Source organism: Prunus dulcis, chromosome 1, assembly GCF_902201215.1.
Source record: "Prunus dulcis chromosome 1, ALMONDv2, whole genome shotgun sequence".
In the NCBI taxonomy this organism is placed as follows: Eukaryota; Viridiplantae; Streptophyta; class Magnoliopsida; order Rosales; family Rosaceae; genus Prunus; species Prunus dulcis.
The window spans coordinates 38,550,177-38,619,487 of NC_047650.1; the positions used below are offsets into that span (position 1 = coordinate 38,550,177).

At 38.2% G+C, this 69,311-nt stretch overlaps 9 protein-coding genes across 11 annotated transcripts; 5 read left to right on the plus strand and 4 right to left on the minus strand.

Annotated features, from left to right (window-relative positions):
• Positions 1-291: 291 nt before the first annotated feature.
• LOC117615219 (probable glucan 1,3-beta-glucosidase A) lies at positions 292-3,331 on the minus strand. The gene is made up of 8 exons (XM_034344260.1): positions 3,085-3,331; positions 2,860-2,979; positions 2,553-2,750; positions 2,313-2,474; positions 1,883-2,052; positions 1,378-1,533; positions 777-1,129; positions 292-612 (listed from the first exon to the last, which is right to left on the minus strand). The coding sequence occupies exons 1-8, from the start codon at positions 3,268-3,270 to the stop codon at positions 428-430; spliced, it is 1,530 nt and encodes a 509-aa protein (XP_034200151.1). The 5' UTR covers positions 3,271-3,331; the 3' UTR covers positions 292-427.
• Positions 3,332-7,655: 4,324 nt separating this feature from the next.
• Positions 7,656-9,211, plus strand: LOC117632897 (pollen-specific protein C13-like). Its single transcript, XM_034366516.1, has 2 exons — positions 7,656-7,956; positions 8,684-9,211. The coding sequence occupies exons 1-2, from the start codon at positions 7,803-7,805 to the stop codon at positions 9,007-9,009; spliced, it is 480 nt and encodes a 159-aa protein (XP_034222407.1). The 5' UTR covers positions 7,656-7,802; the 3' UTR covers positions 9,010-9,211.
• Positions 9,212-11,933: 2,722 nt separating this feature from the next.
• LOC117635688 (2,3-bisphosphoglycerate-dependent phosphoglycerate mutase-like) lies at positions 11,934-15,821 on the plus strand. 3 transcript variants are annotated; one of them, XM_034370035.1, is made up of 8 exons: positions 11,934-12,153; positions 12,971-13,242; positions 13,481-13,704; positions 14,072-14,190; positions 14,285-14,441; positions 14,588-14,689; positions 14,796-14,915; positions 15,395-15,821. In XM_034370035.1, exons 2-8 carry the CDS (start codon positions 12,972-12,974, stop codon positions 15,437-15,439), a joined length of 1,038 nt encoding a protein of 345 aa, XP_034225926.1. In that variant the 5' UTR covers positions 11,934-12,153; position 12,971; the 3' UTR covers positions 15,440-15,821. The 3 variants fall into 3 exon arrangements, with proteins under 3 accessions (XP_034225926.1, XP_034225935.1, XP_034225943.1); XM_034370044.1 differs by lacking the exon at positions 11,934-12,153 and adding an exon at positions 12,198-12,267; XM_034370052.1 differs by lacking the exon at positions 11,934-12,153 and adding an exon at positions 12,455-12,742.
• A 4,168-nt stretch (positions 15,822-19,989) lies between these two features.
• LOC117615932 lies at positions 19,990-24,597 on the plus strand. Its single transcript, XM_034345116.1, has 3 exons — positions 19,990-20,388; positions 20,799-20,958; positions 22,251-24,597. Exons 1-3 carry the CDS (start codon positions 20,205-20,207, stop codon positions 23,608-23,610), a joined length of 1,704 nt encoding a protein of 567 aa, XP_034201007.1. The 5' UTR covers positions 19,990-20,204; the 3' UTR covers positions 23,611-24,597.
• A 3,014-nt stretch (positions 24,598-27,611) lies between these two features.
• LOC117619614 lies at positions 27,612-28,067 on the plus strand. The gene has a single exon (XM_034349612.1). It carries the CDS (start codon positions 27,612-27,614, stop codon positions 28,065-28,067), a length of 456 nt encoding a protein of 151 aa, XP_034205503.1.
• An 8,764-nt stretch (positions 28,068-36,831) lies between these two features.
• On the minus strand, positions 36,832-41,449 carry LOC117613837 (phosphatidylinositol transfer protein 3-like). The gene is made up of 6 exons (XM_034342427.1): positions 41,328-41,449; positions 39,427-39,518; positions 39,138-39,314; positions 38,549-38,647; positions 37,929-38,171; positions 36,832-37,489 (listed from the first exon to the last, which is right to left on the minus strand). Exons 2-6 carry the CDS (start codon positions 39,499-39,501, stop codon positions 37,070-37,072), a joined length of 1,014 nt encoding a protein of 337 aa, XP_034198318.1. The 5' UTR covers positions 39,502-39,518; positions 41,328-41,449; the 3' UTR covers positions 36,832-37,069.
• A 2,209-nt stretch (positions 41,450-43,658) lies between these two features.
• LOC117624709 lies at positions 43,659-51,508 on the minus strand. Its single transcript, XM_034356120.1, has 9 exons — positions 51,351-51,508; positions 49,053-50,486; positions 47,826-48,014; positions 47,568-47,663; positions 47,313-47,472; positions 47,076-47,208; positions 45,233-46,993; positions 44,312-45,109; positions 43,659-44,155 (listed from the first exon to the last, which is right to left on the minus strand). The coding sequence occupies exons 2-8, from the start codon at positions 50,413-50,415 to the stop codon at positions 44,681-44,683; spliced, it is 4,131 nt and encodes a 1,376-aa protein (XP_034212011.1). The 5' UTR covers positions 50,416-50,486; positions 51,351-51,508; the 3' UTR covers positions 43,659-44,155; positions 44,312-44,680.
• Positions 51,509-56,092: 4,584 nt separating this feature from the next.
• Positions 56,093-59,008, plus strand: LOC117615521 (metallophosphoesterase 1-like). Its single transcript, XM_034344624.1, has 4 exons — positions 56,093-56,432; positions 56,518-57,077; positions 57,303-57,389; positions 58,574-59,008. The coding sequence occupies exons 1-4, from the start codon at positions 56,187-56,189 to the stop codon at positions 58,848-58,850; spliced, it is 1,170 nt and encodes a 389-aa protein (XP_034200515.1). The 5' UTR covers positions 56,093-56,186; the 3' UTR covers positions 58,851-59,008.
• A 934-nt stretch (positions 59,009-59,942) lies between these two features.
• LOC117615069 (probable beta-D-xylosidase 7) lies at positions 59,943-64,421 on the minus strand. Its single transcript, XM_034344063.1, has 6 exons — positions 63,914-64,421; positions 63,425-63,730; positions 62,865-63,034; positions 62,397-62,494; positions 60,893-61,657; positions 59,943-60,656 (listed from the first exon to the last, which is right to left on the minus strand). Exons 1-6 carry the CDS (start codon positions 64,325-64,327, stop codon positions 60,064-60,066), a joined length of 2,346 nt encoding a protein of 781 aa, XP_034199954.1. The 5' UTR covers positions 64,328-64,421; the 3' UTR covers positions 59,943-60,063.
• Between the last annotated feature and the right edge of the window lie 4,890 nt (positions 64,422-69,311).

Consider the following 69,311-nt stretch of genomic DNA (forward strand, 5'->3'; position numbering starts at 1 on the left):
CTTAGCCCAATAGAGCTTCTATTTTGACTAATGCATTTGGTTTCCGAGTCATTATATAATGAGGGTCTTCATATAAGATCCTATTTTTTAACCGTTGAATTAAACTAATCAATTTGATTTAACGCACTATAAAATTCTACTTGTTTGCCCTTTATTGCTTGCTGGGTTTTTACACTTCACCTGTTTGCTTCAACCCTTCAATTCCATAAACATGAGTTTATGTTTTTTTAGTTTTGAGAAACTGTTATTGCTTATTGATACAGTCATAAAATACCTTTTATTGCTGTCATGTCACAGAATTAATAGATCCTAGCAGCACAACAATTCTTATTGATTTTGAATAATTTGGACGTCAGAGGGACCCAAATTGAATTAAGCTTAGCTTACAGTATAGAGGCGCCATGCATATATTGATGTTACAATCTAATTAAGTTAGCTTTATATAACCATTCTTTATCATCCACTCAAGACTCCAATGCTTATTGACGTTCTTAAGAGTCCAATAAGCCCACCCAAATGTTGCTCTCGCCCATACTTCCAATTGAGCATTTGCAAATCTTTGGTAATCTTCCTTTGTTGCCCCTGTAACTTTCCACTCAGCGACCCATTCACCTGCAAAACCATAATTTGGTCACAATCCACATTCTAAAATCCACAAGCAAACAAATATAGCATTAGGGTTATCACTAGCAATTTTCGCACTCCTTGTTTAATGCGATAAGCTAAACTAGAAGTGCCAAAATCGAAAATCACTACAGTTAGGTCATGTCACGTACCAACAAAAGTGAGAGGGCCATTTGATGTGGTAACATAATTCAATTCCTGGGACCGATTGGTGTGGATGAAGTCTATGTTCTGTTGGACAGTCAAGTTGTCAAAAGCGCTCACAAAGAGGCTATAGTAATGGACATCAATCACAGAACCCTTTAAGCCATTGGCAAGTGGGAACAGCTCCCTTGACTCCATTGGTCCTAGCCTGTTTGAAAACACCACATATGCTGTGGAGGAGTGCTTGCGAACGGCAGCATAACCAGCCTTGTAGAACTTGGTCACGTTCTGTAGAGATACTCCTGGGGAGAAAGGCTCGTTGATGAGCTCAACTGCATATAGGCTTGGGCTCCTAGCATACCTACAATTGTAACCATAGGATAAGATTAGACTGCTATTTGGAGTAACGCTCTCTTTTCAAATTTATGTTACTAGATAAATGTTTATATTGTCAGACTGTTAATCTGCATCACACATTGATCGTGCAAAATTTAACCTGAATCACTCATCTATATTTACAATTTGACAATATAAACAATACATAAAATTGTTAATAAATACGGTACCTATAATTTTATTCTAAAGTTAGTTGGGTTCTAGTGTATTTACCTGGCACTTAAGAAATCAATGACATCAACTGTCTGCTGTATGTTTTCATCTGTTTGGCCCCATTCCTGAGAGCCATCTCTAGAAGCACTGTGTTCAAAACCATTTTGAGATCCTGGTGCTGCATGGAGGTCAATTATGACCTTTAATCCATATCTCCTGCAAAGTGTGAACATTTTTGTGTTAAGCCAATTTGTGACTTTTCTCAACGCAGAAACAGGAAGTGGTTCTGCAAAGTGGGACTGGACCATCTCAACATTGTTTGGGTTGGATTTTGAGTTGGGTCTAAAAAACTCGACCACTACTTTTGTTTGTTTGTTTTTGTTTTTCTTAATATTCGTCCTGGACCTATGCAGCTAAAAAGGTCTTGGACACGATGATTCCAACCATCTTCTAAAAGTAAGAATATTTGGGCAAATGTGTAAAGATGCAGAATATATATATATATATATATATGTACATATTATTAAAAATTAATAAGTAAATAAAGAAGAAGAGTAAAACATACTGTGCCCACAAGAAGGCTTTGTCTAACGCTAGCAAGGAACCACCAACATAAGGGTCAGGGGGCGTTGGATCACTTGCAATCCACCAACCAACTGGTATTCTCACAGCATTTAATCCATTTGTTTTTATGAAGTGGAAGTCATCTTCAACTATGAATGTGTTCCAATGCTCCTGAATACACATTTCAGGCAATGAATCTTGTCACATATATATAAATCCCTAAAAACATGTTGTAATTACTACTACTAATTAGACCGTCCATCATGTTGATTCTTGCTCGAATATGTGGTTGAGATTTACAGTTCAACTATATTAGCATATGTACGACAATATAAATCTGACAAGAAAACATTACTCTACTTATGTCCTAATAAGTTTGTTTTGACATAACGAAACAGAATATGAAGTTTTGTGTTGTCAATATCTCTTACCCGCATAACTTGTGGAGCCTTCTTTGGACCATAACCATTTGTTACTTGAAACTCTCCCTCCAATTTTCCAGAAAAGCTAATCACAAAAACAGATGGATCATTGTTTCCCCATCCACTGCCACTCCCTGCATAATCAGCTGTCACCAAATCCTCTGTCTTGGCCTGCATCCCCCAATCACACCATCACATTCTGTCTCAACAATCAAAACAAGAAAGATGAAACCAAACCAAATCAATCACCTGCAAGAAGAATCCATTGGGTGCTTTGATTCGAACCCGGCTCGAATCATTAGGCTTCCTTATGATCTCAAACGTCTCTGAGCTACCCGGTGTTTTCGAAACAGCCACCACCTGAGCTCCATTGCCTTTGACATCAAGCCCCACAAAATCTTTGTTGAAGACCCTGAAGTTAAATGTGGTCTCATTGATCCTCCACAGCTGCAACAAAATAATAACCAGCACCATGTAGATTCCTGTGAGCACGAACTATATACTAGAATATATTGACAATGCAAATCAACCAAAAAAAAACATGTCAAAATTTTACCCTAAATCTTTCCCAGCCTGAAGCTGATGTTCTGTTTGCAACTATGATGCTTCCTCCTCCTAACTCAGCAGCAAGATATTTCCCGGTTGTCACAGATTTAAACTGAAGTTCAGTTCCATCCTAAAACAATTAAAACGAAAAGAAAAAAAAAAAAAAAAACTATAACCAAAGTTGAAGATTCTATACAAGATATGAAATGATTAGCAAGATAGATAAATTAATAACCAAGAAATCTTTGTTGGGAATGCCATCGAAAAGAGACGGTTTGATCCAGCCTTCTGTGACCAGCCAGCCTCCAAGGTTAACAGCTTTTACTGGACCTGAATTGGGAGGCACTCTCCCACGAGAAAGAGACATGATAGAAATAAGGACAGCTGAGCTTAGCAGCCATGTCCTTGAGCTGAAAGCCATTGGTTTGTTTATGTTTGTTTGTGTCGTATGCCAGGCATCTGTGGCTGGAAGACTTGTATAAGATAAGAGATTGAGGAGTGAGAAATGGAATGGATATATAGCAGGAGTCAAATATCAACCAAAAAATACAAATTTTGACCAATATTTAGGAGTTTTGAAAACTTCTTTTAGGATGCCATAGGTGCAGTTTAGAATCCTGGAAAGCTGCTATATTTTCTATATTTTAATGCCGCATTTTGAATTATTTTACAAGATTTGCAGAATACAATGATGGATACAGAGTACATATGCCTATCAGGTTAGACTTTGCCTTGCTGAATAGGAGGCATTTAGAACCAAAATTTTCAGCCAATATATTCGGTGCCTACACAAAGATTTCTAGAAAGTCAGCGCAGGGTTTTCCCTATAATCACAGAGAAATGCTCGAAAGCAGAGTTTGTGCAGAAGTTTGAAGGGCATTTCAGTGTGCTTCAGCAAAAATTAAATAAAGACATTGCCGGCTCATAAGCACATATGCTGAAACCACTTTTGTAAGTACTTAAAAAATACAAAGAGTTTATAGCTTAAGTAGTTAAGAACATTCGAGTCACCCAATATCGATTGTATCCAAAATAAAAAAATACACTTAAAATTTTTATTAAAAATTGAAGTGTTTCCTACAAACGGACTTTAAAGCCCTTTTCGATGAGCACCTATGATTTCCAAACAAAAATTAAAAAGGAATTATATAATCCATAAATACTTCTAAATTTTTTTACCACGTGTATGCAAACCTATTCTCTCTCTCTCTCTCTCTCTCTCTCTCTCTCTCTCTCTCTCTCGTAATGGTACTTCTTTTTTTAATATTGGAAGAAGTCTCATTCGAATATTTTCCCTCAATTGTTATAAATAAAAAAAACTATATAAATGAGAATTGTCTTGAGTCTCCCTCTCTCTTTTGACCTTGTAATCACTGGTTACAAAAAACTTCCTCTTTGTTTTTCCTATTAAAGCATTAGGAAACACAGAAACGTGCACTGGTTTATCACCCTAAGTTCGAACGTAAAGAGACCTCCATCCAAATCATACTTCATATAACAATGCATAGATTTGTAGGATTCATCTATGACGTCAATTTGTATGATCCGAATCCCTCTAATTTTTTTTTTTCCTTGTTATGTTTAAAGCGATTCCAATTGGATCAGAAGCTTCCAACCAAATCCATAAGATTCAACATCTTTTTTCAAGCAAAGCAGAGGTAGGAGAAGTTTGAAGTTTAGGATATTCAATATTCGAGGTGTTTTTCTTTAATGCGAAGCTTTTATTAGCTTTAATTGTAGAGAACTTATTTTTCATACTAACAAGAAAAGTCCAACTTTCAAATATTACCAAAATAATGTTCCAAGTTCGAAATACTAGCCAAGCCTAAATGCAAGGCTCTCTGCTGGCTTATGGATGCTTTAAGCTTTAGTTATAGAGTATTTATTTTCCACATACTCAACAACTTGTTATCCTTGGAAATTCTGTACAAAATAATTGACATGAAGACTTTAATTGGTCAACTAGAACAACTTGTTATATTTTCGGTGGAAATTTTGTATATGGGTTAACCATGTGTGGTTACTGTGCTTTCATATTTGTATTATCCTTTGAGGATATTCGTATTTGTCCTTGTGCTGATGGTATTTGTGCCTAATTTATGATTACAATTATTTTTTTCTTTCTAAATATAAAAAATCAAAAATAAAAATTTTAGTGGTGGTAACCTACCAATTTGAAGTGAGGAAAAAGGGCAAACGAATTAAGAATCATTTATATGGGGTTGAACCTGTCCGATTATCATTTACTTTATCCGATGTTCAAAATAATATTCAAATATTAATGATTAATGAAATGGAGCTACTAAAAGTTCATTTCTCGCTAGTTTATGTTTAGGAGCTTCTAATGATCTCCTTATTTTAACATTCTCTCTAAAGTTCAACGTAGAAGCGCACATTTAGCCCGTTAGAAATGCTGTAAACATATTCCAAGCTTTGCTCATTAGTTGACTACTTATGAAAAGGTTCCTTGGTTGACTTGTATTGTATTCTTCTAGACCACTATAAAGGTTTAGGGTTTAAACTCCATTTAAGATCACAAAAAGGCAGACAGTTGAGTGGAAAGGGAAATGGGGTTTGTTTACTGCTTAATTATGAAGAGGTTTGAAAATAAAAATGAAGCATCGATCATCTTTGATCGATACAAAGTCAAACTCACTTTTTGCAACTAGTAACTGATAACACAAAGTCACAAAACATTAATGTAAGATTGCCCTGTGGAGACTTCAAGCAAGCAAATCGTTGGTGTTGATCATTCAACCAAATTCTTATTTCACATACCACTAAAGCGACTTCTCGTAAATTAAATTTGACAAGTTCAAAATAGTGATATGAAGAGAAATATTTTCTTAAGAAATAAGTGGATATATTATGTCACATCCCGGAATCAACTCCGCCGTAGCACGATATTGTCCGCTTTGGGCCCCTCTCTCTGCCCTCACGATTTTGTTTCTGGGAACTCACGAGCAACTTCCCAGTGGGTCACCCATCCTGGGATTGCTCCAGCCCCCAACTCGCTTAACTTCGGAGTTCCTACGACTCCGAAGCCAGTGAGCTCCCAAAAGGCCTCGTGCTAGATGGATGCGGGTATGCACATATCAGGCACATCACCCCCTCTCCGTTGGTTGATGTGGGATCTTACATATTACCTATCATCGAATATTAATATAGTTTCGTATTACTACATAGATGAAGAGCATAGTCTAATAAAGGGTTCTTGATAACATAAGATGGTTAAGAAATGAATATTACCGTATAAGGTTCACATTTTTTATTTTTTATGACATATAAGGGTTCAAGTTGAAATGGCCAATCCTCTAAAGATGCAAAGAACAAGGTCATTGATCTTTTTTTTTTTTTTTTTTTGAAACATGATCATTAATCAATTCAATGACAAGAAGGAATCAAGGCCAAAGAAAATCTTTTAGTAAATAAACTTAGATTTGCTTTTATCTTCTTTTGTTTAACAGGAACATTCTGTCAGTATCAAAATATATAAAACTAAGTGGCTTCCCAAATTTCCATTAGATTGTCTCCACTTAAACACCACGATATAGGTTGCCGTCTAGAATATATCCATAAAAAAAACATAAGGCCTGCTCCAGTACAACGCATTCACAACTTCCAGAGATTTTCAAATCTTGTATGCTGTTTTTGTTTTTCGTTTTTTCCTCATTTGCTGCCAATGATCAATATGGCACGTGCTATTGTGGCCTGCACCCCTGCAGGACAGTTGGCAAGTAGAGATTTCCACCATTCAACTTCCCTCGGAAATTGAAATTTTAAGATCCTGGGTTGACTCGGTTTTTATTGGGCTAGTTTCATCATCACTATAATATGAAGGTTTTATAAATCGACTCAAAAAAGCATTCAATAAGGAGAGAAGCTTGAATGAGGGGTTATAACTTATAATAAGAGAATCTTTGATAGTCGTTCGATTTAGTGACGTTCGATCTACCAAACAAAATTTTAACTTTACATTGATTGTAGCGATATGTAAATTTAAAAATTTGTGATCGGAGTTGGTAGGTGAGTGATTTTTTATTCATAACAAAGTGATATTTTAAATCAATCTAATGTATTGAGAGGAAGATAGTGTAAAAAGAGCAACTATTCTAACCCACATATGCAAACAAACAGGTGGGATTTATTGATGAAATCGTTAATTCAAAAACTCGAATATATATTATCGCTAATTTTCAAACCAAAAAAAAAAAAACTTGAATATATTAATGTATTTGTGCTCAAAAAGTGATTATGTGGCCCATTATGTAGTGTAATGGACTTTTGTTTTGGGCCTAAAACACTGTGAAAGATGAGGGCTTGCTCCACACAGTAAGGGCTTTAGAGCCCACCAGACCCTTTTCTATTAATTTCCATTTGTTTTTTTGTCCGATTTATTTCCATTTTTTATTCGATTTATTTCCATTATTTAAAAAAACACGCTACATCCTATAGTCAATACGCGGTCGTTTCACAGCACATTACCAGTTCACCACTTTACTGCTTTCACAAGCTTCCAAAAGCATGAGCCCCCATGTGACCACCGACAGCGCCAGCTGCCCTTAATCACAAGCCCAGTTCTTTCCTCTGCGCCCGTTCGCCCCATGTCTCCTTGCAATCGCCAATACCCTTTCCCCACCCAACACTTTCAACACATTCAAATTACCACAAAACCGATGTTCACTACGTGGCACTATCCTATTCGTTTGAAAAGGCGGTGTAATAGTTTCGGCAAGTAGAGGAGAGCCCTCTTTACGCGGTTTAGGGCAATCAATTGTCCGCCTATTGCTGAACTTTTTCCCACTAATGCCACTACTCGTTGCGTTGCCTTTTATCATCAAATATCATCATCACGTTGCCTCTTGACTCTCCTCTCTTCATATATCACTCTTTATCTTCTCCCTCAAATCTCTGTAAAAACAAAAGAAAGACTCAAACTTCAAAAGGTTTTCAATGGCGAAGTTGATTGTGCTGTTTGCTCTGTGTGTGCTTCCGGCTCTGGCCGTCGCCACCCGTCCCATGAGGACCCCATTCACGGTGGAAGGAAGGGTCTTCTGTGACCCTTGCCGTGCTGGGTTTGAGACCTCAGCCACCACCTACATTCCCGGTAAGCATTTTTACTCTGGTTTTGTTTTTCCATTTTGGGTTTTGGTTATGTGGGTTTTTTGTTGATGGTTTAGAATTTCGATCTAACTCGCTAGATCTGGAAGGGTTCTTTGTTTGCTTTGTAATTTGAAGTGAAAGATGGGTTTTGTACTTTCAGATCTTACTGGGTTTGGACCTGGTGGACTGTAGATGGTCAAAATGTTGACGCTTTAGGATTCTTGTGTGCAGATAAATAAAGAACCCATCTCAGAAAAATTATTGAAAATTAAGACCCAAGAAATTGTTTTGAGAAAAAAGAATTCTTGTAAGTAAGCCCAAGCATTGTGGGAGTGTACATACTAGCATACAATTTGAGGATGCTAAGGGCATCAAAACAAATGGCTACAGTGTTTCATCATATCTAGGTTCAGTCTCAACTGCATTTATGTCTTAACACATTGTTATGACATCGATTCGTGACTAAAATTGGGGAAAGGTTTGGTGACTCGATGGTTATTGATACAATTTTATTCTCCTATTTGACATAGGTAGTGGCAAATTGACAACTAGTTTTGGATATCAATTTAGGGTGCATAGCTGCTTTAGTATTGTCTTGGGATTGGTTGTATTTATCCTCAGTGTTATTGATTATTTGAAGTGATATTTGATAAGGAATAGGAAGAAACTGCTATGAATCTATGATTTGTACATTTCCGTTGACAAGTTTTATTTGGTGATGTTCGTATCAGGTGCCACTGTTAGACTAGAGTGCAGAGACAGGAAGACCATGGATATCCGATACACCAAAGAAGGGAGAACTGACTCAACAGGAACCTACAAGATCCCCGTCACAGAGGACCATGAGGACCAGTTTTGTGATGCTGTCCTTGTTAGCAGCTCCCGGAAGGACTGTGCGGCAGCTGCCCCAGGGCGTGACCGTGCACGTGTCATCCTCACCGGCTACAATGGCATTGCATCATACAACCGTTTTGCCAATGCAATGGGGTTCATGAAGAATGAAGCCGTGTCTGGTTGTGCCCAGATTCTCAAGCAATTGCAGGAGTTCGACGAGTAGATGTGGTTTGAGTTCCTAGAATGTGTCTAGTTTTAAAGCTTTGCTCGGCTTGCCCTGCCAATGTTTGCTACCATTTGTTGGTTTGTTTATCTCAACATCGATTTTATTTGCTAATACTCTCTTAAACTATATTACAAGGTCTCTTCTGGCCTGGAAATTGTTAAATAATATTATTAATTATTGATTAAATTGATTTTCCCAATGGATTTGAATCGAATGTGATACTGATACATTGCATAGAAATTGTCAGCGAAGGATTAAAGCATGCAATCTGATTAGCACGCCAAGCCTAGTGATTAGCATCTTGAAGTTGAGCTTTCCAAATTGTGTTCTTAAGGCGCAAAGGAAAAGTCGTCCCAAGCAAATGTCTGTAAATATATTGTGTTTATATGGGCTCAACGGCTGGACTTTAGTCCTTCAAAATTTGGACTGGGCCTTGATAAATATGGGTCGGCCCAAGTCTCACATATGACACAAATAAATAATAGTTTTCCTGGTGGGTGGATAAGTGGGTTTTTAAAAAAAAAATAAAAAATAAAAAAATATAAACGATATTTTATTTTAATGAATTTAAACTATGGAAGGGGAATTCGAACTCGGATGCAAAGTATGGAGTACATTCGCTCTAGTCAACTTGACTAAAACCTGAGTGTGTTTTTTTAATTATAAAATATTTGAAAAGAGAGTTATATATCAAGCAATATCTTTAATTCATTCAAAAAATATTCATAATGTTCATGATTGTTCATAACCCTATTTCATGTTCTCTCCACAGAAGTCTTTAATGATGTCTCATTGCCATTGGGGTCTCGGTCAAAGATTCTAACACCCTCAAAATGAGGTTGGACTTTTTTCTCCAAGGATTAGGCCTAGACATTTATGAAAGGTCAAAATTATGAAAGCCCAAATTATGAACAAAAGGGCTTAATTTTTTCGAAGATGGTGCTCTATGTAGAATGGAAATGCTATAATGAAGAGGTTGTGTTGTGGGAGGGGTTCGATCCCACTATCTAATTCAAAAAATATATATATTGGACTTAAATTTTTTTAATGATTGAATTGTTAGATTGACATTCAACCCCCTTACCAAAATCTCCCTCATTGTAGCATCTCCCGAAGGCAGAGCCTTGGCCATTTTATAAACGGCTCAGCTCATGTTGTTTAAAATTGTCTATATCTATGGCATGTCTGAATGCAACTTCGGATGATTATATAGAGATTAATATTTTATCAGAGGTCGTAATGTCAGTTGAGTGACTAAATGGATTATAATCATCTAGTCGTAGGTACATTAATAAGCAGTAGGCATTAGAAGGTATGAAGATGGGCAACTTGGTTTTCATTGTAAGATTTATAATCATTTGAAGCTAACTCAATTAGGCAGGAAACAAGGTCACAAGGGGACGACTAATACACTTACATAAAAACGACCCTTTAGGAAAACTTACAAGTTTTGCTCTTTTGGTCATCTTTAAACCCTAATAATCTTGGTTTACTTCACCATTTCCACCCACCTTTCAATCATTTATGCCTAAGAATATGTTGATAAATACAAAAAATTCGAACTATATTAAGTGGTCAAAATAGGTTTTTCCACAACATCAATAGTTTTTTTTTTTTGGGGTTTAATTAATGTAGAATGAAGAATTCGAATCTAAAATCTCTTTTAATATTGAGAAAAAAGTGCCAATATATGAAGAGTTAGTCGGGAATACAATAGCCAGAGAATATGGTAAAATGGTTATGTAATTAAACCTAAAACACAACCCCTGAGGATGGCAAGCTTGAAGCTTTACTCTAAAGTCTAATAAAACCCACACGTTTCTCCAATTAGGGAAGAGAGGAACAATGCCAGAATATTCTTTGCACACCCAGCGCACTGATTTGAACCCCTCTCTTCCTTCCTTGTTGATTTGCCACGTGGTTAAATCTGGAACCGTTCAACATTGAACCAGTCCATTTCCAGATCTGATACAAATAATTGAATGCTGCTGATGGAGGAGGGGTTAGGTGTCACATGGTTGCATTGCATGTATTTGGTGTAACCATGCATAAGCTGTGTGAATAAGCAAAAGCAAGCACGTGTTATACATGCAAACACCAAATAAACCAGAGAGAAGATGTTCTTGACCGAGAGAGAGAGAGAGAGAGAGAGAGAGAGAGAGAGAGAGAGAGAGAGAGTTGTGTGTTGAGGTGGTGGAGGTAGGTGGTACTTTTAAATTGGTGACTTTGAAGGGTTGCTTTCTTTGTTATTTTTTTACCTTAAATCTGTGTTGCTAGCTGCACCTGCTGGTTATATGTATTTAAGAGGCCATGGCCCTTCCAACTACTCAAAAGCCAAAAATATTGTTGGCTTTATTTGAAAAATAAGACACCCATTTTGTCGCTCAAACTCTTAACTCATTTATAAATTACAAGGCTCATTTTCATGCACGGGCATAAAAGCTAAACCCTCTTGTGGTAGTGGTAGATGAGGCAACCTAATTTGGATCATGTAGTTTAAACACAAAATAATGGTAATAATAATTCTTTTTTATTATCAACATCAATTTTTTATTATTATTAGTTTCTATATACGCGCATCGCATATTCTAACGTGTTATTTATCCAAATTATGATATGAAATTTGTTATCCAAGTAATTAGCCGGTGTTTTATCTTCTCATCTCATATTAACCATGTAATTAAGTTCTATTATCTATGATAATAACAATTGAAATAAATAAAAAATTACTAATATTAGACAAAAGAAGAAAAAAATCAAAAGCAAAAGATTGAAGTCAAACAAGCCCAACTTAGTCAGAGGGATAAACGCCCACGAATCTGTTGCCAACTTCGGGCAATTGTCAATGTACTGTTTCCTTGAGAAGCCTTTTAATGACGACGACAAACTACAACGATTTATTCTATAAATAAAAATTTATATAAAACACAAAATACACATGTAACTCTCTCTGTCTTTCCCTCTCCTGTTTTGTTCGTTGAGAGACTTGGAGATCAATGAGAAGGACATGTAGCTATTAACTTTGCACAAACAACTCATCATCTTCTTCTCCGTCAACCTCTCTCGTAATAAACTCTGTACCCGTTTTCTCTTTTGCACTTTCTCTGCCTCGGTTGTGTCGCTTTTCATTTATATATCAAGGTAAATTCTAAGTACCCACTACCCTTCTCTAAACTGCTTTTTTATTTGTTCTGCATTTGCTTCTGGGCGTTTTGGCTTCTGGGTTTCTCTCTGATACCTTGATTCTCTGCAAAGGCCTCTTCTTTTTTTCTGTTTTCCTTTCCTTTTTGTTTTTTCATTTGTGATTTTGACTTGAATGTGTTTGAACATTTAGAAGAATTAAGGAAAAGCCATTCCTTTCTGGTGTTTTTGTTTCGTCTAATCTTCATTGGGAATAAGTTGATTGTTCGGGAGCATTAAATTTGCTTGCTTGACCCCTTCCATATTGATCTGAACATTCTCTCTCTCTCTCTCTCTCTCTCTCTCTGAACTTTTATTACATATTCAGTACTAGTTGTTTTCTAATAATTAACCTGCCAGGTGTCAGTCAAATTCATCTGATCATGATTTTATAAACATGTTTTTCAGAGCTGCATTTGTTGTTTCCTTCCTTACATGTATTTAAGTTTATGGATTTTTTTCTTCAAAGTTAATAGGAGCTGATTGATTATGATTCATCTTAATGTGGGATTTTGAATTTGGAACGCCAAAGAACTCTTAGAAGAAAAAGGTATTTGTCATTTGCTTGGAAGCATGACAATACTCTTAACTGCTTTTTTGTTTCAGTTAATCTTTTTCCTTTATTTTCATCCCTGCTTTTGACCATAGGAAGATGTAGAAGATGTTCTTTTTCTTTTGTCCCCAAAGCTATGATGATTTGGTTTTGAAGATAGTTTTGTCCTCCCGTATGTATAACTTTTGTACTTATGCCATTACTTGGGATATTTTGAATTTTCAGCATGGCTGCTGCTGTATTTAACCAAAGCATTGGGGCTTCTCAGTCCCTTGGGCATTTTAATACCTCCGGCCTGCATCAAGAGTTTGGGAAAGGTTCAGTGAGATTTATTTCAAAGGCTTTTGAGGTTGATGTTGGACTGTCAAAAAAAGGATGCTATAACTCCAGTCAGAGACACCTTAGTATAATTCGAGCCTCGACTTTCCAGACTTCATTGATCGATATAGTTTCATCCCCCTCACATAACAAATCCAATGATTCTCGGAAGAAATCTGGTAAGCAGCTTTACTCATTCTATTTTGATTCTTTGGGGAATAGTAAATATACGCATAGTAAATGTTTGTTGTTGATTCTACAATAACATTTTTGCATAAAATCATTTCCTATGAGGCTAGAGCTGAATGAATACCATATTGGTTAACTTTATACAATTGATATGGCATATGTGCATGAGTTTGAAATACATTTTCTCTTGGTGAAATTTTCCAACTGTTGTTTCCATATCCATTTCAGGTGAAGCAGCTCTGATTTTGATTAGGCATGGCGAGTCATTGTGGAACGAAAAGAACTTGTTCACAGGCTGTGTTGATGTCCCTCTGACCAAGAAGGGTGTGGAAGAGGCGATCGAAGCTGGCAAGAGAATCAGCAACATACCTATCGACATGATCTATACATCTGCACTGATTCGTGCTCAGATGACTGCCATGCTTGCCATGACACAGCACCGTCGTAAGAAGGTAATTTGGGATATAGGATTTTGTTGAATGTCAGTAGGAAGAACTTAAATGGCTATTTGGAAGCTTTATGATAGTAGAAACTGAAACTGATGTCCATACATAATTGAATTGGTTTTATACCGTTGGTTGTAATTGGCAGGGGTGAGCAGACAAAACATCTGTCTGTATCGTTTATAAAGAAGTAGGAAAAAAGAGAAAAAAAGTACACTAATAAGTTGAGCTGCATTTTCACAGTTGTTTTAATGCCTCAACTCCTTTAAGTCTCTATGTTTTCCTTTTTTTGGCCTAAATATGTTACAATGGATGAGGGATGATTTTTTTATTTTATGTTCTTTTTTCAGCCTGTTAACCATCAATTAGCCTGCAGGTGCCAGTTATAATGCATAATGAGAGTGAACAAGCTATGGCATGGAGTCAGATTTTTAGTGAAGACACAAAAAAGCAATCCATTCCTGTTGTAGCAGATTGGCGGTTGAATGAAAGAATGTAGTTATTCCATCTCTGCTTTTTGTCTAGTTATTCTTCTTCCCTGTATCCCCTTCCTCTACTTACTCCCGCATGGCATTCATGTTGTTTTTAGGTATGGGGAATTACAGGGTCTCAATAAACAGGAAACAGCAGATAGATATGGGAAGGAACAAGTTCATGAGTGGCGTCGGAGTTATGACGTACCCCCTCCTAATGGCGAGAGTTTGGAAATGTGTGCTCAAAGAGCTGTTGCTTATTTCAAAGATCAAGTAAGAATGACCATGATCATATGCTTACTTATATGATTGTCCTCCTGTTTTTATTACATTCAATATGTTATGTGTAGTTCTAAAAGACTCAGTGACATTATGCCATTCATTCTCTAATATCTGACTGCATAAATACTACGCTGCAGATTGAACCCCAACTTTTAGCTGGAAAGAATGTGATGATTGCTGCCCATGGGAATTCATTGAGATCCATAATAATGTATCTTGACAAACTAACTTCTCAAGAGGTATCAGTCCATTTTGATCATTGAGATTTGCATGACATATTTGGGACTAATCATTTTATAGAACAAAAGATAAGAATCATATGTATTTTTTGCTCTTTTTTGGCAGGTTATTAGTTTAGAACTATCAACTGGAATACCCATGCTTTACATTTCCAAAGAGGGGAAATTCATTAGGAGGGGAAGTCCTGCCGGACCTGCTGAGGCTGGGGTTTATGCCTACACCAAGGTATGCAACTTCCTGCACTTAGTTGGATCTTTTCCGCAGTTCAATGTTAGAGTCTCAATAGCTTGTCTCCTCATGCACACTCATGAGCATGATCAAAATGGTTGCAATTTGAAAAATACTTGAGTACTTGGGCTGGAAAAAAATATGTGGTGTAATTTTCTTTTCCATTTGTTGAGTAAAGAAAGGGAGCTCCCAAAACACAACTGGTTCTGTTTAGTGCATTCAATTTTTCGAGTTTTTCTTGATCTTAAAATACTGAACTTTATCTGTCAAGGAAAGCTGTGACTCATATATATGGCTTTAATCAGACCCTAATGTACATCTCAAAATGGCTTTCATTCATAGTTCCCAGTATATGTATGAGCAAATGGACAGAGTTTAATATAACTTTCAGCTATATTTCTCTTTATTTCTAGTTTCTAAAATTATTAATCCTAAAATAAGGTACTAATGCTTCTGCTATTTGGATTTTGTTGCAGAAATTGGCTCTTTACAGGCAGAAGTTAGATGAGATGGTTCATTAGTGCACATTCTCTCTGCTTCTGCTTTTTCAGGGAAACCTCATTTACTAGGTAGCCCACAATTTATTCTCAAGTAGGGAACCTCGTTTACAGGTTTTCTCTGCTTCTGCTTTTTCAGGGGGCTTATCTTTCAGTAGTGTACCGTTTGGTGTCAGCTTATTTCAAGGTTTACGTATATACGAAATATGTTGTTACAGCTCTCAATCAAGCTCACAGACCTGGCTACTTGTTTCTGTATGTATACTTTTTGTATGTGTGTAGCAAGCAAATTTAATCAAGCTCATGTGGTAGACGAGAATGAAATTGGTTCCTGTGTTATTATTCAATCTTCTCAGTTTGTAATCATGTAATGATAGATTGAAATAAGGGTACATCTTTTTGGCCATTTTATTTGTTGGTTGGTTTGTTTTTTTATTTTATTTTTCTTTGAAAAAGTAAAATTAAAGATCGAGGGGAAGCAGCAAACAAATAAAGGATGTTGAGTTACACTGTCAAGGAGAGTACTTACTCACGTACAGAACATGCAGTTCATCATCTTTTCATAGCAAATATATATATATATATATATATATATATATATATATTTTCACAGACAAATTACCCACTCTGAATCTAAATACTTTTAGTATTATTCATAGATATAATTAAACGCATCAAATCAATATCCTAATCAAAGCTTTGTTGCCTTTTAGGGTTGTGCAATATTCAATCCAAACCGATGGAACCAACCAACTTAATCTAATGCTAATTTCAAGACACCAAATTGGATTGGATGTTGGTTTTTAATTTTTGATCAGATTGGATGTTGGTTTTAGGTTGTTCGAAACCGATTAAAATCCAATACCACTAATCATGTTTCTATTGGTTTTTTATTTTTATTTTCTCACTTATCATGTTTCTATTGGTTCTTAAGTTAATAAATAGTACCTAATCATATCCATGCAACTCTGGTTTTCCCTCATTTCTTTTGTCAGCCTCCTCCTACTCTTCTGTTTTTTTTATGGGTGCTATACCCACACTCACGTACAGAACATGCAGGTTCTTGGGTGCAGAGAGTTTTGACAAGGAGCTCCTCCTGACTAATTTACACAAGGCAAATACATGATAGGCTTTTAGACAGAAATTGACGATAGTAACTACTTGTGAGCACCCATATTAATCTTAAGGACCATGAATGACTGAAAAAAAAAGGAAGCAACATGATAATTCAATTAATCTCAGATACATTTTGCACTAAAAAGTATATATAAAAAAACAATAACTAATAAATGTATAGTAATTAATGATTACAAATTTTATTGAGTTAAAAAGAAAAGTCCTTGTCAACGGGGTCTAGCTCAGTAGAAAATGGTCTTGACTTACAGACAAGAGGTCTCGTTCGAATCCACATGGCATCATAGTTGTTATGTGTGTGTGAAAAATCTCTTTGTCCTCTAGTTGAGATTATCACTTATACTTTTAAAAAAAAGTCCTTAACTCTCCGTTGGAAAAAGAAGATGTCTCATACGCACGGCGAAGAGGCAAGTATTTATTTAGGCTTAATTTTATAAATGGTCTTCCAAGTTTACGAAATTAGGTTGGTTCTTTATGTTTTTTTGTGTGTGTGATATAGTTGGTCTTTGACGTTACCCCCTATACATCAACTTGGTCTATGTTGTGAGGTTCCTTTATGTATTGAGTTAAAATGTTGACGTGGGACATATGTGGAGATATCCAATAATATAATGGCACATGAATTTTTTTTAAATATAGGTAAAAACTTAAATTCCATTAATATAAAAAAAAGATTATTTTATTTATTAAAAAAACTGCACCTCTCCTTGCCCCTTTCACCTCCCCTCTTTGCCTCCCAATCTGGTCTCCCTCTCGCTTTCTCCCCCATCCAAAGTAGAACCAACTCATACACAGCACCCTTGATCCACACCTCTAGACCTCTTATAAGGTTTTTTTGTGGAAAAACGCCCTGAACTATCACGTATGTCGAAGTGATCACCTTGAACTTTTTTTCCTACTAATTTAGCCCTCCTCAAATTTTTTTGATCGCCAAGTCAGTTTTTAGCAAATTCCATCCAAATCTTTGTTTTTAAAAAAAACCACATGAATGCCACGTGCCTCAACTTTTGAGGGTATTCTTGTCCAACCACCATCCCCACCACCTAGATCCACCTCCTCCTTGCACTCTTCCATAACCTAGTGCAACCCCACCACCACCGCTGTCATAGAGAAAAGGGTTGGCAATGGTATTTGACGTAATCATAGACAAGAAGATAGTGTTTTGACGCCATCTCAAGGCTGTATCGAAGAAGCATAAGTTGGAAGTCGTCGTCGCCTCCCTTAATTCGTTACTCAGCCCACTACGCCTTCGCTTCCTTTTGCCTACGGAAATTGCATTACTACGTCGTTTGTCTAGCTGCCACCATCTTGAAGACCTTATACACCTTGTCGGTATTGGTCATCTCCAATGAACCATCACCCCATAGCTCCTTTAAGTCCTCCTCTCTCAAATTCTCTGGGTCCTTTGGAAAATCAAAGAGGTCCTCGTAAAAAACGTAGCTTTTGTCCTCCTTGTTTATGCAAATTCCTCATCTGAGAATATTTGTAGATGATTCTTCTCTCTTGTTCGTCCCTTCTTCTAGATCCCTACAAGACAAAATAAATCAATCGAAACACCATCGGTGTGGTGGTGGCGAAGGGCCCTCCGATGCCTAAGTCAGTAATAACACGAAATAGTTCTGAAAGGTGCAGAGGCTTAAATCCAATTTGATCCAATCCGACCCAATTGATATTGGATTAGACTAAATTGGATGATCAGTTTTCATAATGAAACAAATATAATAATGAAATATGAAACATTTATCTTCAAATTGAATATAATCAAACATTTTAATATACGTCAATATAAAATATAAATGAAATGTTAGAAAAAATTATTTTGATTTTATAATATATTAAACATAACTCAATCAAATTACTTATAATGTTTATAACTTTCTTAATGAAAATTACCTAATGAGCAAAATAAGTATGAAACTAACTAGATTTGATTTGATTTGATTAAATCTTCACAAGCAAATCAACCATGTGATCCAATCATATAGTACATGAAGGGTCACATACATTATCAATTTACATTTATAATGTAACTCATAATGGGGAACATCATCGATCGATTTGGGCGGATTGGATTGGATCTTCCACACCCCTATTCTAATTACTGGAGAACTAGCCCATAAAGCATCCATTATTTTTACCCATTATATCCTTATACAAATTTTAAAATTCCAAATTTGCAATTCCCTTTAAACTCAATAATTTATTTAGAATAAGTGCATTTTAACAATCAAATTAGTTTCTGTTCATATTCATGACAATTTAGGAAACAACTTAAAAGAGCATCTCCAATAGCTAATTCAACATCGAGAGCCTTTTTGTCAACCACTTTAATCCAAGGTGCATGCTCATCACTCTTTTCAATATTTGACACGTGTTCATATGCATAACCATAATTTCATAATAAAAAATAAAAAATTAAACATAGTTGTCCAGACACATAGTATTAAGAATAGTAATGATGATACACCTTGAGTTAAAACATGCCTCCTCAATTTAATTGATATTGGCTTTTCAAAATTAATCATTTCTGCTCAATTCAGTTCCTCTAATCCGATTACGATTAGGGCTTATTATCACAAAACGTCCCTAAGGTTTACGAAACTATCAGATTGCATCCTTAATGTTTTTTTTTGTCATTCGTGGTCCTCAAAGTTAGCATGCATGATCACAAATGGTCCCTGCCGTTAGGTTCCGTCAAAAACTCCGTTAGTTTGCTGACGTGGCATATATGTATATCACAAAACATCCTTAAGGTTCACACACCTATCACAAATGGTCCTTACGAAATTTTTTTAATTTAAAATTCATAAAATTTTTGTTTTCTTTTTAAAATTTTATGAATTATAATTATTTTAAAAAATATATTAAATTTTAAATACATGTGACACTATATTATTGTAGATGTGGGCTCCATATATATGCCACATCAACAAACTAATGAAGTTTTTTAAAAATAATTTAAAATTCATAAAATTTAAAAATGAAATAAAAAAAACTAAAGGTTTAGGGTTCATAAATGGTCCTCAAGATTAAAATCCTTCTATAAATTGTTTTTGCATTTATAAATGATTTTAAAAAGAAAACCAAAATTTTATGAATTTTAAATTTTTTTTAAAAAAATTCGTAAGGACCATTTGTGATAAGTGTGTAAACCTCATGGATGTTTTGTGATATATATGTATGCCACGATAGCAAACTAACAGAGTTTTTGACAGACCCTAACGTCAGGGACCATTTGTGATTGCACATACTAACCTTGAGGACCATAAGTGACACAAAAAAACATTAATGATGCAATCTGATAGTTTCGTAAACCTCAGAGATGTTTTGTGATAATAAGCCTACGATTAGTAAACACGCCACAATATGATATTTTCGTGAACTGTGAAATTAAGCCATTTATTTATCTCACGTCTCTCTCTCTCTCTCTCTCTCTCCCTCCTCTCTTTCTCGAATCCCTTAACAATATCCTCTCTTTCTCGAATCCCTTAACAATAAGGAATTGAATTGCAGTATACCCAAAACTAAAAGGAAGCAGCACATCCACCATAAAAGCGTCCCAGCCGTGAGAATCACCATTCCATTGTTCCGATATCTAAGTTTATTTATTTGTTTTTTTTAAAACTGAATCTTATCTCTCGGTATTTCTTCTCTCATGGCTGAATCGGAAAACCCCCTCCTCAATGAATTCTGTGCTGCCGCCGCGCAGTCCCGCCGGCTCCTCATCCGCCTCAAGGGCCCCGGCCCCTGTCCTGTGCGGGACCCCAACGCCGGCCAATGCTTGAAACAGAGCGTCAATGTTTGTAAAAGCTTCAATAGGAACAGAATTGCCGACAATGGTAAGAAACTTCGTTTCTCCAAGCTGTGGAATTTAGTTGCCCTTTTTGAATCTGGTTTCATGACCATTACGCACTTTGTTATTGGTGACTAGAATTAACGGTTAAGGTAATAGGAATTTTCATATGTTAATGGGTCTTATTAAAAATTTGGTTGTCATGGTCAGGAAGAAACTGTCTATATGTTCTTTGCTGCTGTTGAAAGTCACTTGCGTTGTGTGCGATGCGTTTTATGAGTTTTGAACTCGTGGTAAACCGTTCAGCAGTTCGAGCTTTTCCATTAGATTGATGCTTTAATTGTTATTGCTTATGTGCTGGGTGGACTACTTGTAATTTTCGTTTCCCAATGTATGCAGAACTATTTTTATTTTGATGGCCAATGTAGTTAGACTCTTGTTTTATGAATCTTGCAGGAATTCAAGAATCTAGTGATGCTAAACATGTTGCTAGATCTGCAAAGATACCCGAGTTCAGCACCAATACTCTTATGAGCTCTAAGCATGACAATGGTTCCATGAAGCTTTTATCTGGATTTGTTGAGCAGAACCAATTCAAGGCCAATACTCTATGCAGGTTTCTTTCAAATTACACAATTTCTATTCCTAGAATTGAAAACAGATTAGAATTATCACTTCTCTATCCCTTCTAGGGATAAATAGTTTTAGGAACATTCATGTGATCTAGGCCTCATTTCTTTATAAATTTTCAGACCCAGGTTTCCAACATTTAGATTTAGGTTGTTGATTAGAAGCCGGTGTATTTGTTGAATACAATTGTTTGGTGAAGGTTTACTGTCATCCGTAGTTCCATACCTTGCATTCTCCAATATACCTTACATTTTGGTAAAACAACTAAAACTTTCCGAAAACTTTAGAGGATTGGAAAACAGTATTTTAGTGAACAAGGATGCATCAACTCGGAAAACCATGTTAATCAGTGTACATACCTTCCTATACACAGCTTTGAAACTGGGGTTCCCTGCCGAACCCTACAATCTTTGGGAGGCAGGAAACAATAGCGACTAGTTAGGTAGGTTTTGGGGTTTCAAACCTCAGCCCACATGAGTGCAAACATGCACCTGACCATTTGGACTAACCATCCGTTGGTATCATCAACATATCTAGAAACAAGGATAAACAAGTTTTATCTCTATTCTCTTTCTTAAGAAAACAATGCGGTGGAAAAGGACTTTCTTTCAGGTACATTATGTTCTTTAAGTCTTAGACCTGTAAAAATTACCCAAGCACGAGCCCGTACCTATTTTTTGGGCTATGGGCTAGCCCGACCTGGTATTATGGGCGGGCTTAGCCCAGCCTGTTGTCTAAAGTGTAGGGCTTGGGCCTTAACTTTTAAGTCCATAGGCAGCCGGACGTGGCCCGGCCTGATAATTAAGTTAATATATATTATAATATGTTAATAAAATAAGCGTACATTAATTACCTCTTCATTGAATTATAAAATTTAAAAGAAACTAATGACCTATTTAATAGTAATATTAATTATCATTCTATTTTATATTATTATAACAGTAAATTAGTTTTAATTATGATTGCATTTAATTTGTTATTAGTGGCCCATTTGATAGGGCCACATAGGCTCGGTCCATGAGCTCAATAATTCATGGCCCTTTTGTAGGGCTTGGACTTAGCCTATTTAAGATAGGGCGGGACGGCATTCAACTGTTAGGGCCGAAAAAGCTCATGACTGGTAGGGCATGGGATAAACCCTGTTTGCTTGGCCCGACCCATTTAACAGGCCTCATTCTGCCATACAAATTCGTTTTAGTTAATGAACCATTTGTTGATTCCACACAACATTTTTTTTATAGGGCATAAATTATGTGTATAATATATTGCATGGCGCAGGTCGACGAGAGGCGATACTGCTGCCAAAGCAAGGAAAAGAACCCGATTGCCTCTTGGATTGCCGACCTCGAGTAAGTTAAAAAGATCAAAGAGATCATTATCAGCAGAGAGAAGAACATCAATTGATGATCTACCCAGCGTTATATTGGCTGAAATCCTATGCCGACTTGCATGCAATAAATATGTTTTCCAGTGCAAAACTGTGTCCAAGCGTTGGTGCACCCTCATCGAAGATCCTTATTTTATTGGCTGCTTTGTAAGAATCCAAAGTTATAAGGGAATTCCAAAGATACGCACTTTGATAACCAAAAGAGCTGTGGAATTCCGTCCTATACAAACTCAGGCGCTCAATATGTTCATGCGTTTCCACCGTTTGATGGAAAAACCAGTTGTTGTAGCGACATATAATGACTTAGTTTTGTGCTGCATGACCAAGGATTGTCAACACATATACTACATCTGCAATGCATGCACCATGCAGTATGTTGTACTTCCACCCACCCCAAGTCGATGTCACAAGAGTGTGCGGGTAGGATTCATCTGCAATGTTCCTGACTATAAATGTGAGGAAGATGATTGGAAAGGAAACAACTTCCAGCATAATGTTGAGTGTAGGTACACGGTTGTGAGAATTCTTCCTCCTGTCGAATTTGAAAATGGTGAGAAGAAATGTGATACATTCAAATTAAACGTGGAGATCTTCTCTTCTGACACTGGGGAGTGGAGAGAATCAGTTGTCTCGTCCCCACAGCACTTCAATTTTGGCCGCCTCAAGGAGTTATCCTTTACATACAATGGAATGTTATATTGGTTAACAGAGCAGGACTTTATTGTTATTGGTTTGGGTCCATTCTACGACAATGATGGAACTAGCAGCAGCAACAATAATGGTGATGGTATTATTGATCATAAACTGGGTTTCACCATATTTGAGGAGACTCTAGACTTTGGTTTTATGCTTCAGTACTCAGGTGTGTGCAGAGGATATGTGCTATTGTGCAACATGAGCATGCTCTCCAGAAGTCTGTATGTATATGAGTTGAAACAATCACAAGATGATGGAGGAGCTGCTGCTGGCAAGAAGTTGTATTTGAGTAAACGCAGAGTTTATTCCTTTGATGCTGAAATGATTCCGTTCAAATCGAATATGTTACTGATTGCTTTTGACCCAAGTAATAAGGATATTTTTTATCTGCGTGTGGACGATGATATTATCAAGTGGAATGTTCACACAGGAAAGTGGTCAAAGATATCTAGACACTGGGTAAAACGTTGTGACTATTACACAGTTGTGCTCCCATGGTGGCCGACCTCAATTCCTAGACTACCCCAGCAGCAGCAGCGTGCCCATCTCTGCTAGCTCGTAGATTGCAAGAATTAAAGTAGTAAACTTTTGTTTGTTTGCGATTGGACTTTGTTTTTTAATTGGGAGTGGTTAATTTTCTGCAGTTTTCTCATGCAGGCGAATTCAGGAATTCTTGTATGTGTATATATGCTCGTTGCCATCTAGAGCGTATCTTAATTTCCCTTCCTGACTCTTTTTCATTCTATTAATTAAGAATAATGTAGCTCTCTAGGTACGATATGTATTTTCTTTTTCTATTCACCAAGGAAACTTGTTCGAATTTTAGCATGAGACTCAAGAGAAAAGAATGAGTCAGCAAATGTTGGATACAAAATTATGATTTTTTTTGTTAGAGAGGTAAATGGGTCCTTTCGATTCTGGCATTGGCTCGAGCTGTGAAGATGGCACTACATAGAGCTTCCGAAGATGGCACTACGTTTTCGTTTTCTAAGTCCCATCATCATCTTCTCCTCTTCTACACTCTCATCGGCGAACCAACCACCGGCAACAATGACTCTGATGACGAAGACCACCTCCTCTTTCATTCTACAATCCAATTGTAATGGCAGAATGGGTTCTTAATCTGGTCACCTACATTGTAGCAAGGGCTGGAGCTCACCTTCTCATCACCGCCAAGCTCATCTGGGATGCTCCCAAATTCGGAAAGGGCATTGAGCTGCCACTTGCATTGTTTGGGATGTTCGGAATGAACTTTCTGAATGCCTTTCTTGGCATCGATCTCTTCCATGCTTTCAAGAGAGAGAAGAATCCTCAGAATACTAATAGTCATCATGGGTGACAAAGTAAAGGCCAAAAAATAGTTACAGATCTTTTTCGTTTGTGTTGGTTTTTTTTCTTTTGGTCGAAATTTTGTTTGTGTTGTTTATTTCATTGATTTTGCACATGAATGGTTGTTGACGAAAAGAACGAGTTATTCATGTGAGAAATCAACAGTGTAAATTATGCGAGCGAGAGTATATGAAGGCATGGTTATTGAACTTATTCTTTATACAATTATATATATTTACTATCATTACTATGTATGATCATCTGATGTAATATGATGAAGTTTTTTAAATAGACCATATTATATATCTATATTAAATTCTGAGTGTGAGAGTTTCCTATGCTTCTTTTTCTTTTTTTCTCTTTTGTGCTGTAAGCTTTGCGGGTGGTATTTTAAGCTTTTGTGATAGTGTTCAAACCTAAAGCATATGTGATGCCATTCCCAGCAACTGCTTCTGTTCAGTACGTCCAACTTTATCTGTCAAGGAAAGCTTTAACTTATATATATATATATATATATATATATATATGTATATAATGGCTTTGATTCATAGTTCTCAGTACGACAGACACCTTTCTCCCTTCTACAATTGGATTTGTTTGGAACTGGTTTTAAATACTTAATTGGATTCATAATTGTAATTTAATTTAATTGAACTTTTTTTCTATGCGGAAAAAGATGCACATGCGTGGAGAAAATGTTTTAAGTGAAGAGTGAACAAGAAGGCACAAAGAACGGAGACAAACACTATATCTCTTATGTGAATTGTGGACTACATGAGTTCACAGAATCCCTCTAAATTTTTAGGACCTAACCAGACAGCCAAAAAAGGTCAGCAAGATACATCAGTTCAGTTAAGTCACCATATACCTTGAGCCATTATTTTACTCAATGTACATCTATGGTAGTGTTTCTGGTACCAGCAGCCACCAGTTTGTTGTGGTCTGAGACAACTTCTGGTTCTATCCAATGGGACGAGGAACTGTCTGTTTTTTCATTGTCAGATGCATCAGAATCTGGGAATAACTTGATATAATCCCACGTAAGAGCAGCACTTGGTAGGGGCAGGTTCTGAGGCTGCCAAAGCAGGATTTCCTCTTGTCCAAATTGCAGGCAGCATATTTATTTATATCAAAACCTGATGCTCCCTCCGTCTTTCTTTGAACCGACAAATTGCGCGTTTGATCCCATGGTTGTCCTTGAAACCATTAGGCCACAATCCTGCTAGCTGAATCATATGAGACTAATTAAGTCAGGAAAGCTTCATACATTTAGGTGATTACAAAAGCTTTTAAAAGAACACTTTCAGAGATGTACTATTACTGGTTGAAAGTTGCTATATTGAATGCAGCATCCATGCTAAGTTTTCTTTGAAAAAGTTCTTTTGCTCCAGAGGCAATTTCTTGAAAATCATCTGATGCTCGAGATTGTTGTTGCAATGCCTGAAAACATATTACGCACTTTCCATTAGAGCCACAGACAAAGGTTATTCGTATTACTCTTTCCATTATGACATGGTGCAAGCATCACGAGGGGAAATGGAAAAATAAAATAAATGGTTCGGAATCTTCTCACAACGGAACAAATATGAAATATCTTCCACAGAAGGCACTACCTAAAACACGAGTTACTGAAAAAACCACTATTCCATTTGTGGCAAAGATAGCAATTAAAACGCCACAGCTCAGTAAGGCCCTGCTACACATACCTTGGACTCCAAAGATGGGGCCTTTATCTTAATCAAATCTATAACTTCCCTCTTTATCTGTTGAAACCTGTCATCTTTCTCCTTTTTTGCTGAAGACCCATACTAATCATAACCTTGAAGTTTCTCTGCAGGAAAAACACATTGCATAACCATAAATAGCCTAGCAATTTTTTTCCTAACAGCCAAGAGAAATAACAACCCACCTGTTATATGTCACATCTTATACATGATAACAAGTGCATTTATTCATCCATAGATAACATAAAAACGGCATTTACATAAAAGGAATCATTCTACCACTGACCGGTTATTAAAAAATTATTCATGTCAAAATAAAGAGCCATTTAACTCTTAACCCAAGCAAAGTATACCAACGGGTAATACTGTAATACAATCCAAGTATTGTATAAAATGTAATTTATACAAACCACATAAATTATCCACAAGCTTTCCTCAACTGATACAAGAGCCAGTGCTCAGAGTCAGAGATAAAGTGATAGAAAAGGTATGAAACGGTTCATATATTTGTCAAATTGCAGCATTCTTTGTCACTAAGTTCCAGAACAATAAGCAAACATAATTTTGAGTTCGAGTCCTGCACCTTAAATGACATATAGCTCACAATTTGAAATTTAATGAGCTGGTATTGGAAGGCTAAAGCTTTTCTTCAAAATGAATTGTGATACCTTTAATGTTCTGAACTGTATTAAGTGACCAAGGATATTCATTTGAGTAACTCTTTCATTATTTTCCCAAGGCTAGCCTGCTGCAACAGAAAGAGCATTTATATTTAAACTTATTACAGGTTTCAACTTAAGAGGTGAATATGTATTCAAGTTCGTGAATACGACTATGCAAATAAACCACAACACCAAGAGTTAAACAGTTACAATCAAAATGGCTTTTCAGAATATCGCTAGTCTAGCAACTTCAGCAAGTTTCGCCTTTATTTCTCTTGGCAATCTCCTTGTAATTGCTTGGGATAAATTATCTGCCTCTTGATTATCTGCAGCAGGTGGCCTAGCTGTAATTGTACACAGAAGGAAAGATTGTTTGCAAAGGAGCTTCCTCAAATCATCATCTACAAAGCATAGAGAGGGTACTTGGACAAACCCAAAATATCATTTAAAACAAAAGAAGAAAACAAAAATTTGGGCTGGGCTCGCCCTGCCCGGCCCATTGACGAGCCAACGAAACAAAATATATTAATTTTTTCAGTAACTTATTATCGACCACAAATCTAATGCAAGTTATTTTGACCTTACTCTCATTGAAGGAACAAAAACAAGGTGACGCCCCTACTAAAGGCAATAATGTGGGAACATAATGTGTAATAGACTATAATGATCAATTCACAACTTATTCGGTAATTATTTTGAGATTTTCTTTGTCTGAAATCTTTTTTAGTATCATTAACGTAACATTAATGTTTCAAATTTTAATTTTAAATAACATGAGTTTTATGTGCAGATATTTAATGGTAGAGATGCATTACTTTGATGGGCTCATGCACAAGGAAAGATGAATAATATTATAATTGTAATTAGAAGATCTGATTATGGAGGTGAGGGCAAGAGGAGACCTCAAGTAATACTTGCTTGTGAGAGGATCGGTAACTACAAGTCTTGCAAGTCTAGTGAGACAACTGATGTAAGGTCGGATGCAAATGATGATACGAAAAAGTGTGCTAGGGACACTGGTACAAAGAAATGTGGATGCCAATTCTTGTTAAAAGGTGTTAATATTGGTGATGAGGATGATTGGAATTTGGAGGTGGTTTGCGGAGTACATAACCATCCTATTTCAAAGTACCTTCAAGGTCATTCATTTGTGAGGCGACTTTCTGAAGAGGAGAATGCCATGTTGATGGACATGTATAAGAGTTTGGTGAAACCCAAAGATATTTTGGTCACCTTGAAGGATAGAAATGCAATGAATGTTTCAACTATGAAGACAATATACAATGCTAGGATCTGAAATAAAATCAAAGAATTTGTTGGGAGAACACAAATGTAACAATTGCTTACTAAGTTATCCAAACACAATTATATTGAGTGGCATAGGACATCTGGTGATATTATAACTGACTTATTTTGGACACACCCCATTAATATTAATGAGGTGTAAAGAGAATATTGGGTGCAAATAGCAAATAATGGGGTTCATATAGAATTTCCCATACTCAAACTATTTTTAGAGGCGAGAACTAAATAAAATTAAAAAAGGAAATTAATGCAATTCATTGGTTTCCAAGTATCTATTTCAAAGAACTTTAATGTCGCAAATGGCTACATTGTTGAAACAGTCTCTGCTTTGAAAGCTATCAGATTCACAAATCAACCTTGCAAAAAGTTGCATTACAACAACATTACATCACTTCTTACAGGCCCTAATATCATTTACCAAGTCTTGACGCCCTTAAATGAACAAGTCATTCTTGTGTTTAAAGACTTTACCATCCTGGCTCACTCGAACAAATCCCTAATCAAAATAGAAGACACTCCAATAGTTATTAAATAAAAAATTTGGTACTTATATGCAAAATTTGATACTTCAAACAATTTATTAAAGTAATATTTACAAACACCTCCAACAGAAACATGAATACCGAGGTGTGTGATGTACGGCCCAAGAACCCTCACTCAATAAGTTGTGTCACAATGCTTTCGGGGTAATCCATTGCATGCAATTGATGAGGTTGTTGCTTACAAGCCAGTATAACATTCTTGGGAAACTCAGATTATGGGTGACAAAAACGTTACGGGCCAACTAACTCGGTGTAACAGGTCGACGATAGCAAGGTTTCTTACATAAATTGCGGCGACAGGGGCAGCAGGGCTTTCAATGAAAGCAACGGCATCACATGCCTCCTCCACCAATAACAACATTAATTCCACTGATTATTTTTTTTCCTGAAGGAATCATCAGATATTTGTAGTTGTACAAGTGATTTAAGGATTGCCGCTGCTACCACTTTATTATACATCTCCTTAAGCAGATTTACGGCGGACTCGACTTTTAGGTTGACATCGATTGGAAGCATTGGTTTTTTGAAGCATGGTTCGGGACTGCGGCGGTGGCGGCTGCCGCGGCCTCTGTAGCTTTTGCCATAGCCAGGGCAATATCTTTGTCATTCATCAGAATCTTCAGTTTTATGGGTGGGACTTTGAGGGTTTTTGGGGTTTTTGGGGTTTTTGGGGCTTTAGGGGCATTGGGGGTTAGGCGGTGTCTTTTGCAATGGCCGTGTTAAGGTTTTTACCGTTTATAAGTATTTTTAGGTTGATCGCAGCCCTGACTTTGGAGGTTGCAGCATCTACTTTAGGCGAATGCTCTGGCTCAGCTTCAAGTGGATGCTCTGGCTGAACAAATTTATATCCCTCGGCATTGAGTTCAGCATAAAAGGTGTCAATTGGGATCCGAGGATGTGACGCCCCCACGGCTGTTGGAGCTAACATAGGCTGAGGAGGGAGCGGAAGACCAGTAGGCTGAGGAGGGAGCGGAGTTGAGGGAGGGACAGAGGCTGCAGAGTCGGAAGGAGGAGCCATGAAAGCACAGAGAACGAAGAAATCAATTACGGTGGCAGGGGCAGCAGGGCTTTCAATGAACGCAACGACATCACATGCCTCATCCACCAGTAACATTAATTCCTCTGAAATTTTTTTGTTGTTGAAGGAATCATCAAATATTTGTAGTTGTATTGGTGATTTAAGGATTGCCGCCACTACTGCTTCATTATACATCTCCTTAAGAAGATCTACAGTGGACTCGACTTCTGGGTCGACATCGACTGAAAGCATTGGTTTCTGAAGCGTGGTGTCGAGACTGCGGCAGTGGCATCTGCCGCAGCCTCTGCAGCTTCTACCATAGCCAGGGCTATATCTTTGCCATTCATCAAAATCTTCAGTTTTATGGTGGGGCTTTGAGGGCTTTAGGAGTTTTGGGGGCTTTAGGGGGCATTGTGGGCTTTGGGGGGTTGCGGCAGTGCCTTCTGCAACGGTCATGTTAAGGTCTTTGTTGTTGATAAGTATTTTTAGGTTGATTGTAGCCCCAACTTTGGAAGGTGCATCGGTTACTTCAGGTGGATGCTCTGGCTCAGCTTCAGGTGGATGCTCTGGCTTAGCAAATTTATATTCCTTGGCATTGAGTTTAGCATAAAAGCTGTCAATTAGGATCTGAGGAGGTGATGTTGCCATGGATGTCGGAGGTAACGTAGGCTAAGAAGGGAGCGGAAGAACAGTAGACTGAGGAGAGAGCGAGGACTAATAGGCTGAGTAGGGAGCGGAGTGGAGGGAGGGACAGAGGCCGCAGAATCGGAATGAAAAGCCATAAAAATACAGACAACGAAGAAATCAATTGGGGCAGCAGGGGCAGCAAGGCTTTCAAAGAAAGTAACGGCATCACATACCTCCTCCACAAATAACATTAATTCCTCTTTTTCTTTTTTTTCTTTTTTCTTTTTTTAATATTAAGGAATCATCAGATATTTGTAGTTGTACTGATGATTTAAGGATTGCCGCCGCTACCACTTCATTATACATCTCCTTAAGAAGATCTACGGCAGACTCGACTTCTGGGTCGACATTAACTGGAAGCATTGATTTTTTGACGCTTGGTGTCGGGACTGAAGCGGTGGCGGCTGCCGCGACCTCTGCAACTTCTGCCATATTCAGAGATATATCTTTGCCATTAATAAGAATCTTCAGTTTTATGGGTGGGGCTTTGAGGGCTTTGGGGGATTTTGGGTGTTGCGGCGGCTTCTTCTGCAATGGCTGTGTTAAGGTCTTTGCCGTTGATAAATATTTTATGGTTGATCGCAGCCCTGGCTTTGGAGGGTGTAGTGTATGCTCTGGCTCAACTTCAGGTGGATGCTCTGGCTCAACAAATTTATATCCCATGGCATTGAGTTCAACATAAAAACTGTCAATTGGGATCTGAGAAGGTGATGCCACCACGGCTATCGGAGCTAACGTAGGCTGAGGAGGAATCAGAGGACCAGTAAACTGGGGAGGGAGCGGCGGACCAGTAGGCTGATTAGGGAGCGAAGTGGAGGGAGGGACAAAGGCTGCAGAATTGGAAGAAGAAGCCGTAAAATTACAGAGAACGAATAAATCAATTGCAGCGGTTGGGGCAACAAGGCTTTTAATGAAAGCAACGGCATCACATGCCTCCTCCACCAATAACATTAATTTCTCTTATTCTTTTCTTCTTCTTTTTTCCTGAAAGAATCATCAAATATTTGTAGTTGTACGGTGATTTAAGGTTTGCTGCCGCTACCACTTCATTATACATCTCCTTAAGAAGATCTATGGCAAACTTGACTTCTGGGTCGACATCGACTGGAAGCATTGATTTTTTGAAGCTTGTTGTTTGGACTGCGGCGGTGGCGGGTGCCGCGGCCTCTGCAGCTTCGGCCATAGCCAAGGCTATATCTTTGCCATTCATCAAAATCTTCAGTTTTATGGGTAGGGCTTTGATGGCTTTGGGGGTTTTAGGGGCATTGAGGGCTTCTTCTGCAATTGTTGTGTTAAGGTCGTTGCCGTTGATAAGTATTTTTAGGTTGATCGTAGCCCTAACTTTGGAGGGTGCAGCGGCAACTTCAGGCGAATGCTCTGACTCAGCTTCAGGTGGATGCTCTGGCTCAACAAATTTATATCCCTTGGCATTGAGTTCAGCATAAAAGCTGTCAATTAGGATCCGAGGAGGTGATGCCGCCACAACTGTCGGAGCTGTAGGCTGAGAAGGGAGGGACAGAAGCCGTATAATTGGAAGGAGAAGCCATGGAAGTACAGAGAATGAAGAAATCAATTGCGGAGGCAAGGACGGCAGGGCTTTTAATGAAAACAATGGCATCACATGCCTCATCCACCAATAACATTAATTCCTCTTATTCTTTTATTTTTTCTTGAAGGAATTATCAAATATTTGTAGTTGTACTAGTGATTTAAGGATTGCTGTCACTACCACTTCATTATACATCTCCTTAAGAAGATCTACGACAGACTCGACTTCTGGGTCGACATCGACTGGAAGCATTGGTTTTCTGAAGCATGGTGTCAGGACTGCGACGGTGGAGGGTACCGCAGCTCTGCAGCTTCTGCCATAGCTAGAGCTATATCTTTGCCATTCATCAGAATCTTCAATTTTATGGGTGTGGCTTTGAGGGCTTTGGAGTCTTTGGGGGCTTTGGGGGTTGCGGTGGCGTCCTCTGCCATGGCCGTGTTAAGGTATTTGCTGTTGATAAGTATTTTTAGGTTGATCGTAGCCCCGGCTTTGGAGGGTGCAGTAGCTATTTCAGGCAGATGCTTTGGCTCAACTTCAAGTGGATGCTCTGGCTTAGTAAATTTATATCCCTTGGCATTGAGTTCAACATAAAAGCTGTCAATTAAGGTCTAAGGAGGTGATGCCGCCACGGCTATCGGAGCTAACGTAGGTTTAGGAGGGAGCAAAGGATCAGACTGAGGAGGGAGCAGAGGACCAGTAGGCTGAGGAGGTAGCAGAATGGAGGGAGGGACAGAGGCTGCATAATCGGAAGGAGAAGCCATGAAAGTACAGATAACGAAGAAATCAGAGTGTTTTGAAACCAAGAAAGATCGAGAAAACGAAAGAAAATGAGGGGGAAAAAGTCGCTAGACAAAAGGCTCTCGGTACCATAAGAAGAAATGAATATTCTCTCAATTCATTAACAATATTTGTCAGAGAAAGAAGAAATCAGAGGGTTTGAGTACGAGAAAGAGACTAAAGAAAATGAGGGAAGAGGAGTCGCGAGACAAAAGGCTCTCCATACCGAGAAATGAATATTCTCTCAATTAATTAACAATAATTGTTACACTGTAGATATATAAAGACCAAGGGTGAGCTGCCAGCTATACAACTTATTATAGGCTAACTCCACTAATTCTAACAATCACTTAACTAACCGTAACAACAATAATGGCTTGCACTTAATCACCGAGTAATCATTGACTAAGATGACTGGTAATGATTTGATATGGAACTAACTATGAGAGATCTCTTTTCTTTTAAGGAGATGGTGCCGCCCTAGTGACAACTACTTCAGGTGGACCTAGCAGAGGCTCTGGATCTGGATCTTGCTCGGTAGCATGAGGAGGGCGCGTAGGACCTAGGTTCCTAGAGAGGCTAAAGTTGAATGAATACATTATTGGTTATTGAACTTATTCTTTATACAATTATATATATAGTTTACTATCATTACTGTGTATAAGCATCTGATGTAATATGATGAAGTGTTCAAATAGACCATATTATATGTTTATACCACAACTAATGGACTAATAAGGGAATGACACGTAGACGAAAAGAAGGAATCAGTAAGGAATCATTTGGCAGCCCCGACTGCTGAGCGCAAGGCCAGATCCCAAACTACCCTTTGGACAAGTGATTCACGAATTGGATAGTCTTCTGAAGGTAGGCCAGGGAGGCCGAATCAGCTGCCTAATCCTCGTCTTCGCCAAAGAAAATGGCCCTCTCATGATCCTGCATTCGAGGCTTCTTCAGTGCTAGAACCGGGTCTTGCTCAACGACGACCGACTGCTTACCAGTGGCTTGCTGGTAACCTCCTTCGAAGCGGCCAACTCATTGGCCTGCTGATTCTGGCCGTCAAGCTGCCTTACCATTCGAACATGGTCTGATTGTCCAAATCAGCCTCTGACGGCTCGAGAGCCTTGACCTTCTGAGCCAAAGAGCCCATCTGCTGCTGCCGCTGCTTCTTGGCCTTGGCCTTATTAGGAGATGCCTCTTCGAGGTCTCTGACATCTTTCAGCATCCACCACTGTATAATCAAAAGATTCGGTGAGTAAAAGAAATATATTGAATGAACAAACGGTAATAAAAGCACTTACTCTCTGCTGGGTTGACGAGGCGGGCCTTGATCAAGTTCGCAGTAAAAAGGAAGTCCAGATAAATCTGATCAGCAGCAAGTACCTTCTTCTTCTTCACTCGCTCAACTTTTTGTATGTCAGCCGTAGTGGGAATCGGCTGCTTCAACTTCCCTGTAATAGAGAAACACACATAAGATTCAATTAGAGGAACAGAGAAAAGGACTACCGAACGACAAATAGTCTATCTACGAATTGTTTGAAAAGTTATGGGAATGTGAAAACAGACTGGGCTGTCTGAAGGCGATTCCCAATCATCAGACAAGAGCACCTGCCGATACCTTCGTGATTTCTGGGAGGTCGGCACGGCCCTAACGAAGTGGCCACGTTCGAAGAGTTAACCTGAACCCACCCTTCGTGCCCAGCGCTATTGGACTTAGTGACACTGTATAAGTAGAAGAATTGCTTGTACGACAGCTCCCTCTCTTCGGCAAGCCTTAAGGCGATAATAACCCTCATCAGAGCCACCCAGAAGTTGGGGTTGTAATGTCTTAATAGCATATCCCATATGGCTATAATCCTCTGAACAAGAGGTTGCAGCGGTAGCCTAACCACTTGCTTCAGGATGTCCGTGAAGAAGACGACTTCACCATCCTTCGGGTTGCTCAAAGATTCGGTAGCCCCCGAAATCCTCCATTTCACCAAATCCGATATTCAACACGGTGCTTAGCCAACTCTGTTTCAGTAATCTTGTTCGGCTCTAGGTAGTTAACCCAGAACAAGAACTCCTTGGGCTAACCTAAAAGTATCATAGGGTTTCCTTGCTGGACAATCGTTACTACAAGTCGAGAAGATGATTCGACAGCAACGGCCTGATGGCCGGACGTGGACGTCTCCAATTGATAGCTAGTGTGCCAATTGGCACCTGCGTGTCCCTCATCAGAAACTCGCAGTATTGGCTCATGCTAGTGCAGTCAACGCCTTACAACACCGTAGCTAACGACACTACCCTTTCAGTGGGCAAAACTTTTCCCCAACCGAATGAGGATACAACGTTGACCTTCTCACCGACGACCTTAACCTCGCCATCTTCACTACTGGCATTGTCGAAGCTTAGTGCCTTGCTATCGGTATCCCTCTGATCATCTGATGACTCCCCATTGAATGTATTGGGTTCACGACCAGACGGAGACTCACTATCGGACATCAACAAACAAAGAGAATGAAACTAAATGCCATGCAAAAGGATCAAACTAAGGATTCCCACAACTAATGCTTCCTACGGCAACTAGACTACCGAACGTTCTTCGTGTTCATATATGTTCATAGTCTCGTTCAAGCCATAAGGATGCACTTAATCGAAAAAGGGTTGAAGATATCAGAAATACCTTGTTATTACGGCGGCGAAAGTTGCCTGAAATCCATCCGTCGTGACAATGCCACCAGAAATCACCTATACTGCCGAAGATAGATCACCAGAAATCGCCTTTGCAAAAACTCTCAAATCGCTCTCACAAACGCAAGTGACTATTCTATACGGAATCATTCCTATTTATAGGGAAAGTGAGTGACCAATACACCTTGAAAAATCAACTGGTGTCATAATTACTCTACTCTGCATGCGCGCCCCGACACGTGGCCCCAATCAGAGGCTGAGGCGACCTGCACGCTGAGCACAGAAGACTAAGCGTCATCCTATGTAGTCGATTTTGCTGCCCAATGTGCACAACTTGGACGGAAGCCTAAGCGACAACGATGCCATCGGGATAGACATATGAACAGGCCAAGCCTTGCCGTTCGGAAGAACATGACTAGTAAACGGCCCAACTAACTTGGTGACCCTTGGGAAACCTGAAGGACGCCTCAAAAAAAGGACCAAACACTTCCTAGGAAAGACCAGAGACACCAGAGAGAAAAGCAAGTCACCAACTAAGAAGCTTTCTCAATTGGGAACTTGGGGGACTCATATTTATACCACAACTAACAAACCAATAATGGAATGACACGTAGATGAAAAGAAGGAATCGGTAAGGAATCATTCGGCAACCCTGACTACCGAGCGCAAGGCCAGATCCCAAACCACCCTTTGGACACGTGGAACGCCCACAATGAATGTCTACAGTCCCACATCGAAATTCTACACAACATGCACACCTCCCAAGACTTATAAAAGGGGCATAAGTCTCAAAATTGAGGTAACTGGAACTTTCGGCATATTTAGCCATTACCCTATCCAGATTAGCATTCACTCCGTACTTACTTAAGTATCGGAGAGCCTTCAGCCAGTACCGCACTACAGAGCACTTTCATTTCTATGCAAATGAGCTGCTCTACCGAGGCCCAGGACATCTCGAAGGCCAATACATTACTAAGTTTGGCCCAAAAGTGCCGAACTATTTTTGAGCATCAACATTGTAGAACTATATTAAATTCTGAGTGTAAGAGTTTCCTCCAAGACTCTTTAATCTTCTTTTTCTTTTTTGTGCTATAAGCTTTGCGGGTGGTATTTTAAGCTTTTGTGATAGTGTTCAAACCTAAAGTATATGTGATGCAATTCCCAGCAACTGGTTCTGCTCAGTGCATTCAATTTTTCGAGTTTTTCTTCATCTTAGAACGGTGAACTTTATCTCTCAAGGAAAGCTTTAACTTATGTATGGCTTCGATTCATAGTTCTCAGTACGACAGACACCTTCCTCCCATCCATAATTGGATTTGTTCTGAATTGGCTTTACATACTCCCATCCATAATTGGATTTGTTTTGAATTGGTTTTACATACTTAATTGGATCGGATTGGATTCTAATATAGCAAATCCAATTGCAATTGAATTGAATTGAACTTTTTTTCTATGAGGAAAAAGATGCACATGCGTGGAGAAAATGTTTTAAGTGAAGAAGTGAACAATAAGGCACAAAGAACGGAGACAAACACTATTATCTCTTATGTGAATTGTGGACTACATGAGTTCTGACTACCTCGCACAAGGCGAATACATTCATTGCGTCTCCAAAATGCTCAAATAAATTGATAACTCGAGTTCACAGAATCCCTCTAAATTTTTAGTACCTAACCAGACAGCCAAAAAGGGTCAGCAAGATACAGCAGTTCGGTTAACTCACCATATACCTTGAGCCATTATTATACTCAATGTACATCTTCTGTAGCGTTTCTGGTACCGGCAGCCACCAGTTCATCATGGTCTGAGACAACTTCTGGTTCTATCCCATGGGATGAGGAACTGTCTGTTTTTTCATTATCAGATGCATCAGAATCTGAGTCTAACTTGATAGAATCCAATGTAAGAGCAGCACTGGTAGGGGCAGGTTCTGAGGCTGCCAAGGCAGGATTTCCTCTTGTCCAAATTGCAGGCATCTTCTTGTCATCCTCTTTCATCCTCTCAGCATATTTATTTATATCAAAACCTGATGTATCATTTCCCCCAAATGCAGCCTCCAGTTTATCAATATCAAATAGATCCTCCATTATCTTCTTGGCATTGACATCATCCGAGTAAACAAACTTGACTTTGTTGTAAGTCTTTGGCTCTAGAAAAGGCTTTACCATCTGCAACAAAAGACATTAGTTTAAGTATCATAGCCACCAAGCTGATATATTCGGCTATAGATTTCTCCACATTAATACAAATCTGCCAAGTACCAAGCGACATCCTCTCTATTTGAGACTTTACTAAAAGGGGAAAAGGGGATGGCCAGCCCCTTGGAATGGCACAGGATAACATGAAACTGACAAAAAATCATGCTTACAGGTGTACAAATTTTATTACTATGGATCTTATTAATTTATCACGAAAAAAGTTTGCCTTTCTTCCACTTTCAAATTTAGGTCGTCATTCGCAATTCATGTGCCAAAAGGAAATATGACCAAAGGCCAAAAGCTGTATAACTGCGAAAAGATACTGTTACAGCTCTATAAAAATGATCATCAGCAAAGTATAGAGCTAGTGAAAACTTAAACAACAAAATTTGCAATCAACTGGGCTTACCGTAAAGAATGGTTCAAAAAACTTTGGTGGATTGTACAGTATTGCAAGACCTAGGCGTTCTGGATAATGGTCTTGTAAAACATGGGCAGTTTCCCGTGTCAACTTCACTGAAATATGTGACAAATTGAAACCCTGAAAATCTATCATCCAAACCATTTGTTCCTGATCTGGAGGTAGATTTAAAATAGCATTCTCCATGCAGTATACCAAGTATCTAATCTGTCCTTTTGTCGACTTTGAGTTCTGCAATTAAAAGAAACTACGAAATGTTAACAAGGAAAAATAGATTTCTTCTGAAATATAGATCTCCAAAGCATTACATTTATAGGTAAATATAGCATAGCCTATTATCAGGAATTTGACAAGATGCTATAGGCAATGATTTTGTCACTGATTGTGCACTACAATTAATATGCTTATTATCTCTTTCTGGAAAAACTATCTGCTTCAATATGGGATATTTTGGTTAGATAAGATGAATAAAGCTGACAAATAACAACAGTTTTACAGCACATAAGATTCCAAATGTAGCTCAGAATGAAAGTCAAATATTAAGTTATAGCTAACTTATAAATCACAAATAATTCATGGAGGTGTCAGAAGGGCTTTGAAGATAAAACCTGACAACTAGGTCTCATGACAAGAACTGGTCTCCCATGCTTGTCAAAATAATTTGATCTGTAAATTTTCCCTGTTTCTGCTTCACGAGCTACCTCTTCCTGCATTACAAATGGAAATGATGAATTTGTAAGAACATTGTTACTTCAGTAATCATATAAGAACTTGACCTGGATCCACAACCTCCAACCCTGACTCCTCCAGATGACCCTTGTAATTATCTGGGTTTGAAGTAATTATAGCTATGCTGGACTCTTGAGTGTCTATCAATTTTCTTACAGTTTACTAGATAGGTGGGGTTGAATTCAGAAAGAACTGCTAATAGGTGTGGAAGGTTGAAATTTTACAAAATCCAGAAAGGTCAATTGACTGAGGTTCAGTACACTGAACCACAACCAGATAAGCCAGTTCAGTATGCACTGAAACAAAGAAAGAAAAACAAAGGATGCAACCTGCAGAATATATCAGGCTTCATTTGACTACTAGTACGCTATCAGAGTAGGGAACCTGTTTTAAGCAGTATGAAAAGGTAGAATCTGGTAGACATTGTGTATGTGAATTCGGACTACAAAGCAATAAATGATAGCATACCCAACGAATCTCCTCCGGTTTGTATTCTGCCCTCCATTTCAAGGTATCTTTTAACATTTTCGTAGCTTTCTTGACATTCCAGTTTCTTGCCCTCAGATGCCTTGAGATGGATCCATCAGAACAATAAATGGACAACTTATCAGGCAATGTTCCTATCAACCTCTTCACTTCGTTAATCTGCATGCATGCAGAGTGTTGCAGGGTATTATCATGCCCTAACTTAAGGAATTAAAACAAGTTAAAGAAAGCAATTATAGAAATGCTAAAGGAGCACTTTTACTGCAGATACCTTTGCCTGCTGCTCTTCAAATGATAAAATCTTCTCAGAGCCATTTGAAGGGGATTTCTTTATTCCCGTACTCATAGTTCTCAGAGAAGAATCTGTAAATCAACAATGAAGACTTCAGAACTTAAGTACTAATGTCTTGTTCCCATTTTAGTCTCCCCTCACCATCACTTACATAAACAAAAAAGTGCAAAAACAAAAGGCAAGTTCTCTATCCTACAAAAACAAAATGATATTTTAAGCTTATCCCTAGAGAACCAGAATTAAATTTCTTACTTGAACACTATGGAAACTAGCATATTGCAGTCACGAAGTACATCAACATAGTTATACTATTGTTTTAAGATTGAACGGTCAACTCAACTATGGCTCAATACATATTTTTATAAGCTACAAAACACTTGAATGAGCAATGAAAACAATTAAACCAATCTTATTCTGAAAAAACAAAAAGCACGATTCAAGAATGACTAGCACCTTTCAAGAATAGACATTCTGACAGAATTCATCATGTATGGGATCACATTCATTTTTTGAAAAGAGGGGTCACATTCATTTATATTATGTTTGAATTTTGTCAGAATTTATTTAGATTTACATGTTAGTTACATCTGCCAATTACTCAATCATTTTTAGAGCCGAGAAGTTACTAATCCAACTACTACAGAAAAGAAAAGACGCAATGGAAATGAATACTATTGAATTGGTTTCCACAGACAAGGAAAAATTGGTTTCCAAGTATCTATTTCCAAGAATTTAAATAACGTCAATGACTACATTGTTGAAACCTAGTTCTCTGCTCTCAAGCTGTCAAATTTACAAATCACCCTGAACCTTGCCAAGAGTTGCACAAATTCGTTCTATATAAAACTTATGCTGGATTACAATATTACATCACTTAGCATGGACCTTTTAGCGGACAGGACCACAAAATTCCTAAATTTCTCCTCCCCCCTCGAGATTATCCTCTATTTCCCACCTTTGCAGAAATTACACATGGGATCATGTCATTTTCAATAGAATGCCTCACCTTCATCTCCTTTTTGGAACAAAAACTTTTCTGTCTGCCAAACACTAACGAACCTATGCCATTCAACAATTTCACTATTCGATCAATAATGTCAACCATAATTCAATCCTATAACCTTTTCCTTGGAAGCATATGCATTTCTTTTCTATTACGAACAAAATTACATTGGCATTATTTTATTAACTGGAAACAGCATATGCATTGTCATTTCTATAACCACGAGATGACTAACAAGAATTCGTGTCACCATTTGGAAGCACTGAAATCCTACTCAAAACCTTCAGTCTCTACCTTATCTGTCAGTAAGATTCATATGTTCAAGTCAATCAGACTTAAATTGAAATTGTTCACATGTAAACTATACAGCCTTTTGAACTATGTTTGCTCGCATCCAATGTACTGCTATTTGAAGTAAAATTTTGAACCTAATAAGCCCTTTTGTGATAGCTTTGACACGACAACTCTGGAATCACCGCTAACTTGTACCTTGTAGTAATATCCAAATCTACCTAATCAGAATGTCTTGGATTGGCATTCATCTAACATAAATAACCGGAAAATATATTGACATAAAATCTCCTGTTTGTGCAGCTGGGATTTGCTCAAGTGGGTTTTTGCAATGTGTCCTATATATTTGTTCATGAAATTAAATTTATATTCTTCTTTTCATAAAACCATATAAAAAATCAACCAACTTTCGGTACATGACTAAAAATCACAAAAGCGCCTTTTAACTAACATAATTATGCACGCAATATACCAAATCAGCAATATCATGGTAAATAAACAAGCTTTTTCAAGCACAAGGAATGCAAATCAAACCGACCCACTAAAATTACGGTTATAATCTGCGAAAGAAATGGCAAGATCCGACCTTTTCAAACAGATTGAAGAAGAATTGGGGGCCTCGCAAAATCCGAGCTAAGCTACTATTCCGGAGCTCCTCATCAGTCCCAAACCACGGAACGGGTCAACTCTTAAAAAGAGAGAGAGAGAGAGAGAGAGAGAGAGAGAGAGAGAGAAGCTGGAGATGTGGGTTTTTGGATTGTATTTGAACAAGAATATTACTCGGATCGAATCATGGCCGATGCTGAAATCTGGTTGAAATTTGAAATGCCCAAACCAAAAACACGTGCTTTTTAAACGAAGCCAAAGCCAAAGCCTTTTCTTCTTGTTAACATTATTTTTTATGGCTTAGCCTCTCGGGGACGCATCTGCAAATCCTTACCTGAACGCGGTCGTGTTTGTGGCCATTAAAACTATGGAAGGGTAGGTTTGACCTTTTAGCAAATCTCATCTTCTCTGCATGGCCATGGATCATGGTGTTTAATATTATTTAAAAAAATCTCATATTTTTAAACATAATTAACGAAATATTAGTATAATAAGCATTCTCAAATATTAGGAAGACCCGAATATTAGCAAATCTCATCTTCTCTGCATGACAAAAAGATTTTTCTTAAATAATAATTCATTTTCGTTAGGAAGACCCTAGATATTATTCTGGATGTGCTGATTGAGGATCGTTCTCGAATTGTACCTTACTAATTGATTGATAACAACGTCACCTTCTTTCAAAAAAAATTATATAGTACATTTCATTAAATTAAGCTTTTTTCATTTCATTAAAGCAAGCTTTTTTTCTTCTTCATATTTTGCTAATATTTGTCTTAGTATTTATGTAATTTCGTATAATTGATACTTTCGTCGACGTCAATGTTGAAAAAAATATTTGGGCACAAGTGAATTCTCAATTGCGACGGTAATATTATTCTAACAGAGAGTATTGCACCATCACTGATTTTTTTGGGTTAAATACCTATTTTGTTATTGGATTTTTCACGAAAATTCAATTTGGCCACTGAAAAAAGAAATTAGCCAAATTAGTAACTGTGTTTTTCAAAATTTACAATTTATAGACATTTTATTATTTTTCTTTAACTGTAGTTTTAAAAAAATAAAAATAAAAACAAGTTAGGCTATATTGTACTATTAGGCTTTAACAAATTGAGGGAAATTTTGGGTTGAAATCAGAATTGTGAGATATAAGGTCACAAAATGGATGATATATTGAACTTGAATTGATTGAGTGACAACCATATTGTAACTTCGAATGGCAAGGAGACATAATCAAGGTGATAGAGCACCAAAATATATTCAGAAGTTGTTGATTTTCATTTTAATTTGGTTCGGCGTTTTTATTTTCCTTGTACGTCACAATTTCAATTTCAACTCAAATTTTTTCTCAATCATTAAACCTTAATAGCACAATATACCCAATTCGTTGAGTTAGAGGAAGAAGACTAGAGGTTCTTCATAAAAAAATAAAAATAAAAACTACACTTAACGAAAGATAACGGAATGTCTATAAATTGTAAACTTTGGAAAACACTGATCAATTTGGCTATAAAAAATTTCCAATGATCAAATTGAATTTCCATATAAAACCCAGTAATCAAAATATCATTTAACCCATTTTTTTTCTTCTTTTTCAATAATTCACCTAATCAGACACATAGACCCCATTTTCATTTTATCTCAATATGTAATAATACAACAGCTCAACAAGGAACAAGCCCCAAATTGCCCATTGCCCACAAGAAGTACTTTAGCGATTGGTAATTCAGTAAAAACAGGGGTTGCGTTCAAAGTAAAAATGCTCCATAACATGAAATGTTGCTGCTCTTGCATGTGCCATACGCCAGTGCTGTCCTTTACAAGACAAAGGGCGACCCTGCTGTCCTAATTAGGTCCTCACATGCCATGATGTAATCAGGGTCCCCTTTTTATTTTGTCCACACATTACATGACTCGAGAAACGATTTTCGTACTGATGTTTGATCAATAGTCAAAAAATTCGGAGAACGGCTTTCATGAAACGAAGATAGTACTATTTGTTATCTGCAATGAATAACACTGTGACACACATGATAACACTTCCACGTTGCATAGCATTATTAGCCGAGAATAACTACATAATAATATCCCAATTGCAACTAAGTTTTTCTTCAAAAATAGCCCACGCATAAAAGACACATTGGATCAATAGTAGAAATCACCCACACATAAAACCCACATTTGATCAATAGTCATAAATTGCAAATGAGTGCTGCAACAAACCTTGTCAATAGTCGGAAACAACTGAGCTGAGAAACTCTGATGTTCTTTGGTCAGAGATGTTAAAGAAACTGAAGGCAAGGAAGCATAGAACAAAAGAATTTATATGATTCCACAACTAAAAGATGTATGTACAAAGTTAGTTGACACTACAAGCTATGAATGGATTTTTCTTTCTAATACAATTTCTGTACTCCTCCCCCATATCTATACAGAAAATTGTAGCAATGCCATCTATTGGCATGTGTTTATGCCTCCACTAACATTTCAAACAACAGGAGAAAAAAACATTCAGTTATACCCACCAGACCTTTACATTCCCCTTCCTATTATGTGGTCATCATGTGCATTCTGCACGTCCAAAAATGTACATAGCATCATTCAAATGGGAACTTTCTACATCGAAACACTAACTTTTGTCGTAGCAAGATCGAATGAGTCCGTATGTTTGTGAGAAGAGAGCTACTGAATCATCAGGAAGCTTTCCCCTAATCTCCTAGTAGCAACTTATGACATCAATTGAATAGCGGTGCGGGCGATAATACCATCACAGGAAAAGCTTTGTTGACGCCATTGTTTGGATTCCTGAGTTATTTGGTATCCAATAAATGAGAGGAAATCATGAACAATGACACGGAAAAGAAAAAATACAGAGTTATATGCATTAATCCAATTACAAATCTATGTTTCAGTTTCAGCATATCAAATGACTTTTCTTTTATGAAAAAAAACATTTCTTACCACTGAAGATTGTAAGCTGGTGGTAGGGTACGATTTTCCACCATCTACCCAAAAGCATCCAGCCCCTTGCAAGCAATCGTAGGAATGAAGTCAACGAAAACGGTTCTTCTGCAAAAGCAACTTTGTGCACAGGCCGATAGCCCCTGCCAAGTCCCCCTTAATGCCGAACTTCTCAATTAACTGAAAGATATCTGGCACAAAGTTCAGCCCTTCTAATTCGAGGTGCCAGCTTCAGATAATCAGCACAGCAAACTAGTGCCCCAAGACCTTTCTGGCAGACCAAGAGCAACCCTTGCCCCATAGGAAAAATAAAGAATGCCATGAAGCTCTCATGATGCAGAAAGAGGATTCAAAAACAACAATTAATAACTAAATATCTCTCCTTCCAACAACCCCAGCAGAACTATGTTTCCTTTGTATACCATATTGCCAGGCATCTCTGGATTTATCACCTGACTGATCAAAGTCATCCAAGGAATTCTCAAACGGAGGTTTCATAGGCCGGTAAGTTCCATTCCTAGAAATTACTGATGCACCCAACTTCTCGTCATCTTCTGATGGTGTTCCAGACCTGGATTCCACGTGCATATCCAGCGATCTATGCCTTGGTCCAGCAGACCTGAAACCCCTCATATTAGAGGAAGGCTTTCCTGTTAATGGAGTGTAAGAAGGTCCCTTTGGTACCAGAAATTCTTTGGGAAGAGTCTCCATGTCCATATAACAGTTCCTGGCTTTGGCATCGGTAATCAATGAAGCCCAGTCATCAGACTGCATTAAGGCATTTGCATTCCCCATCACCTGTTAAAAGATCCAATTTCAAATTAAAAAGTTAATAATATGTGGGTGGCTATGTGCAGGTAGATGGTGTGAACTTGACCGTAATAAGCATAAATGACTAATAATAAGGAAAGAAATCCATACCCAAAGAGCCCTTCTTGCACGAGTGAGAGCTACGTTCATTCGGCGGATGTCTGCAACAAAACCAACCCCATGACTTGAAGCACGCACACAGGACATGATAATCACATCACGCTCTTGGCCTTGGAAAGCATCTACGGTGTTAATATATAGATCCTTTCCTTCTTCTGAATTCAAAACATCCTCAAACTCACGCTGAAGGCATTTAAGTTGCAGTTTATATGGTGTGATTATGCCAACAGAAATTTTTCCCACCCCAAACGCTTTCAATGACTTGTGGAGATGCTCATACAACCGAACACAAAACCGTGCTTCATGTATGTTCTGATAGGAGACAGATCCCCCTCTATGGGACTCCCGCCCATAGGTAATGTCAAAAAATATGTAAGGTCTAAGTAAAGGGTCCTTGTAGTAGGTCTCATCAGGTAAATTAGCAACACTTTCACTGTCAGTAAGGCGTCCTTGGTAGAAGTATCTTGAAGGGAAATCACGGATTTGAGGATGCATCCTATACTGCACAGATAACAACATCGTCGGACATTTTGCTTGCTGGAATCTTTCAAAAAGACTTCTACTGTATAACAAGGTCCCAGCAGCCTTGCTAATAACTGTTGCGGGAAGCTGCTGAGGATCTCCAACAAGAACACATCGTGCAGCACCAAGGGAAAGGGGAGGAAGAACTGCCACTTCACTGGCTTGGGCTGCCTCATCAATCACAACCATATCAAAACCATGAGAAAGACGAGAGAACAACTTGCGACCACTGCTTGAGACAGTAGTGAAAACAATCTCAGCCTCATTGGCAAAACTTGCCTCAAGATTAGCACGAGCTTCTTCCAAGTTGAAATTGCTACCAGCACGAAACTTGCCTTCTAAAATGAATAGGCGAGACAGCTCCACTAGAGTTTTATCCCTGCTTTCAACTACAGCTGCAAGGTTCTGCAGCAATGCATCTCGATTCTGGTCCCGAGCCACCAGAACATCAGGATCAACACCAACTGATCCTTGGGAGCGAACAGCAGCAGCTGCAACAGTAAGTTCTCTTTGAAGATTACTTATCTGCACTGACAACTGAGCTTCACGATTTCTTAACTGATGCATCCACCCTAAGACTTCCTCACGATTCTTGACCAAAAGCTGTTCAGTTCTCCGCTCAACCGACACAGCCTGGGCAGCGCGGGTCTGTGAATCAACGCCTACTCGAGCAACATCAGGCCGATAAACTTTCATCTCACCATCAATGAATCCACGGTCAAGAACACGGGAAAGAAGTTCATCTGTTGCAGCATTAGAAGGAGCGCAAACTAACATTCTAGGTTTTGGGCAGAGCTTTGGTAGTGTACGAAGGAGATTCTGGTCCATGTTCTGAAGAACCTCATCAATTGATCCCGTAGAAACATTATCAAAGTTGCTTTCACTATTTTGCTTATAGCTTTCGGGTGCTAATTTCTTAAGCAAAGAAGTGTAGTACTGCTGGTACTGCACCAGATGGATAACGTTTAGCATTCCCCACACTGTGTGTGTCTTACCTGTTCCAGGAGGTCCTTGAACAAGAGTGAAAGGCCATGGATCTTGCCTCTTTCCACCACTTGTACCAGCTGCTGTATGCATTGCGGCCCATTGGATTGCTGCTAGCTGGGGTCCATTGAAAGTCCTATGCAAATGATCAACAAAATTCTGTGTGAAGCATTCAGGCATAGCAGGGGACTGCTGCTCATATTTTGGGAAGTGTTCTGGGCTGGGCTGAAGTATTGCAGTTTGCATCTGTGAACGTGATCTGTCAAATTAGTATTCGTGCAAATAAAACAGAATATTCAAAGCCATTACTGATCCAAAAATTTGTCACCTGCAAATTCAGACGGCGAAATGCATGCAGTGCAACATACTCCCGCTGGGTGGTTGCAAGAGAACCAAGCACAGTTAAATACCACATTCCTTTGGGCTGTAGTTTTCTTAGAATATGATCATCATCAATGAAGCTGGAAAAATAATATTAGAGATGAAGCAAGAGAAAGAGAGGAAGAATACTAGAGGAAAATCATAGAGGAAAATCATAGAAAAACAAATAGAATTATGCAGCAACCTGTTAGAATCATAGGAGTCCCCAACATAAAAATGAAGGATTGCTCCTGGGGGATCACGAGTATCGATAGGAATGTGTCGCCTCACAGTACCAGCAACACGCCCACTGATTTCAGGCTCCTCATTGTCCTCAGCTGACGAGTTGTTCCTTACGGATCTGACTGCATGACATAATAAGAGTCAATGTTAGTACTGCCGTCAGAGCATTAATATCCAATAGAAATAATTTGACAAGAAACATAATCACATGTCAGACCTGATCCAGGCCTGGGGGTTGAAAGAATTGCAACATCGCCCTCCTTAAATGTCCACTTGCATCCATTTTCTGGAAGGACTATTACATCATACCACCCTAAGCCACCAAAAGTTACACCTTAATCAGTTAACAGAACCAGGAAGAGAGAACATAGGTATTTATCAGCTATACAGGCCAACCTAACTATGGTTGGCCTGTTTTGCTTTTTCTAAAATTTGTATTGAGGTGTATCCATAAACTGGGAGTTGGGCTCAGCACCTCTTTCTCTCCTTTCAATGCTTCTTACACGGACCATCATATGAGCATCTCTAGAAACACCTTCAGTTAATTCCTCCCATGTGCTGTAAAGCTGTGCCCGGCATTCCTCAAACAGCAAGGGTTCAAATACTCTGACATACTCCTCAACAGATTCAAACTTTTCAGGAACACATTGGAGGTCAGTCTCCCCTGGTGCACAAGAAAATGCAAATTCAGTGGAAAGAAAAATAACTTTGAGAAACCACACACAAAAAAAGGTTAAAACCCAAAGGAATAGAAGACAAATATTGTATGTACCAGGCTATTGGAACACATAACATAAAAGAAATCAACAACTTAAGTACCATTGCTGCCTACCAAGGAATGAAATATTCCATATGAATGGAAGCTTTTCAAGCCTTTCCACAAAGACAAGGTTTAGAAAATAAATAAACATATAAATGCACAAGTTACTAAGCCAAAATTATGGATTTCAATTTATACTTCATGTACTTACAAACAAGAAACCGACAATCACAGGTAAATATCCTTCCAGAAATAGTAAATGTGTTGTTTGCTCTCCTCATGAGATGGAGATTTCTACAGAAAAGATTGTATGTTGTCCGAATAACAATAGGTTCAGTACGAAGGAATACTCTCCCAAGAGGACATCCTGATTATTGAATACCCACCGCATGAAACTGTATAGATCCATCCACTATATGTGGGCCTGGGCAATACAATATCAACTTTCACTTCTTAAAAACTAATATAAGGAACCACAGTTGACCAAATTCACGTTTATTAGAAAATACAAATCAAGCAAAGGCGGCAGATTATATATATATATATATATATATATCAAAACATTAACACTTCAATCAAAACATCCCCCCCACCCCTCCCTATCCACCAAAACAAACAACAAAGTACACTATGAGAACTTTGCACACAAGAGGGCATGTGATGGTGATAAGAATTACAAAGTGAAATTGAGAAAATCAATGAAATATGTCAATTTGGAATCTCGATTTCACACTATAATTGTCATCACCTTCCAAGTCCTTTGTGTGCTATGAGTCTCATAATGTAACAATTGGAGGGCCATGGAGCACTGGCATAAGAAAATCAGAAAAGCTGTCAACACAGATTGCCCAAAGTTCCCAAGAGTAACAAAATTGGGAACCATGTCACTAAGAACTAGTCAACATTAATGAACATAAACAGAAAAACAACATTACTTTATACCTGGGTGATGCCAAAACTTTTCGCTGGTAACCTCTCGTATAAGACGCTCAACCGATGTGTCTTGGTACGTGTTACTGATTGCCATTTGCTTCTTTGCAGGAAGAGGCTTCTTGTTTCCCGATTTGGAATCGATGGAACTTTGAGTGACCAGAGCTGGCTTCCTATTAGCAACCTGTGAATTCTTCAGCTGCCTCATATCTGTGGGCTGTTTCCATGAACTCTGTCTTGGAATTGGTGGTAAGACCTCTGCAGAAGGATCAGTGTCGCCATTTTGCTTTCTAGTCCTGGGCAGTAATCCATAATTAGCATCTCCATTAGATTCAGACTTACATTCACTGGACTCTACCACAGTCCCTCCTTCACTACACACAACATCAACTTGTTTCTGGTCCTTTATTGTCAACTGTGACTGCTTTTCCCCAACGCGTTCTGTAGGTGGAGGAATGGTACGAACCTCCTTCAAAGTGCGAGTTGTTACAGGTGTGGGAAAGGGTTGTCTTCTTGGTGTTGAACTTTTGATAGGGCCAGCTTGCTTAACATCTTCCAAATTAAGGAACATTGTCTGTCTATTACGTTTCTTTCCCAGCTTTGCTTCATTTAGTTGGTTTATCTTCCTCTTCATTGGATTAGTTGCACACTTGACTGCATGGATTGCTTCAATGCCTTTAACTTTCTCTTGTTTTGGAACCAAGCCATGTTCCTCCTGACAATCCATGGATGCCTGACCTTTAGCATTACTGTCTAAGTTGCGGCTACTGTTGCTATTCTGATCATGATCAAATCCTAAAGACGTATGACTGCTATTTTCATCCTTGAGACTTTCTGAAATCTTCATATTGCAAGAACTACCATCTGGAGAAACAGCAGAAGCACATCCAACAATCACTCCAGATTTTCCTTGCACTTGTGAAGTTTTACCTTCATGCAAACTGCCACTTCCATATGCTTCAGCAGATCCCTCAGCATCATCAGACCACTCTCCTTCTTCTCTTTCTGCAGATGGAGCATTTGCAGAAGCAGAAGCTAAAGATGGTACTGGTTTTACATCCTCATCCTTACTTGAATTAGATATTGATGCACTGTTGGGATTATCATCTCTTGCCTTCTGCTCAGCACCACCTTCAGAGCCATGAGCATATTTAGGCCGGACAAAAGGTTGAAAACCTGACACAGATGATGCGTGTGAAAAAGCATGATTATTAACAATTCTTGGTGCAACAGCTGCTACTGCAAGCACTTCAGAACTATGGGGGTTTGTAGAAGGAAGTGCCTTTTGTGGTTGGAAACGGACACCATCATTCTCTTCATTATCCTCGGCAGGGGGTTCATTGAGATCAAATAATGGCCTTCCTCGAGAACCCATCTCATATGTAAATACATACAAACTAAACTATATTTCCAAGAAAGTTGAACGGAGCTTTTCGTGATTTCCTTCTAAGAAAACATTCAAACGAAATACAACCAATTAGGTGACAGAAAATCATCACAGACAAGGCATGCACATTAAATGCAATCAGTGACTTCTGCAATAAAAGAGTTCAAGAAGTCTAGTGACCTCTACAAGCATAAGAATCCATCAACAATGGTAATCCAGCATCAAACAATTAATTACAACCAAGCCACAAGACACACACATTGCATGTTAAAATAAACAGTTATCAAGCCTAAAGGAATAAAAAAGAATCATACAACGCATTAATTTCAAAAACTTAAAATGGATTCGAGATGTGTAAACTGGTTTTTCAAGAAAAGAAAATGGTTTTTGATTCTATTAAGTCCCCAATAGAACTTACAGTCAAATACGCATATATAAAGAGATTATGTATAGCAGCAGCATAGGCAACAAATGGAACCAGAAAACTTAAGCACCAATCACTTGAGACAATACATACAGGAAACCCTAACAGAAACTAGAGCAGAGCTCGCAAAACTGATAAAATGAAAAAACCCAAATCGACAAACACAGTGCTTGATCCAATTAAATTCAAATTACCTACTCCAGATTGAAATCTCAATTGCAATCCCAATCCTCACCAACTGACCTAGCATTTTGTTCTAGGGTTTCATCAACAACCAAACACTCCAAATCCCAACACCAACCCTCAAATCCAACTCGCACCCAAACAGATCGAACCCACAATTCGTTCAGCAAATGTTCATGCATTCATCTAATCAGTCAAGCCAAAAGATTCAGTCTTTCTCCAATCCCATTATTCATGCTACTGATCTTCCGCATCGCAATAAACAATATTTACAAATTAAAATTAAATTTTAAAATATAGCAGATAGAATTTTTACCTCTTTTAGAGCTTCGTGTGTATATTTAAGAGAGGAAGATAATTTAACCAAAAATAAAAGAAATAACAGAGAGGAAGCCTCTATAGGGTAAGGGTTTGAGAGAGAGCAACAAGCGAGCAAGAGAGAGAGAAGGAGAGACAGATAGCAAATATGAGAGAAAACAAGGGCCTGGTGACGGGTTTATATAGGAAATATCAAAGCCTTCGCCGGCCGGTTTTTTCTCCGGCCACCGTTATTTTGTTCCCGGCAATTTTTAATTCTACCCTTTATTTTATTTTATTTATCGCTTCGAGAATCCGAAATTCCAAAAACACCCTCCCTTCTCCTGCTTATAACCGACTCAGTTTTGCGGGTTTGAATTTGACTAGGATAGCTTCAGGGATAAGGTGGAGGGTAATTTCGGGACTTTAACAGCGGTGGATTAGGGTAATCCGAGGGTTTAGCTTACGTGCAAAACGCTCGCACGTAAGAATCTTACGCTCCAAGGCAGTAGTAGCGACAGTTCGGTCAGTTTCGGCCGTGGGCCCCAATACATGGCCACGTGTACGGCAAAGATTTTGTGCTCGACACATGATTCCTTGATTGGATGTTTATGCGGTATTTCATTTTTATTTTTAATGGCCGCGGAGGGAACGGTGCAATATTTGTGAAATCAGCAGGGTATAAAGGTCATTGTAACAAAGGAGGGAGGACGATCCCACGTGCTATTAAAGCGGAGGGAAAACACAGACCTATGGTACGGCAACAGTGTAGCAGTGTGTGTACGACACGCCAAACAGAGGCGCGTGGGAAGGCAGTGGATGTGTCCTTTTTTTTCTTGGTTGATAAATTTAGGGAAAAAAAACACCTAAATTACTAAAGTTCACTTGAAAACGTGTATAAATGTCATGAATCCATTAAAAAAATTTATTATAGAAAATGGGATTTTATGGGTAAGAAGCTAAATTTGGACCATAATAAATAGGAGGAAAATATTAGTAAATGACTATTATGCCCTTGTACTTTCATGATGGCACTGTTGAGGGTGGTTAGATATTCAATTAATTTAGACACCCACATAACTCATATTTGTAGCAGTGACCGAAACTCAAGAATCTCAATGTGTTCTAGAATGGAACAAGTACTATTTCATGCTGCTAAAGCGAAATTAAAAATAAATAAAGGTTGACTTTAAATACCCAAAAAATATATATTAACAAAATTTTATTGATTTTGGATTCAATTAAGTTGGTTGGTCATTTGGAGTAATGTTATTCTTACCATATTTGTATGTCACGGTCTCATATTATCTTATGTGGCAGATGAAGTGAACAACTACATCAATTAGAAAGTGTCAATAAATCATTATAAAAAAATATTAAATTAATTTTAATATTTATGAATGTTCACCTCATCTGCCACATAAGATGGTATACAAATATAGTATACAAATGTATTAAGAGTAGCATTACCCTTTTCTTTGCACCAAATGAAATCTAAGAATCTTTGTAGATGCAATTGGAAATATATATATATATATATTTATTTATTTATTTGACATAATAAATTCAAACATTATAAAAAGTCTTTGAGGAAATTACAACTATGATTTTTTTATTTAAACAAACCATATGGACCAAAATTGAGGCAATTCATATTTTTGGGGCCTGAGCCATTTCGGTCTGGAGGTTTGGAACTAGCAACTAGGCTATTTTTTCGGAAATTTTTTCTGATTTAGGGTGGGTCAGAGCAGACCTCAGCCACCCCGTGGACCACGCTCTATATAATTTTGCCCAGCCTACCATGTCCTATGTACTCATAAAACGTATGCTTCACATTTGCTACAGATACGCATGGGCTATATGTGAGACACCCGTTTTTCTCATATTTCTGCAATGAAACTTCTTGTAATTCTTGTAATTTATTTTTTTTAAATAAGGTGGGACGAATCCGAAAACCAACAAAAAATAAAAAATTAATAGGGCGATACTCGACTTAATGTATCATCATTCAAGATAAGAGCCAAATAAGTAGGGAAGACATCAAACTAGGCAAACTCAAAGACAAGTTGTGCCCCCATAGCAACAACAAGATGATCAGCAAAACTTCTTGTAACTCCAAAACGTTATTCAAAGAAGCAACCTGATTCCATAAGTTTGTATAACCTGTTAAAATTTTAGAAACAAAACACCAAAATGCATGTCGAATAAACACTTTTGGGTAATGTGATCACTATAAAAGCAGCAGCCCTTCTTGTTTTTTCAATGAATGAAGATGTCTTTCTTCTTTCTTTCTCAAATTTTGTATAGGAAAGAGACTATTTTCCAATGCCTATGTTCTTACATAAATAGATATATAACCTTGCATAATCGCTATAGTCTTTCTCTTTCTTAGGGTTTAGCGGTCATATAATTTCATGTTTTTATTCAAAAATAGTTAACTCTAATCCGGTCTGTTTAATTAATCGTATCAAATGCCTAAAGTCCACTCAATCTATTTATAAACTTGTTGTATTTGGATTTAACTACTTCTATTTTGAGCTAAATTGTTTAAAGTAAGTTTCCATTATTATGACCCAAACCTATCACTTATATCTTAGTTACCAAATTAGAATTCACTTAATTATGAATACATACAAAACCACAAAAACTAATATTTTAATTATACTTTTTGTCATATAATACATAATACTAATAAATGACAAAATGAATATACTAGTTAAATATGTTTATTATGTCAATATTGAGTTACTAAGCTTAACACTAACACTAACACTAACACTAACACTAGCACCACCCATTTATAATTTGTATTTAGCGAGTCGTGTCATGCTCGGATTCATGTCAAGCAATGGTCAGCCCAAATCTACTAACTACTTCATGTCGTTTTTCGGTCCTGTTATTATGTTGTGTGAAAGAAAATAATAATAATTTATAATAGTATAATAATTCTAGGAATCCAAAACTTCCCATCAATTTCCTACATTTACTTTTATTTTCACACTCTTAACCAACCCACCCTCCAAAAAGAAAAGGACTCCCAAAAAATCCTAGCCTCATTTCTCCCAAAAAAACACTCTTAGAACCTTTTTCACTTTGAGGGGGGAGGAAACCATTGTTCTTCCCCCCCTCTCCCCTCTTCTCTTCCTCCTTTCACCTATTCCCTCATTTTCAGAGACAAAGGGTTTTTCTCTATTTGTCTTAGTTTTGTTATGATTTTCATCCAACCATTATAGGAGCCTGCGGCTCGTCGGATCTTCACCTGCATTTCGGCGTCGGATCTATATCACCATCTTTTTTGCAATTTCTTTATGTGTGGAATAAGTTGCAGAGACTCTTTGGGTTCTCTGTATAGTTTTCACATCTCCTTTTGTGAGAGTTTTTCATCTCTCATTTGTGAGAGTTTTATTTGTATTGTTATGGCTTAGTTTTTTCAAGCTTTATCTTTTTTATTATTCTAAGTTTGTAATCTTAGTTGGGATGCCTACGCCAGAGTTTCTTCGATCCTGCCTGATCGTTAGTGGAGATATACCAGATTGTCTTAATTTTGATATTAGACCGCTCCGTTATTGTAATGACCCTTTTATGGCTAGTTTATATTGGCCATTTGTAGTTAATGACTTTTTTAACTGAATTATAAATGCAATCATAGAATTTCTCAACAAAATAAAAAATAAATAACCAACGCACCCTCCTCCCCCGAATCCAACTTTTTTTTCCCCACTTAAAATTGTCATCATCACATTGAAATTCAACTTTCTTTTCTCACTTCTAATTCTCATCACATTGTCTACATGCATGGCGCATGCGAATTATTCAAGTAAAAGATATTCATCTCAAATATAATAAAATATTTTCTACAAAAACAAAAGCGCTTTCCGCAAATAGACCAATTCTAACATATATAAAAAAAATTACGAAAGAAAAAGAATTTAGCTGTAATAAATTTCCTACCTTTTTCTATTCGTTGTACTGTTTTTTTAGCTCAGAAAGCACGTGGCTACGAACAGAAAGAGAAATTGTGATTCTAAAAGGAAGATTAAATTCTTAGCAGGGTTATCTTATATATGGTAAGGGTGGTCGGTGGTAACTAGTAATTGCCAATTTAAGAATAATATGATATTGGAGCGTGACAAAACTACCATGTAGTTTGGTGGTGACACATTGTCGTTGTTGGATGCCCACACGAGGAAAATATATTAAATTAGTCAAAATCAACAAATGTGGAAATTGCATTTTGGCCCCTCTAATGTTTTGTATAACATGACAAATCTTTTAGTTTAGATTTTAGGCTTTAAGAAATATTTATTTAAAATTTGGAACTTTATATCATGGCTATTGGCATGTTTACTTATCTAGGATTGAAATAGGGAGACGAAGTGAAAAAGACTTGGAGTACGACGAAGCAAACTGAAACGTGTATACCCAAATTAGAGTGTTTATTAAGTGTTTGGAAGTGTAATGGTAATAAGGCTAATTATAATTAGCATGTTTACTAATTGTTTGGTTGGAATCTGAATTAAAGCTAATTTGATTTATGAAAATTGGGAAGGCGATTGTTAATATGTGTGGGTCTTGTCTTTATCTTTCTTCTAAACCGCTGGTGAATACTGAGATAACTTAAAACAATAATGACTCCTTTACATCTAAAAATATATAGTCGTAGTTGTTCTGTAACGTTTCAACGTTTTGATTTAAAAATAAAAGTCCAATATTGTATTCGAGTAAAAATATTATTATTTTTTAGTTTTTAAAGTATTTACGAATTAAAAATTTATGGACCGATCCATGCCTTGCTTTCAAAGGCCCAAAGCCCTCAATTTCGTCCAACTCCCAAAGCCCTCAATTTGCTGCAACAATGGCGGTTGGGTGGAAGCCATTGTTGCCCCTAATCGCAGTCTCAGCTCTGTTCATCTATGAAGAGTGGGTCTCATCTCCTTCCTGCAAAAGGGTACCTAGCCCTAACCTCCATGGCCATGAACCCAACCAGGACCACCCAGACGACCTCAAGGTCATGATGGTCGCCAATCTCCTCCTCCTGGGCTCCGAGGCCGGCTACTTCAACCTCCTCTTCAGAGACTACTACTTGTCCAGGTTCTTCACGGTAATACCAGCAAACACAATTCCCCCTTTTGCCCTCGCCTTCCCCATTTATTTACTACTGAGTTGCCTGATTTTTTATCAAGCAGAATTCTTTCCGAACTTTGAAGCCCGATATGCTGTTAGTGTTGGGCGATATCTCGGCCCGAGGTTACAAATTGCCGAATTCCAAGTACATTTCGGTGATTCACCAGTTTCAGCGTGTTGTGGGTCCATTTCTCGGGCTGCCACTTCACGTTGTTCTTGGCGACCGAGATATCGGAGAGTGCGATAAGCTAAGTTCGGATTTGGTGAGTTGGGTTTCGGGTAGATTTCCGGGTCTTGACTCTGCCGGTTGTGGAGCCTTCGAAATCGGTAATGTGAGTTTCGTGTCTCTAAATGCCGTGGCTTTGCTTTGCGGGAACAATGAGCTGAGGTTCAGTGTGGAGAAGGTGGTGGAGAGTGAAAGCATGGATTTTCAGATGGGAAGCGAGCTGGAGGGAATGGATGAGAATGGGCGAGTGAGGAAGAAGGTTTATGAGTTTGGGTGGAGAGAGAATGCTATGTCATCTGGGTCTGGTCCTGTGCTCTTGCTTCACTTCCCATTAAGCCAAACTGTAGCTGCTGCTAACTATGATAGGAGCAGGAGTTCAAGCATATTGGACGGCAGGTAGGTGCAAGCAATTGTTTTTGTTTCTGTTTTTTACTTTCAATTTTTTTTTAATGTCTGATAGGAATTAGTTCAAATGGGGTTTTTACATTTGACCTCATAGAAGCTGTAGTAAAAGCCGGCTATCAGTTTGTGCTGTTTATTTTGTTTTGTTACTCTCAGTTTGTACAATGGCTTGAATTTTTACTTCATGCTAATTGAAAATTGTTTACCCTTTGATTCTAGGGGTCGTGTTGGTACAGGGCCATACAATTTGTTACACAAGCTACCTCCAAATGCTACTGAATATATCTTTCAAGCTCTCAAACCAAGGTGAGTTCATGTTCAGAAGAAGAGTTCTTATGATACTGTCATTCTTGGTTATTAGGACCATGTTTTTCCATTTTCTACAATCGTCTAGTGAAATGCCGCATGTGTGTTCTTAAATAAAGCATGTTAGTGAGACCCTCTTAAATAAAGCATGTATTGTGTACATATGCTATGGTCTTAACTTGTCACCATTTCAGAGTATTCCGATATCTCATATTTCTAGGTCTGGTTTTATTTCTGATTAACTGTTTTCTCTGGTTGATATAAGAGAAGGAGAATATAATTAACTTGATTTACAGAGTACAAAATAATTGCATGTATGAGAAACTAAAAATGAAACTTGTACAAAACTGTCCTTGTAAAAACACAGGTCTGCTTGTACAGAACTGTCCATTCACACGCCAAACACTGGAAAACAAAGGAAAAAAGTCATGATCTGTTTTGCAAAACATATAGCGTTTAAAAGAGAAATTTCTATGCAAGTTCCTTATTGGAACCTTCTCAGACTTTCCATTGCTGTGATGGTGGGGTATGATACAATATTATGCTCTGAAGTTGAGGGGATAAATTCCACAAATCTCAGGAGTAAACTTTCATTTTTTATGTTTTCTGTTGGGGGTGGGGTTTAATGACGCTTTGGCTTTCTCTTTGTTTAACCAGGCTTGGTATATCCATGAATTGTTCCATTTTCCCAGATTTCCACTAATTTTCTGTTACCAAAGTTTATAATACTGAAATGTTCCTCAGTTTACTTTATGCTTGTACAGATTTCTTTTTGACATTTTTATTGGGACCTTTTCCTGAATTCCTCCCAAAATATTCTTGTTGATGTGCCAATCAGATGTTGCTTCATGGTCCACTTGCATTTGAAATTACTGATTTAATCGTCACCTAATATTCCTCAGTTTAACACTTAATCCCTTGCTAGTGTCCACATATGTCAGACTGGTGGGTAATGCCAGTTTGATGTTATGGCATTGATTGATCCTCCTTAAGTGTAAAAGTGAAATGGGCAAATCTCATAATGAAAATTTAAATTAGGGTTTCCAATGTTTAATTTTCCAGGGCTTCACTTCTTATATTAATCCATGAATGTGTTCTCCGATTTACAACTCACAATGTACCTCAAATGCCAAGTTCACATCTTCACCTGTGAGCTAATCAGTTTTGTTAATTCCTTTTTGCAGGATTGTTTTCAGTGCCCACACTCAGGAATTCCATGATCACTTCCACCCAGATGGGACTCGCGAGGTGACTGTTCCTGCCATGACATGGAATGCAAGGGATGATCCTGGATTTGTTGTTGCCATTTTCCGAAGGAACAAAGGAGAAGTAAGCGTCAGCTATTGCTCTCTAGCTAGGGAATCTCACGTTCTAATTGCCTATGTAACTCTTCTGATTCTTTTAGTACCAATGATGGTTTTCCCAAGCACGCCTAATTTAAGATGTTTAACACAAAGTTGACGCTATATATGTACTAAAATTTGTGTTGTGCATTATTTTCCCTACAATTTTGTATGTACAATACCGTGTTGTATTTGGGCAAAGCCAGAATCCTACCAAGGATAAAGCTCTGTTTGCCAAAGTCTATTGGAGGGTATCCTACTTATTTTAACAATGAATCCCCGGCTGCATTTCTTTTGGAGAAAACAGAGGTAAATACAAAAGTCGTAAATATTGTACCAACCTGTAACTAAACCTACTTGAAAAACTTTTGTGATCCTGAGACGTGTCACCTGGTGAGATGCCTTGTATAAATCAACGTTTGAGCATATTTATAGATCATCGAGTCCTTTAGCCTTTTGGACAATGCTACTAATTGATTTGGTTTTTGAAGAAATATATGGGTGCTGTTCAGCAAAGTCATGAGGTTGTTCTTGCTACTCCTTCCAGCACCAATCAACCAGCTCCACTTGGTTTTTACTATTTAGACTATACAGGTATCATTTACCAACTAGAGCTTCGCTTTTGACGAGAGCAAAAAGCGACGTTGATATACATAATTCATTATGGAATTCACATGCATGGATGATTCGCAATTATATGTATCAGCGATGCACAATCATCTTTATGCAAAATGATTATCGAGACATCATCATTTCATTACATTTGACTGATATTCTCAGTACTTTGTTGCCTTTCTTTTAGTCATCTTATGCTATTTCTGTCACTCGAGACACCTCTTCTTGGTTTATTAACTCTGGACGGCCTTGCTCTAATTTCTCTTTATAACTCTTTCACCTATTGTTGCACCTAATATTCCTGATATTCAAAGCAATTAATTTTTCTTCAAGTGGTTAGTCTTACCACATCAGATAATATGATGAGGGTCCCAACAAAACTTTCTTCACTTTCAATCTTCACTTGCAAGTCACATGTCTCATACTTTTTAACGTACTTATCTTGTATGTTCCATCGTATATGTACCGTATCGTATTCTAGTGTACTATACAAGTAGTTCAATTCCAATTTACTCTCCATTGCACATATTTTTTTTATTTGGTCTTGTCTCTATTGTGCATGGGAGATAAGCAGTAATTCAATCAACACAATGGAGGACAAAGAACAGCTATAAACAGCTCAAGGTTGGTTTCCCAATAATTAAAGATTTTCATTTTCAAAATGAAATCATACTTCCATTCTAAATTGGCAGTTGCAAGAAGCAACCCTTCATAAATCAAACTATGATATCAAGAGGGTACTCTACATCTCCTACTTGCAAGAAATAAGAACCTTCTTCCACTACCATCAAACCACCCTCATTTGCATGGCTGAGGTGCTCACAAGGGTTCAAAATGAATTCAAGTTCAGCTCTTTCCCCAGCACTTAATATCACACTCTGAAATCCAACCAACTGTTTCATTGGGCTTCCATTGTTGGGATTCTTCTGACCCACAAAAAGCAACACAGGGTGCTTACCAACCATCTCCCCATGATTTTTGACCGCAACTCTGACTGGGAACTTCTTTTTCTCACAGAATTCTTCACTTAAATCTGGGATTAACCGGAAATGGCCGGAGTCTGAGGACTCAACTTTGGGACTAATGGATGATTCATTTAAGTATAGCTTGTTTTGAGCTATGGCGGAGGCAAACTCATAAATGTAGTTGGAGTAGCTGAGGCCAAAACCAAAGTGATAAACATTTCCGCCTTTGTAGAATCTGTAAGTGCGCCCAGGATAACCTGTTTTTGTGTCAGGCCTCATCCTCATGTCTGTCATTGGTACCTTGACATAATCTTGTGTGTACCAAGTCACTGGCAGTCTTCCACCTGCATGGCAAACATTAAATAATTCAAGCATTTTGTCAAGAAAATGTTATCATCTGTCAATCTAGAATTTGAACAAATTCATTAGGTGGACTTTCGTAAAAGTATATGTGCCATATTCACAGTTTGACAACATATGATGTCAAATGTTCTCTTGCCATATGATGTCAGATATACGGCAAGAGAACGGTTATCCAGCTTTGTCAATTGGTTCTTCTAAGCATTGTCAATTAATTTACCTGGATTGTGATCACCAAAGATGATTTCAGCAAGGGCAATTCCTCCGGCTTCACCAGGATATCCAGCCCACAAGATGCCTCCAATTTTTTTGTCATACTTGGCTGGAGTTATGTCAACTGGACCCCCACTAAGAATCACAAGAATAACAGGTTTTTTAGCAGCTTTAGCCACACTGGAAATGAGTTCCTGTTGCTTTCCAGGCAGACCCAAGTGCCTTCTGTCATGCGCCTCTCTCTCTTGACTTTGGTCCAGCCCCATAATCAAAACCACATAATCTGCTGCTTTTGCTGCTTCAACTGCTTTATCAATTGTAGCTTGGGGACACTTGACTGTGTCACAGCCTGCTTCATAATTTGTGTACTTAGCATAACCCTGCAATGCTTTTAAGGGGGTTATGGATTTACATGGACGGCCATGATAATTTCCAAGAAGTGCTTCTGAAGCATTGGCATTGGGACCAATGACAGCAAGAGAAATGGCTTTTGATTTAGGCAATGGGAGAAGTCTGCCAGAGTTTTTCAAAAGCACTATGCCATCTTGAGCAGCTTCAAGGGCTAAAGCCTGGTGCTCCTTGGAGCACGCTTGGTCTGGACCAATGTTGCCATAAGGTTGCTCGAGTGGACTGCCGTCAAACAGGCCTAACCTCATCCTTATAGAGAAGAGGTTGTGGAGGGCTCTGTCTATTTCTGACACATCCAGCTTTTTCTGCTGAACTGCAGATTTAGTGTGATCCTTCAAGTAGGATCCACAGTTCACGTCCATGCCTGCAACATTTAGTTAAATGTGGAAGCATGTTAGAGATAGTCCACTACCCTACTGCGTGGTATTGGAATACGATTAAGTGTTATACCCCCGTTTACGTTTTATAATATGTGTAGACAATACGGTTATATTACAACACCCGTTTACGTTTTATAATATGTGTAGACAATACGGTTATATTACAACACGTGAATAAATCATGTCACATGACCATATTTCAATATCACATTATAATGAGTCCAATTTTGAAATTTCTTAAATCAAATTTTGTACCAATCAGACACCATAGTCTAAAGGTTCCTTCTTTCCTTTTCAGATCTTGACTCAAATCAGTTTCATTTTAGAATTCATGTATCTTATCTTTGATGGGATCTAAAACAATCCAACTTTCTCTTCACTTGTTAGCAGAAAAAGGGAATTGATAATAGGCTTAGAAGCCGTGCATCCGAAAACAGAACTAGAAGTCCATTTTAAGAGAACAAGAAGGACAAGCTACTTTTTTTATTATTTTGACTTTCAAGCAAAAGCCCATAAAGTTTGATCAAGTGGGTGGGCCCACATATCCACAAATGGGCCCTGACCTCAAATCAAAAGATAATGCGCACAGAATGTACAGCCCAACAGGGGTAGGTTTGACATTACACAGCAAAAAAGTACTCAGAAACTGAGAAACAGACACATGTGGCATGTCATGGGAAAATAAACAAAGTAGAAAAAAGACAAGGGCGGGCCCCACATTACCTGCTTTGAGCACATCACCGACTGCATCTTCGGGCGTTTTAGCGTACCCCTGCACATCGCGAATGATGGACACCGCATCGCAGTCCGACGTGATGTACCTGATCATTTTCGAATTCAAGCTCATCAATAGCTGGATTTTATTGACACTGAGAGTTAAAAACAGAAATTTTATTTTATCAGTCATTTTTTGTCTTTTTCTCACAGAGAATATTCTAAATTATCCTAAACTCGGATACAAGAAGACGAGCCCACTACTTAACCAACTAGTCTCACCAACATCTGCTTAGTCTCACTGTGAACTGTTAATTATATGTCGACAACAATGCAGATTAAGATCTTACCTTATCATGATAATTGACAGTAAAAATGTCCATAATTGAAGGGAAAACGGTGATCGCAAAAGTAGATAATTCCAAACAAACCATGATGAGAACAGAAGCATAGCATTTTGTAATTTAAGTAAAGTACCCATGAAAATCCCATTGGCCTCTAGCAACCTTGGTTAGGAGATTGTAATCTGCGCAGCTTGGAACCCCATTCACACGATTATAAGCACACATTATGCCACTGGCTTGGCCTTGCTGCACGCAGCTCTTGAATGGAGGCTGGTACGTGTCTGCTAGGTCTTGTTCACTCACCTGCAAAACAACAAAAATAAAATAAAATAAAATCAATGCCCCAATAACACGTTTTTAAATATGAGATAATTATATTTCGTTTTTATTTTTCTCTATAAATATGAGAACACCAAGGTATGGTGGAGTGTGATCTCTGTTTTTCGACCGACAATACACACAAGAATAATGAAAAATTAATTGAAGTGAATTATTAACTGACAAATTCAAAACCGAATAAAGTTCTACTCAACATTTATCAAATTAAATGTATAATTTATGGCACTTAAATCAAGGAGGGATCTTGAATTTTGCCCAATAAAGTCACAAAGTGCCTGAAACAAAAAAAAAAACCTAAAAAGAAAAAAAAAATTCCAAGCAAGAATTTGAATGGACCAATAGAAGAAAACTCACACGAGCATCGAAGCCAAAACGCGTGACGCTTTTCCAGTTGTCCAAATCATAAGCTGTGAAATGCTTGCAGCAAGCAGAAGCTTGAAGACGACCACCGACCTTGAGCTTCCCTCCTTCAAAAGAATCGCCTTGAACGCCTCTCACATACGACACGGCGTATTTGCCTACCACCAATGGGTCTTCGCCAGGTGTCTCCTGCCCTCTCCCCCACCTTGGGTCCCTGAAAATGTTAATGTTCGGTGCCCAAAATGTCATCCCTGTTGCTTGCCCAGCATTGTACAATGCCCTAGCTTCAGTCCCAATCACCTAATGAACAAAGTAAATAAATACAAGTTTTCATTTTTTTAATATTTATTTCGAATGAAGACACAAAAACAAGGACATGGGTTTTGATGTGCAGCAAAGAGAAAGTAATGGGTTGTAATTTTTTGGACCAGAAAAGTAACAGAGGCCGAGTTGGGTTTTGTTTGACTCGGTGAGCTGACTCACCTGGCCAATGCGGTACCAGAGGTGTTCGTTGAAGGAGGCGGCGGTGAGGATGACTTGAGGGAAGCTGGTGGCGTTAGAAATGGTGCCGTAAAGATTGATTCCTTTGCCGACGTCGGCGACGCCGTGTAATGCCTCGGACCACCACTCGTAACTCGGGATGCCGAGTCGGGGAATCGAAGGGGCCGAGTTAACTAGTTGGGAGATTTTCTCATCCAATGTGAGGCGCGAGACCAGGTCCTGGACTCTTTGGTTGATGGGGAGGGTGGTTTTGCAGAAAGGGTAGGAGCTGGTTGATGGCTGGGACGAGTCACAGGCATATGGAGGCTGCGTTGACTCGGTAGGGGAAAAGAGGAGGGTGGTGAAGAAGAAGAAGAAGAAAAGAGGTGTGGGAGGAGTGAGAGCTTGAAGCTTCATGGTGTGTGGCTTGGTTAGATGCAGAAGTGAATGCAGAAAAAAGTGAAAGTTTATAGGGCAGAGGCATGGACAATGGTCTCTGTCACTGATGACTGAGCCCACTTCTAGTTTGAGGTCATTCTCTAATTAAGATGGTTTGTTATATTACTAAAATTGTTTTTTTTTTTTTTTTTTTACCTTTTTTTTTTGTGACAACAAATTGTTTCTAAGTGAAAATTTCTTTATTATATTGGTTTTATTTTTATTTTTAAATAAGTGATATTAGAAAAGAAGATGAATTGAAATAGAATTAGGAGCTCAAATGCATAAGTAAATATTCTTTAATTATTTAAATTACAAACTCTTAATTAATTTATATTTGAATTAATTTTACTGATTGAAATTTGAGGAAAAAAATATGGAGAGGGAAAAAGAGGAGAGAAATGCCACTAGTTGATGGATAGTGTCAAATAAACGAGTATTAAAAAGAAAGCAAAAGATATATAACTCACCCACTTCACTCAGCCTCACTATCCTTATAAAACTAAGCACATTTCCTTTTTACATGTAGTTTATCAATTTTATTAAAACCAGAACCTTCTAATTTCCTGCTAGAAATTTAATTAAAATCGTTCAACAATCACTATTTCAATTCCTTGTAAAATAAAACGAAAAGTGACAATGAAGCCCGTCAGTTTGAAAATTCGTCCTAATTTGAAGCCCATAAGTTTTGAACCTTTTCTCTTTCCAAAGCCCATCAGTGCTTGTGCTGATATTAATACACATAATATTAAAACCCATCATGTCAACGGCAACTAGGCCAGTTCAGGTTGGGGTATGACAATAATCATTCCCGTCTTCGCTCTCCATCCATGATTAAAATTTTCGGGGAATTTCCATCCCCATCCCCATTGGGGGCTTGTCTCCCAAATCCGCCCCTGATTCCCCAATTTTCGGGGAATTTTCATCCCCATCCCCAATGATTTAATGTTTGAACCTTATGATATCTTGACAGTGTGAGAAAAATCACTGTACATGCTTACCTCATTATTTGCTTTTGGCCCCTTTGATGAACCTGACCATAAAATATTTATAATTTATGGCCAAAGCCCCAAATAATTCTTCTAATATATTCTCCGAAGATTTAAAGCAAATGATCAATGGCTCGTTTAAGCTTCTTTTGATACTACAAGTCTAGATGCATGTTGCCCCTGAAATTTGTTTTACTTTTCTTTCATGTTATTGTTCTGTTTAGTTGGATTTTGGTTTGATGTAGATAATGTTGTTATGGTAAATACTCTGAATATAGTATTTCAATGTGCCCCATGAAGATGATACATTAATACTTGAGTTGAGAACCCTTAATTTGGAGGTGATATATATTTTTTGGTGGCATTTTATCCATAAAGGCTGGTCTTATTCTTACAACTCTGCCATGAATGAAGCACTCCAAGAAGTAATAAGGTCTTTCTTATCAGCCAAAACATGAAAGGAACTCATACTTCATACTTGAGTCGACGGATTTTAAACGAGCCTTTGTATAATTAAGTTGTATTATTTAATTTGCATTAGCAAAGAAAACATGATAAATTGGAGTTTACTTGATAAAATTGTATTCTAGTCATAGATTGTTTAAGATAATATGTTAGTCTTGTGTGCAATAGGATGTCACCATACAATGCCATGATCGTTCTCTTCGTTAATTTTGTAAATATCCAGCATTTCTTCTTCCACCGGATGGGTCTTGCCGGCTATGACATTGACAAAGCAATGGAGAGGTGCTCCATAATCAACAAAATGCAGTTGCTTCATTTTACCAGAAACTATCTTCTGAACCTCACTTCCCAGCCGAGCAAACCCAACACACATACTGTCCTCATCATATGCTGAAAGGTGGGTAATGCAAAAATCAAAACTACAGCAACTAGAAGTCATCGTCTTATGTTGTGTACAAGCCAGACAGTAGGTAACATTGACAGTGAAGCCCTCAAGATATGAAAATTTTGGGGTCCTTACCTGATTCTCCTCGATTGTCCTCAACCACCAAAAGCTGCTCAATTGCAGTGTTTATTGACATATATCTAGGTTGTTCATACTGCTTCCTTCCACTGAAAGATTCAAGGGAGGTAGAAAAGAGTAAATAAGTCTATGCGATAGCAGAATCACAAAACACATAAAACAAGACACACAGTAAATCCCTCCAAGCTGAAAATCAAAGAGAAGGCAATCAATCATTTGAACACGGACCTGCACAAAGATTCCAGAGTCCGTTCCTTCACACGTATATGTTTATTTGGTCATATTTAGTTCAACATGAAATTAGTCATATGTGTAATTTAAAGAGTATAGCCGCTCGGCTATACTATTTATAAAAAAAGGAATAAAGTCGAACGGCTATACTCTCTAGGGACGGCTGAAAAAAAAAAAAAAAAAAAAGAGGACGCGCTAGCGATTCGAACAAAAACAGTATCGACGCACGGCTGTACTATTTTTTAAACAATAAAAAACTGTAGTATAGCTGCGTAGCTATACTCTTAAAGTATATTATCTTTAAAAGAAGTATAGCCGCACGGTTATAATATTTATTTAAAAAAATAGGACCCTAGTAAAGCCACTCGGCTATACTCGTTAAAAAAAAGCTAAAGTATAGCCTGTAATAACCCAAACCAAAATATCTAAAAAGAAAGAAAATATCTAAGAAGTAATGAAAATATCTTTTAGCAAAAAGACAAGTTTGCCCTCGCATATTTTAATGGGGGGAAAATTTGACTTTTTAATCGAAAAAGAATTTGGAAATTTCGCTTACGCCATTGCGTAGAGCGCGGTGAAACGAGTTCGTAGACATGGAGTAGACCCGAATCGGAGTTGTAACGAAGAAGATATGGTCTAAATACCGCGAAGGGCAAAATGGTAATTTGGTCAAAAAGTCAGATTTTTATTTCCCTCTCTCTCCTCTCCCCCGTCAGTTCTTCTCTCTCTCCTCTCTTCCTCTTCCGTCGCACTCAGCAGTGCGACCGTTCGACTTCTAGGCGACGGCCCGGCCACCACAGGCCGAACCGATCTCCGGCGAGGGTACCATCGGCTCCGCCTCCCTCTCGCCGTCAAGACCTGACCGACCTCCACCCCGGGGTCGCCCTGAGCTGGTCGGAAAATCACAATTTTCGATGGATGTTCACCGATTCCAGTTCAAACTTCCAGCTTGATTTGCTCCTTCAATTCTTCACCAAATCGATCGAGTAAGGTATGGTTTCTCAGCTATTTTTCGTGTTCTAGCTGATGGGTATATGGGTTTCGATCGATTTTAGCTCTAAAGCGATCAATTTTCGACTTGAAATCTGGCTGAAACTTCGGCCGCCAAAAACTACTATTTCCGGTCACTTTTTGGGATATGTCCAAGAACAAAAGTGACTCCAAATGGGGTGTTTTACCTAGGAGAGGAGTTTGGAGTCTTGGTTCCGAAATCGCTTAAGACACCCAAATCTGACCGAGCGTGCTGGGGCGCGTGGGTGAGGGTGGTGAAGTAATTCTGTGCAGTTTTGTGACCCTTGTGTCGTCACGAGCGCGTAGGATTTCGCGGATCTCGATTCGGAGTCCGTTTGAGCCCCGAATGGATTTTCCATATCGCGCGATCCGCAGGTGCAGTGTCTTCAAATCGTCGGATCGCGCTGAATTTCGGATATGTCGGTCTACATGATTTCAGGATCGTGTAGGATTCGACGGATTGCGAATCGGAGTCCCGGATACTCCGAAATCGCGAACCCTGGGGCTAGGGTTTGGATTTTAAGCGATAATGAGATTTTGGCCAATCCGACCGTCCGTTTCGGACCAAATTAGCGGAACATGGTTCCTTCTATGTAAGGAACCTTCAGAGAAGCCCAGATTGGCCATCGGAGACCGTGGACCCACGGGGTCCCGGATCGGCCGATCTGGCAGCTTATCGCTTAAGTGAGGCTTCGGGTCTCTTAAGACCATTCTAACTATCTAAAAAGCTAAGGCGAGCATAAGAGTAACTTTAAGATGAGTGCACGTATTTCTAGGAGCCGGGGGCAGGGTGTTTAATTTAATTCTTTTATTTCAGCAGACTATTGATTTATTATTCCTGGATAATCAGGCACCAGAGGTCCAGTCGACCTGCAGGAGGGACCTTCGAAGGGTCCATTGAGCTCGGACCATCTGTGAGTGGACTTTCTTTCACGAATTATTTTATATAAATGAGTTATATAAAGGATTTCTATAAATAAGATTTCATAAGTGATTTTCTATTGATTTTATATTAATGAGTTTTATAAATGAGTTTATTTGAATAAATTTCTTTATTTGATCTTGAGTAAGCTTTATTGTGGTTCCGAACATGATTAGTACAGAAATAGTTCTATAAGTCTGTGCTGCTTATTTACCAGTTATAGAAACAGAGTTTGAGGTTGGAATCAGTTGAGACCGCAGCACAACTTGAGCTTTACAGTTATTACTCAGATATTTTTTTCTAAAGGAATTTATTTTAAAACCACCTCGTACCCATTTTCTTTGGTGATTACCTAGAGTTGGACCGATGTCTACGGACATCCAGTCCGATTTCAGCTTATGTCAGTGCACTTGACTTTGCCTCACGAGTTACGGGGACGCTCGGACCGTGAGTGCCAGGATTTGCAGCTCGGCAGACTTGGTGTCCCGAGACCTGCCAGGATTGCGTCTCGGCTGACTCTGTGTCCCCGAGACCTGCCAGGATTGTGGATCAGGCTGACTACGGTCCCCTGCATCCTGCCAGAGCGACTCGAGCTGACTTGGTGGCCTAGAGGAATCTGCCGGCAGATCAGCCTGATCATAGTCCCCTGATTTCGCCAGTTTGCGGCTCGGGTGGACTGCGTGGCGCCCGAGACCTGCCAGGGGAATTGACGGATATGACAGGGGTACAAATAGGTGGTATTTTCAAAGGATTTTTAGCTCTTTTATTCAGTTATGATTTTCAGCTATTTCAAACCAGTTTCTTTGATATTTGCGCATTCTA

Excerpts from the sequence above, each read along its gene's own strand:
- LOC117615932 (XM_034345116.1), top strand. The coding sequence starts at position 20,205 with ATGGCTGAATCGGAAAACCCCCTCCTCAATGAATTCTGTGCTGCCGCC. Across the intron at positions 20,389-20,798 it reads GAACAGAATTGCCGACAATG|GAATTCAAGAATCTAGTGAT; the intron begins GTAAGAAACTTC and ends TGAATCTTGCAG. Across the intron at positions 20,959-22,250 it reads AAGGCCAATACTCTATGCAG|GTCGACGAGAGGCGATACTG; the intron begins GTTTCTTTCAAA and ends TGCATGGCGCAG.
- LOC117619614 (XM_034349612.1), top strand. The coding sequence starts at position 27,612 with ATGAATAATATTATAATTGTAATTAGAAGATCTGATTATGGAGGTGAG.
- LOC117615069 (XM_034344063.1), bottom strand. The coding sequence starts at position 64,327 with ATGAAGCTTCAAGCTCTCACTCCTCCCACACCTCTTTTCTTCTTCTTC. Across the intron at positions 63,731-63,913 it reads TCTGGTACCGCATTGGCCAG|GTGATTGGGACTGAAGCTAG; the intron begins GTGAGTCAGCTC and ends TTTGTTCATTAG. Across the intron at positions 63,035-63,424 it reads GTTTTGGCTTCGATGCTCGT|GTGAGTGAACAAGACCTAGC; the intron begins GTGAGTTTTCTT and ends GTTGTTTTGCAG.
- LOC117615219 (XM_034344260.1), bottom strand. The coding sequence starts at position 3,270 with ATGGCTTTCAGCTCAAGGACATGGCTGCTAAGCTCAGCTGTCCTTATT. Across the intron at positions 2,475-2,552 it reads CCAATGGATTCTTCTTGCAG|GCCAAGACAGAGGATTTGGT; the intron begins GTGATTGATTTG and ends TGGGGGATGCAG. Across the intron at positions 1,534-1,882 it reads AAAGCCTTCTTGTGGGCACA|GAGATATGGATTAAAGGTCA; the intron begins GTATGTTTTACT and ends CACACTTTGCAG.
- LOC117624709 (XM_034356120.1), bottom strand. The coding sequence starts at position 50,415 with ATGGGTTCTCGAGGAAGGCCATTATTTGATCTCAATGAACCCCCTGCC. Across the intron at positions 47,664-47,825 it reads CATTGAAAGGAGAGAAAGAG|GGTGGTATGATGTAATAGTC; the intron begins GTGCTGAGCCCA and ends TTGGTGGCTTAG. Across the intron at positions 45,110-45,232 it reads GTGCAAGAAGGGCTCTTTGG|GTGATGGGGAATGCAAATGC; the intron begins GTATGGATTTCT and ends ATCTTTTAACAG.
- LOC117613837 (XM_034342427.1), bottom strand. The coding sequence starts at position 39,501 with ATGAGTACGGGAATAAAGAAATCCCCTTCAAATGGCTCTGAGAAGATT. Across the intron at positions 38,648-39,137 it reads AACCGGAGGAGATTCGTTGG|GAAGAGGTAGCTCGTGAAGC; the intron begins GTATGCTATCAT and ends TTTGTAATGCAG. Across the intron at positions 38,172-38,548 it reads TCATGAGACCTAGTTGTCAG|AACTCAAAGTCGACAAAAGG; the intron begins GTTTTATCTTCA and ends TTTTAATTGCAG.
- LOC117632897 (XM_034366516.1), top strand. The coding sequence starts at position 7,803 with ATGGCGAAGTTGATTGTGCTGTTTGCTCTGTGTGTGCTTCCGGCTCTG. Across the intron at positions 7,957-8,683 it reads AGCCACCACCTACATTCCCG|GTGCCACTGTTAGACTAGAG; the intron begins GTAAGCATTTTT and ends TGTTCGTATCAG.
- LOC117635688 (XM_034370035.1), top strand. The coding sequence starts at position 12,972 with ATGGCTGCTGCTGTATTTAACCAAAGCATTGGGGCTTCTCAGTCCCTT. Across the intron at positions 13,705-14,071 it reads CACAGCACCGTCGTAAGAAG|GTGCCAGTTATAATGCATAA; the intron begins GTAATTTGGGAT and ends ATTAGCCTGCAG. Across the intron at positions 14,442-14,587 it reads TTGCTTATTTCAAAGATCAA|ATTGAACCCCAACTTTTAGC; the intron begins GTAAGAATGACC and ends ACTACGCTGCAG.
- LOC117615521 (XM_034344624.1), top strand. The coding sequence starts at position 56,187 with ATGGCGGTTGGGTGGAAGCCATTGTTGCCCCTAATCGCAGTCTCAGCT. Across the intron at positions 56,433-56,517 it reads ACTTGTCCAGGTTCTTCACG|AATTCTTTCCGAACTTTGAA; the intron begins GTAATACCAGCA and ends TTTATCAAGCAG. Across the intron at positions 57,078-57,302 it reads TCAAGCATATTGGACGGCAG|GGGTCGTGTTGGTACAGGGC; the intron begins GTAGGTGCAAGC and ends CTTTGATTCTAG.